General features: G+C 46.7%; 1 protein-coding gene and 1 long non-coding RNA gene across 2 annotated transcripts; one reads left to right on the top strand and one right to left on the bottom strand.

Annotated features, from left to right (window-relative positions):
* Nucleotides 1-7,001: 7,001 nt before the first annotated feature.
* LOC136632103 (eukaryotic translation initiation factor 3 subunit A-like) lies at nt 7,002-24,491 on the top strand. Its single transcript, XM_066606768.1, has 2 exons — nt 7,002-7,083; nt 23,638-24,491. The coding sequence occupies exons 1-2, from the start codon at nt 7,002-7,004 to the stop codon at nt 24,489-24,491; spliced, it is 936 nt and encodes a 311-aa protein (XP_066462865.1).
* Nucleotides 24,492-56,384: 31,893 nt separating this feature from the next.
* Nucleotides 56,385-57,492, bottom strand: LOC136610990 (uncharacterized). The gene is made up of 3 exons (XR_010790211.1): nt 57,339-57,492; nt 56,547-56,594; nt 56,385-56,461 (listed from the first exon to the last, which is right to left on the bottom strand). It is a non-coding gene; the product is annotated as an uncharacterized lncRNA (long non-coding RNA).
* Between the last annotated feature and the right edge of the window lie 14,597 nt (nt 57,493-72,089).

Consider the following 72,089-nt stretch of genomic DNA (forward strand, 5'->3'; position numbering starts at 1 on the left):
ATGTGGCCCTAAGAAGGACTGTTGGGGTTCTTGAAGACGAATATAACACCTAACACTCTCCCTATAGCAGCTACAGCAAGACAGCACTTTCCCTGATCTCTCTCTCCGTGCATCTGTGGTGAGCCGCGGGCAGGGCAGATTAAAATACTCGGGTGTCATCTGATCTCCCCAGCCACTCACTGCAGGGGGGGTGGGATAGGGCTGGAATGTCACAGGAGGAAGTTGTAATGCCTTCCCTGTGTTTCTATTGGCCAGAAAAGCGCGCAAATTTCTCAGTGAATGAAATGTAATGGAGTCGAGCACCGCGTGGTGCTCGTCTCGAGTAACGAGCATCTCAAACACCCTAATACTTGAATGAGTATCAAGCTCGGACGAGTACGCTCGCTCATTTCTAGAGGTAAGGGCTCATGACAGGTCCCACACCTGTTGTGTATATATGCTAATTATTTTGTTCAAGGTGATTGGAGGGTGTTTGTATATATGGCACTTTGTTTAATGTTGTTGTAGGCTTGACAAAGACCCATTTATTGTAGGGTTGAAACGTCGCTATTTTTATGGCTATGAGGTGTACATAAGAGATGCTTATGCATTAACATCTTGAAGTACCTAATCTGCTGCCTGATCCTGTTTCTTTTTGGATTACAAACATGAAATTTGGCATGACCATTCTTTAGGTCATAGATAGGAAAATCAAAGGGATCACAACTTGATTATTAAATGCTAATTGCAAAAGTAAGTGCACCCCTATGTAATGTAACTTCTCGGTGTTGTTCAAGCATGAAATTTGGCGCGAGCATTCTTTAGGTCCTAGATGAGGAGAGTGGGAGGGGTGGCACATTCTGCAGTGGGACATTGGTACATGCAGCCTGAGAAGAATCTAACGCTCCTCTATTTGCATACATATTTTATTCCTCGGTTACTCTAAAGTAACCTTGACTTTATAAAATTTTCCGTGCAAGCAACACAAACACCTGTATCAAATTGACTCGGGTGAGGCCGGGTATATCAGCTAATTTGATTATATTGACAGCATAGCTGTAGCTTCATGGGCCCTATTGCAAATTTCTATTTAGACCACCACTACTCACCACCAGTTGTATACAGGGCTTTATTTAGATCATGCTACCCTAGGAGCTGGGCTTGAATATGCCCAATTTAAAGGCCCATTAACACCTGTCAATTATTTTACAAGCACACACAAATAACTGCCTTCACAAAAAAAAAAGACATGTCAGGAAAAGAGGCAATGAAAATCCTGTGACAAATGACCTCTTGGGGTTCAGATGGTCCCCTGGACTCAGTTTCATTAGAGGCCCTTACAGAATTCTATTCTCTCAGTATGTGATAGAAATCCATCCTCATTAAATAAATAAGTCAGATTTTCTCATCAGATTAGAAGATCCCTTTCCTGGTGGCTGTAACATGCTAATTTTGGTAAAGGTGTACAGTGATCCATCCCTCTCCCCCTTTGCATCAGTAATTACAGCTGCGAGTTGGACAGGCTAGGGAGATCAGGTCACAGATGAAGTATTCCAATGCTCCTGGGGGTCAAATATCAGTTCCTAATCTTTAATTACAGAGAATTAAAAGCAATTTGGGAGGCACTTTTTCAGGTAAGGGTTATTGCTTAGGGGAAAACATGTTAAGATTTTCTCTGACAATATATAATGGTAGTGTTGTTTGTCTGCCATCAGGGTTGCACCAGATATCCACATTTGCAAAACCTCGCAAAAAATCTTCTGGGTAAAAACAGTAGTATCCATATCAGCCGTGTATTTGAAAGGGTTCACAGAGTCCAGTCCAGCACCACGCAATAGAAAGGTTGAAGCTGATGGCCTGGATATTGAAAAGCAAAGACTCTTAGATCAGGGTCTCTCAGACAAGGTAATCATCACCCTTTTTAAGAGTTAAAAAACAGTCCCCTCTTCTATATGTACTAGAATGCAGGAAAAGTTCCCTATTTGGTGTGGTCCAGATCAGCTTGACACGTATAAATATAATTTACCTAAATTTTAGACTTTCTACAAGCAGGGTTGGCCAATGGTCTAAGTCCTAGAACCATTAAAGTGCTGGTATCTGCCCTTAGTGCCTTCTTTGATGTCTGTTTAGTAGAACACAGGTGTATTCCAAGATTCATTAAAAGGTGCAAACAGGTTTTGTCTTTTCATTAGATAATCAATTTAAATAAAATTCTGAATAATCTCTGCAGTTCCCCTTTCAAGGCTTTAGAGATCTTATCGGTTAAAATGCTTACCCTGAAAGTCATTTTTCTGGTAGTAGGGACATCAGCTGGAAGGGTTAGTAAGATCCAGACTCTCCCTTGTAGGGAGCCCTATCTATCAATATTAGATGATAGGATAGTCCTTAGATTAGACCCCTCCTTTCTCCTTAAGGTTGTTTCTACTTTCATAGGGAACAAGAAAATAATTCTTCCTTCCTTTTGTAAAAACAATAACAAAGAGGAAGACTTTCATAAATTAGATGTAAGAAGGGCTGTGCTAACCATTCTACAGGCCTCTGAGCCTTTAAGAAAGGATAATAACTTGTTTACTCAATTTTAGGATCCAAATAAAGGAAGGAGTCCTTAAAGGACTCCATCGCAAAATGGATTGAGATGGCAATCCAGGAGGCATACGGGGCTCAAGATGTATCCCCTCCAGAAGGTCCTAAAGCTCATTTGACAAGGTCCCTTTCATTATCTTGGGCTGAAGAAGCAGAAGTCTCTGCAGAACAGATATACAGGACAGCCACTTTCTGTGTGTCTCGTCATGGTGGACTCTTGGAAACTAAATTAAAGGTAAGACATATTTCCCATATTTCTCCTTCCCCATGTTAAATAACGCTCTCATCCATTTTAAAATTGAACGTGGCTCTCAATCGTAAGGATAAGATTACTGTCATGGAATATAAAGTGTTAAATTTCAGAATGCAATAAGTGTATGTTTCTTACCTTGTATCGGACTATTGACCCTTAAATAGAAGACTAAAATCTATGCTTTGTAGTGCCGGTAACTAGGATTTTAAGATAAGAAGTCAACAGACAAATTAAATAAGGCTAAGCTATGTTAACAGAGAAGACACACAGCTATAGCAGAAATATTGTCTAATGCAACAGCAATATCCTGACTTGATTAAAATCAATCAGAGCATTGTACCGCAGTTAGCACAGCACTCTGGACGACAGCGCAAATAGCAGTAAAAAGTGGTGTATGTGAGAGTGGCTTAAGGGGCTACGAACAAAATTTCATGTAGTGCAGGAAATGAGTCATGTTTCTTAAGTTCACGCCAAGGGGCTAGATCATGTATTCATTTTGCAGCTGTATGTGGCATGATTTTGATATGGGTACGTGTGGGTGGGGTCTGAGATCAGCTTTTGCACCCGGGTCCCTGAGCCTTTAGTTACGCCCCTGACTTGGACTATTCGTCCTTGTAAAAGATAAAAAAGCCTGTGTACTTTTATATAATTCTAATAACATGGCTATTACATTGTACAAGATGCATGGCCAGCAGCTTTTCATATGACTGGGGTAAGGTCAAGTGTATTTACAAAAAATATAAGATAAACAAGTCTATGCATAGAATATCTAATGCAAAAGTTCTAAAACATCCATTGTTGTTCACAGAGAAGTTGCATTACAATACATCATAATGTACACATTCATTAAACTTTCTGCTTCATTTGAATGTTGCGAAAAATGTCACAGTACTACACATCATGATTTAAAGCTGTATGATTTAGTGTATGAAATGTGACTAAGGTTGCTATGTCATTGAAACAAATTGCAAACAATAATGAACTTGCACTAACACACAATAACTAACCATCTGCGCAGCATTTCTCAATGACTGATGATTCAATTAAGAACTCTAAATTCCTAATTCTTAGATTTGAATTGTAATGGAAGACACTTTTTGAACTTGAGGTGAAGTCACTTTATGTCCAGTAAAAAGCGTGCTGTTAAATATTTATAGTTCATATATTGTAAAGACAAAATCTGATTTTAGATCTACTAGGGCTCCAACTCATTAACCCCTTTCCACCTGCCATACGGCTATGCTCCGTGCAGTTAAGACTAGAGATGAGCGAGCATACTCGATAAGGCAAACTATTCGAGCGAGTAGTGCCTTATTCGAGTACCTGCCTGCTTGTCTCTAAAGATTTGGCTGCCGGCACGGGTGACAGGTGAGTTGCGGCGGTGAGCAGGGGGGAGAGTGGGAGAGAGAGATCTCCCCTCCGTTCCTCCTCGCCCTCCCCCGCCACTCCCGGACCCCTGCCGGCACCCGAATCTTTAGAGACGAGCAGGCAGTATGCTCGCTCATCTCTAGTTAGGACGTATATAAACATCAGCTGTATATGTTGTTGTATGGAGCAGGCTCAGAAGTCAAACCCACTCCAACACCCACCTAAAAAAGCGCCCTGATCAGAGACAACTCTGATCATGACTGTTAACCCTTTAATATCCCAATTGGGTCTCAAACGTCCTGATTGGCACCCCTTGTGATGAGATCATGGGGTGCTGTAAAGGTCTCATTGCAGCCTTGGGCCTTCTGAAGGCCCACAAGGCTGTCATGATCATTAGCCTTTTTAAGATGTGCCTGTGGGTTTTTGATCACCCCATCCAAGAAAAAGTTGAATAATAAATGATCAAAAAGTCATATGTACCCAAAAAATGGTACCAATAGTATCTACAGGTCACATTGCAAAAAACAAACCCTCACATAGCTGCACCGAGAGAAAAATAAAAAAGTTATGGATCAAAACATGGTGACAGTTTTTTTCTTATTCTGGTTTATTTTTAAGTAATACTATGTAAAAAAGTATGTAACCACAGAATACGTATTTGCCCAGTAGAAAATAAAACCAATGACAGCCAATAGGAAAGTAAAACAGGCATACAGTTGCAATGTCATCTGTAACACGTCTGTCTTACGGATCTGTATTATATAGGGGTGATAGTACATTCCTGTGAAACTGGCCTAAGTCTGCATGTGTGTGTGTACCCACTCAATGGAGCAGATCTATCCCTGTATTTACACCAGTTTTCTGGTTTAAATACATTCAGATATATGGTGATCGGGCAGTGCGCCAAAGTATACAATGCCCCTGCAACATTTTTTTTGTCATAAATGATTGGGTCGGAAAAAGTTGATGGGACTTAAGTCTATGAGTACATGGAGCAAATTTGCTGTGGATTTTCCATGCAGAATTTTTGCGCAAAAAATCGACAGGGTTGGCATTGGCAGTGGGTCAATTTCTTTATTTATAGATTTTTTTTCTTTTTTATTCTGTAATTTTTTAACTTGTTCATGTAACTTTTTTAACATTTATGTCCCTCATGACGTCACGTAAGCCTTCTGGGGGTCATTCAAGTTGTGTTTTTTTTTTTACCCCTGTTACAGGGGAAAACATTCCTCTGCAGTGATAGTAGTCATTAACAGAGCTGATCTGGATTTGCTAGGACCCTGCATGTCTGCTGTGGCTGGGGGGACAAGATGTGATTGGTTGGGTCGAATAGTGGAAGTGACACTTTCACTTTTTCTCTTCACTACATAGCACTCAATGAGCGCTACGTAGTCTGCAAGAGAAAAGGCTGAAGTGGTTACAAACTGCTTATGCCTTCTCCTCCAGGTCTTCAGCTGTGACTATCAGCTGAGGACTCGTTCTGCTCCTGCTACATTGCAGAAGCTTTAGGCTGGGTTCACACAGGGCGGATTTGCCGCGGAAATTTTGCACAGAATTTCGCCGCGGCAAATCCGCCTGCGGCCGCTAATCTCGGAATTAGCCAGCCATGTGGACGAGATTTCTCAGAAATCTCATCCACACGGGACGGCCAATCTGCTGCGGTGAGTCAGGCAGGAACCGTGTCTGCGGCGACCGCAGCCGCAGCTTTAGAATATGCAGCATGTCTATTTATTTTTTCTTTCCGTTGCGGCCGCGCTCTCCTCTATGGGAGCGCCGGCCGCAGCGGAAGAGCGAGCGGCCGGGCCACTTCAAAGCCGCGGAAAACCCGCGGCGGTTCTCCCGGCGGAAATCTCACGGTTTTTGCTGCGCTGTGTGAACCCAGCCTTATGGTTCAAAGGTATTTTATTTGGAAACTACATGTTAAAAACAACAATTATTGTGAAAATGCAATTTACAGTAAACCTCCTGAAATATATTGCATCTGTATACAGTATGAGTAGCCATTATAACTTTACTTTACATAACCAAAGAAACATTCTTATGCTCCACAACTGGTAAAGGACATCAACTTTTTTAAAGAGATAGAAGACAAGAAGATTAGGAAACAAAAGTAGTATGGGTAAGATTAGAGAGGGGAAGGAAGGAGAAAAGAGGAATGCAAATAATTGCATCATGTGCAACAGCGGAAGGGCCCCTGTGATTATTTAACTTGAATCATATGGGCTGGCAAGGTCATAAAATTATGAAGGTACAACACCATTAAGGAGCCAATTGTTTAGTCGTGGGGAGGAACGAAACAAAATCCAAACAAAACAAAAGGCCAAGTAGCATAAAATCTATAGTATATGTTATCGCCGTTTGCGACTAGTTCTTCCATATGCATTATATTGCCTATGGCTTCCAGCTTGCAAAAGGATTAATCCTGTGCCTTATTATAACCATCAGGCGAGATTAAAGCCCAGCACCAAGTACTCTAAACTTACAATAATTGGCCATTAAGGTAAGGTGACCAGATGTCCCAATTTAGGCTGGACAGTCCCGCTTTGGGACCCTGTATCCAGCTTTCTCCCTGGACCGGGACACACACATTTGTCCAGTTTTCAGGACATTTGTCCTATTTTTGTCTCACTTTTGTGACATCGGGGCACCATTGAAGTGATTACCACAGCGAGGGTGCCACAGCTCCCCGTCTGGTAATCACTATGCTGCACCGCGTTGGATGCACACACTGACGGCAATATGTGCATCCAGGATCTTTGTCACCCCTCCTCCCCTGACCTCTCCCCTTTGGTTCCGCAAAAGGAGAGGAGAAGGGAGGATGCGCTGCTGCAGGCAGACATACTTGCGCCCACAGCAGCGTCGAGAAGAGGAGCAGCGGCACCCTGAAGACCAAGCAGAAGGTGAGTATATGAGGGACTCTATTAGTCGATATAGGGGACAGTATTAGTAATAGTGTCCCCTGTATCAGCCCCAGTAGTAGTGATATTACTATTGAGGCCACTATGGGGGTCAGTATTACTACTGAGGCAACTATAGGGGGTCACTATTACTACTGGAGGAACTGTAGGGGGTCACTATTACTACTAGAGCAACTGTAGGGGATCACTATTACTACTGTGGTACCTATAGGGGGTCGCTATTACTACTGGAGCAACTGTAGGGGGTCACTATTACTACTAGAGCAACTGTAGGGGATCACTATTACTACTGTGTCACCTATAGGGGGTCACTACTACTACTGGGGCACCTGTAGGGGGGGGTCACAATTACTACTGGGGTACCTGTAGGGGGTCACTATTACTACTGGGGCACCTGTAGGGGGTCACTATTACTACTGGGGCATCTGTAGGGGGTCACTATTACTACTGGGGCATCTGTAGGGGGTCACTATTACTACTGGGGCACCTGTAGGGGGTCACTATTACTACTTGGGCACCTGTAGGGGGTCACTATTACTACTGGGGCTACCGTGGGGGTCACTATTACTACTGGGGCTACCGTGGGGGTCACTATTACTACTGGGGCCACTGTGAGGGGGGGTCACTATTACTACTGGGGCCACTGTGCGGGGGTCACTATTACTAATGGATCCACTGTTGGGGGGGTCACTATTACTATGGGGGTCAATGGGGGTCATTATTACTACTGGGGCCACTGGGGGTGGTCACTATTACTCTTAGGGCCACTGTGGGGGGTCACTATTACTACTAAGGGCTACCGTGGGGGTCACTATTACTACTGGGGTCACTGTGGGGAGATCACTATTACTACTGGGGCCACTATGGGGGAGGGGTCACTATTACTACTGGGGCCACTGTGGGGGGGCACTATTTCTACTGGTGCCACTGTGGGGGGGGTCACTATTACTACTGGGGACCCTGTGGGGGGTCACTATTACTCCTGGGGCCAGCATGGCCGTCACTATTACTACTGGGGCCATTGTGGGGGGACCCTGTGGGGGGCTCATTATTATTTCTGGGGCCACCGTGGGGGTCGCTATTACTCCTGGGGCTACTGTGGGGGACACTATTACTACTGGTGCCACTGTAGGGGTCATTATTACTACTAGAGCCACTCTACATGTGGCAGCATACCTCAAAGCTGACTTGGGGTAGATTTACACGTGGTGGAAATGCTGCAAAATGTCTGTAGCTGAAATTTCCACGGCAAATTCTGCAGCATTCTGTATCAGCCATGTATTTGCCACTGATTTTATACTAGGTGGTACTCCCCTCACCTCCTCCGTAAGCTTCACGCTTTCAGCGCTCGCAGGCTTCCATTTCCCAGTGGTCTGTAGTGGTCTCACATGACCAGCATCAACTGATGACTCCACACCTGACCAGGGCGCTGGGAACCGGTAGCCGGGGAGCACTGGCTGCGGGAAGCCTGAGAAGCTGCAGGAGTTGGATCATTTGTTTGCTTGACAGTTCAACTTTTTTATTCAGCCCACAAAAGGGAGATCAATGGCCTACAAAAGTCTAATTAGTTGCTACTGCTGACATTTTTGAGGTAGGTTAAGTTCTTCCAGGGTGGGGAATGCTTAACCCTTTCCAATCCACTGTCTGACGTCCCAAGACATTCTGATTGAAGGCTGTACAGCTCTGATGTCAGAAGACATCCAGCAAGGTATTCTTATTGTATATTACTGGCTACTCTGTTGTCGGGGGGCCTCTTCAGCATGTCCCACAGTACTGGCTCTAGCCTGCAGATGGCGCCATTGTATAATGGGGGAAAGAGAAAACCCCCTAGGAAACCCTGAATCCAAAATTGGATTGCAAAGGGTTAGGCTTTATGCCTGACCTGTGGCGCATGAAATGGCGGGAAGGCTTGGCCCACACCATGACCCTGCCGCATGGTATTTGCTGATAATTGTTGTCAGAAATGGTCTGTACTGAAGCATTAATAAGGGCCTGCCATGCATAAGCATTGTTGGGAACCCAAAAGTTTGTAAAGAGTAGAGATGAGCGAGCACCAAAATGCTCGGGTGCTCGTTACTCGGGACGAAATTATCGCGATGCTCGAGGGTTCGTTTCGAGTAACGAACCCCATTGAAGTCAATGGGCGACCCGAGCATTTTTGTATATCGCCGATGCTCGCTAAGGTTTTCATTTGTGAAAATCGAGGCAATTCAAGAATGTGATGGGAACGACACAGCAACGGATAGGGCAGGCGAGGGGCTACATGTTGGGCTGCATCTCAAGTTCCCAGGTCCCACTATTAAGCCACAATACCGGCAAGAGTGGACCCCCCCCCTCCCAACAACTTTTACTTCTGAAAAGCCCTCATTAGCAATGCATACCTTAGCTAAGCACCACACTACCTCCAACAAAGCACAATCACTGCCTGCATGACACTCCGCTGCCACTTCTACTGGGTTACATGCTGACCAACCCCCCCCCCGCACGACCCAGTGTCCACAGCGCACACCAAACTGTCCCTGCCCAGCCTTCAGCTGCCCTCATGCCACGCCACACTCATGTCTATTTATAAGTGCGTCTGCCATGAGGAGGAACCGCAGGCACACACTGCAGAGGGTTGGCACGGCTAGGCAGCGACCCTCTTTAAAAGGGGCGGGGCGATAGCCCACAATGCTGTACAGAAGCAATGAGAAATCCAATCCTGTGCCACCTCCATCTGGAGCTGCACACGTGGGCATAGCAATGGGGAACCTATGTGCCACACACTATTCATTCTGTCAAGGTGTCTGCATGCCCCAGTCAGACTGCGTTTTTTTATAAATAGTCACAGGCAGGTACAACTCCGCAATGGGAATTCCGTGTGCACCCACAGCATGGGTGGCTCCCTGGAACCCACCGGCGGTACATAAATATATCCCATTGCAGTGCCCATCACAGCTGAGGTAATGTCGTGCTTAATGCAGGTGGGCTTCGGCCCACACTGCATACCCCAGTCAGACTGGGGTTCTTTAGAAGTGGACACATGCAGTTACAACTCCGTGTGGACCGACAGCATGGGTGGGTGCCAGGAAGCCACCGGCGGTACATAAATATATCCCATTGCATTGCCCATCACAGCTGAGGTAATGTCGTGCTTAATGCAGGTGGGCTTCGGCCCACACTGCATGCCCCAGTCAGACTGGGGTTCTTTAGAAGTGGACACATGCAGTTACAACTCCCTGTGGACCCACAGCATGGGTGGCTCCCTGGAACCCACCGGCGGTACATAAATATATCCCATTGCAGTGCCCATCACAGCTGATGTAATGTCGTGCTTAATGCAGGTGGGCTCCGGCCCACACTGCATACCCCAGTCAGACTGGGGTTCTTTAGAAGTGGACACATGCAGTTACAACTCCGTGTGGACCGACAGCATGGGTGGGTACCAGGAAGCCACCGGCGGTACATAAATATATCCCATTGCAGTGCCCAGCACAGCTGATGTAATGTCAGCTTTAATGCAGGTGGGCTAAAAATTAATTTGATTACACTGTAGGCGAGGGCCCCCAAAAATTGGTGTACCAACAGTACTAATGTACCTCAGAAAAATTGCCCATGCCCAACCAAGAGGGCAGGTGAAACCCATTAATTGCTTTGGTTACTGTGGCTTAATTTATAACTAGGCCTGGAGGCAGCCCAGTTAAAATAAAAATTGGTTCAGGTGAAAGTTTCAACGCTTTAATGAGCATTGAAACGTATAAAAATTGTTTACAAAAATTATATGACTGAGCCTTGTGGGCCTAAGAAAAATTGCCCGTTCAGCGTGATTATGTGAGGTTTCAGGAGGAGGAGCAGGAGGAGGAGGAGGAATATTATACACAGATTGATGAAGCAAAAAGGTCCCCGTTTTTGATGGTGATAGAGAACGATGCTTCCATCCGCGGGTGCAGCCTACGTATTGCTTAGGTATCGCTGCTGTCCGCTGGTGAAGAAGAGAAGTCTGGGGAAATCCAGGCTTTGTTCATCTTGATGAGTGTAAGCCTGTCGGTACTGTCGGTTGACAGGTGGGTACGCTTATCCGTGATGATTCCCCCAGCCGCACTAAACACACTCTCTGACAAGACGCTAGTTGCAGGACAAGCAAGCACCTCCAGGGCATACAGCGTGAGTTCAGGCCACATGTCCAGCTTCAACACCCAGTAGTTGTAGGGGGCAGAGGCGTCACCGAGGACGGTCGTGCGATCGGCTACGTACTCCCTCACCATCCTTTTACAGTGCTCCTGCCAACTCAGCCTTGACTGGGGACCGGTGACACAGTCTTGCTGGGGAGCCAGAAAGCTGGCAAAGGCCTTGGATAATGGTCCCCTGCCTGCGCTGTACATGCTGCCTGATCTCTGCGCCTCCCCTGCTACCTGGCCCTCGGAACTGCGCCTTCGGCCACTAGCGTTGTCGGATGGGAATTTTACCATCAGTTTGTCCACCAGCGCCCTGTGGTATAGCATCATTCTCGAACCCCTTTCCTCTTCGGGAATGAGAGTGGAAAGGTTCTCCTTATACCGTGGGTCAAGCAGTGTGTACACCCAGTAATCCGTAGTGGCCAGAATGCATGTAACGCGAGGGTCACGGGAAAGGCATCCTAACATGAAGTCAGCCATGTGTGCCAAGGTACCTGTACGCAACACATGGCTGTCCTCACTAGGAAGATTAATTTCAGGATCCTCCTCCTCCTCTGGCCATACACGCTGAAAGGATGACAGGAAAGCAGCATGTGTACCCACAGCAGTGGGCCAAGCTGTCTCTTCCCCCTCCTCCTCATGCTCCTCCCCCTCCTCCTCCTCAACGCGCTGAGATATAGACATGAGGGTGCTCTGACTATCCAGCGACATACTGTCTTCCCCCGCCTCCGTTTCCGAGTGCAAAGCGTCTGCCTTTATGCTTTGCAGGGAACTTCTCAAGAGGCATAGCAGAGGAATGGTGACGCTAATGATTGCAGCATCCCAGCTCAGCATCTGGGTAGACTCCTCAAAGTTTCCAAGGACCTGGCAGATGTCTGCCAACCAGGCCCACTCTTCTGTAAAGAATTGAGGAGGCTGACTCCCACTACACCGCCCATGTTGGAGTTGGTATTCCACAATAGCTCTACGTTGCTCATAGAGCCTTGCCAACATGTGGAGCGTAGAGTTCCACCGTGTGGGCACGTCGCACAGCAATCGGTGCACTGGCAGATTAAACCGATGTTGCAGGGTCCGCAGGGTGGCAGCGTCCGTCTTGGAGTTGCGGAAATGTGCGCTGACCCGGTGCACCTTTCCGAGCAGGTATGACAAGTGTGGGTAGCTTTTCAGAAAGCGCTGAACCACCAAATTAAAGACATGGGCCAGGCATGGCACGTGCGTGAGGCTGCCGAGCTGCAGAGCCTCCACCAGATTACGGCCGTTGTCACACACGACCAGGCCCGGTTGGAGGCTCAGCGGCGCAAGCCAGCGGTCGGTCTGCTCTGTCAGACCCTGCAGCAGTTCGTGGGCCGTGTGCCTCTTCTCTCCTATGCTGAGTAGTTTCAGCACGGCTTGCTGACGCTTGCCCACCGCTGTGCTGCCGTGCCGCGCGACACCGACTGCTGGCGACGTCCTGCTGCTGCTGACACATCTTGATTGCGAGACAGAGGTTGCGTAGGAGGAGGGTGGTTTAGTGGAGGAAGCATACACCGCCGCAGATACCACCACCGAGCTGGGGCACGCAATTCGGGGGGTGGGTAGGACGTGAGCGGTCCCAGGCTCTGACTCTGTCCCAGCCTCCACTAAATTCACCCAATGTGCCGTCAGGGAGATATAGTGGCCCTGCCCACCTGTGTTTGTCCACGTGTCTGTTGTTAAGTGGACCTTGGCAGTAACCGCGTTGGTGAGGGCGCGTACAATGTTGCGGGAGACGTGGTCGTGCAGGGCTGGGACGGCACATCGGGAAAAGTAGTGGCAACTGGGAACCGAGTAGCGCGGGGCCGCCGCCGCCATCATGCTTTTGAAAGCCTCTGTTTCCACAAGCCTATACGGCAGCATCTCCAGGCTGATCAATTTGGCAATGTGCACGTTTAACGCTTGAGTGTGCGGGTGCGTGGCGGCGTACTTGCGCTCACGCTCAAACAGTGGCGCTAGCGACGTCTGGACGCTGCGCTGAGAGACATTGCTGGATGGGGCCGAGGACAGCGAAGGTGAGGGTGTGGGTGCAGGCCAGGAGACGGTAGTGCCTGTGTCCTCAGAGGGGGGTTGGATCTCAGGGGCAGGTTGGGGCACAGGGGGAGAGGCAGTGGTGCAAACCAGAGGCGGTGAACGGCCTTCGTCCCACCTTGTGGGGTGCTTGGCCATCATATGCCTGCACATGCTGGTGGTGGTGGCTCCCCAGCTGATCTTGGCGCGACAAAGGTTGCACACCACTGTTCGTCGGTCGTCAGGCGTCTCTGTGAAAAACTGCCACACCGTAGAGCACCATGACCTCTGCAGGGTGGCATGGCGCGAGGGGGCGCTTTGGGAAACAGTTGGTGGATTATTCGGTCTGGCCCTGCCTCTACTCCTGGCCACCGCACTGGCTCGGCCTGTGCCCACACCCTGACTTGGGCCTCCGCGTCCTCGCCCGCGTCCACGTCCTCTAGGCCTACCCCTACCCCTCAGCATGGTGTATTACCAGTAGTGCAGAAACAGAACGCTGTAATTAAATGTGCCGCTTATTGGCCTGTGGTTGGAGGCTGACTTCGCTTATGGAACGCCAGGAAATAATTTTGCGCAAGCCTGCTGTAACACTTAGCTGGCTGCGTATGAATTAGGAGGACAACTACCCCCAGCAGAGACCCAGTACACTGAGGACAGTCACAGGCAGCCCAAATAGATTTTTTTCCACAAATGTTTTTGCTAAGGCCCACTGCCTATATTCAATAAATATGTCTTCTGTCCCTGCCTCACAATATATGTGTTCTGTCCCTGCCTCACAATATATGTCTTCTGTCCCTGCCTAACCACCACTTCTGGCCCTGGAGTATGAATAATTACTGCAGGGCGCAATGCTCTGCACGGCCGATATACAAAAAAAAAAAAATGTGCAACACTGCAAAAAGCAGCCTCCACAGTACTGCACACGGTTAGATGTGGTCCTAAGAAGGACCGTTGGGGTTCTTGAGGCCTAAAATACTCCTAACACTCTCCCTATAGCAGCTCCAGCACCAACAGCACTTTCCCTCCTCTATGTCAGAACAAATCTGTGGCGAGCTGCGAGAGGGGCCGATTTATATACTCGGGTGACACCTGATCTCGCCAGCCACTCACTGCAGGGGGGTGGTATAGGGCTTGAACGTGGCAGGGGGAAGTTGTAATGCCTTCCCTGTCTTTCTATTGGCCAGAAAAGTGCGCTAACGTCTCAGAGATGAAAGTGAAAGTAACTCGAATGTCGCGTAGTACTCGTCACGAGTAACGAGCATCTCGAACAGGCTAATGCTCGAACGAGTATCAAGCTCGGACGAGTACGTTCGCTCATCTCTAGTAAAGAGTCATTTAGCTGACGTGTGGCTAGGCCGCAGACAGGACCGCAGTGCGAGATATGGTCAGCCAATCCCAGAAGCACAGAGATGCTTCTCCATGTTGGTGGTTAGCCTCCCCCCACCCCGATATTACAGTAATTTATTTACAAAATCACACAGTCATTAAATATTAATTGAAACCCACAAAGAACTGCATGTAAGTTTTTTTTTACCAGTATGTGTGAACCCGGCATAAAACCTCATTCACACGGGTGTATTTTCAGTCTGTATATTTTATGGACATAATAGAAATAACATTATTGATTTGCATTGGTGTAGTCAAACGTGCAGTGTTTTTTTTTTTTACACAAGTAAAAAAAAAAAAATTGTGGCATGTCTTAGGCCTCATGTGTACGGGCGGATCGGATTCCGCATGCGGGAGCCTGCAATAAAATCCAACTCTGCCCGCAGCCGAGGACCCTGCTTACCTGTCCAGGTCTTCTGTGTACCTGTCTGGGTCTTCTATTTTCTTCACTGCGGATGTATTGCGGAAACACCGGCTGATGCGCCACCACACGTGCGCAATACAGTTTGTTTTTTTTTAAACTCCTGCAATTGCGGCTGAGCCGCGGATGGGACTACTTCCATAGACTGCAACGGAAGCCGTCTGTGCGGGAACCGCACTAAAATGGAGCATGCTACAATTTGTTTTCTGGACCAAAGGGTCTGCAAATCAAATCTGCATGCTTTAATTCATATGCGGTCACGCATGTTTCCCTATGGGCAGCTTTATTTGCGGCTCTTCCGTGTGGGTGACCCGCAAATCAGATCTGCCCATGGACATTGGGCCTTATTTTGTTTCATATTTACAGACTGAAATTGCACATTGAAATCTATAGAATTGTAAAAAAAAAAACCACTATGCTACAGCTGTTACATGCGTATTCACTGCGTTTACACCAAAAGACAATATGAAGAAGAGGTGACATCAGTTGGGCGTTTTGTATGCCATGAGGGAAAAATGCACATGGGTGGATGAGCCCTAAAACTGAGATCTCACTGTGTGGAGTTTTTAATTTATGAAATGTAAGGAAAAAAAGATCGGAAAAAACAGATTTAAAACATGCTTTTTATAAAATATGTGCGCCGTACAACCAGTGATAATCATCATAAATCATACACATAAAACACATGAAAAATGTGCTATGTGAGGCCAATCTATCTAGAGTCCTTGGATTATCATCATTTACATTTCTCCCTCTATATTTTTTTATTATTGTAATGGGGTGATATGGGCCCTTTAATTTAGTTCTTGTGAGACAAGACATAACAGTTATCCTCTGGCAAGTACACTGAAGTGGGCAGAGCTTGTAGGAGCAAAGTGGCAGTTGGTCAGTCAGGCGCCATCTTGAAGCCAGATGAGAACTGTTGCTGTTGCTGACAAGAAGCTAACCCAACTGGATTGGATTTTGCCAGGAAAAGCTGAATAAGCCAGAAGAGTAGAAATGGTGACAGTGCAGATGGAGAAGAAAGAAGAGGCAACAGCAAGTCCTTCAGAGAGTATAAGGAAATCTATTCTGTAGCAAAGTCCAGGCAGACAAAGAGCAGCGGAGACCCATCTAGGGGCCAAATACGTTGGATTAGAGTACAGAAGGAACAGAAATTATTGGATTATTACCTGATTGGACCAGTGATCTGCAGCTGTCAGAGCGGAAGCCAGAGCCGGCCGCAGCGTCAGCCTCAAGGAGCGCCAGCAAGGGGTCACCTGGAATTGTAAGCAACCAAGTAACACAAAGATGAGCAGTCATTTAAAATAAGAGTTTAATAGTGCGGATTTTTGTCTTGAATTTTGGTGTGAACTCTGCAAATTTCACCCTTGGATTCAAAAGGTGAAATCTGCAGCCCATAGTTAACATGCTGCTAATATAAAGTCTACAGCGTATCCCTTTCTGCACTATGTGGGTGAGATTGGTAAAACTCTCCTCCACATAGCTTATATTGGAAATGCTGCTGATTTACCATGCAGAAAGTCCACACCGAAAGTCATTTTAGCCCCGTGTGACGCACCCTAATGCTGTAGGAGGATTCGGACAATTATTGTACATGCAGTAGATTTGTGTAACTATTATATACATAATATATGTATCGTATATACACACACACTGAATAGCCATTGAGATGTGAAAGAATAGAGTTAAAAGGGGTTTTCTGATTGGGTAAAATGTTTTTAAAACAGATAGATCAGTGGGGGCCCTACTGCTATGACCCCCATTGATCGCCAGAATAAGGGTCCTGAGGTTCCCCAAATAAATGAAGTTGCGGCTTAAAGACATTCAAATGGCCACCTCTGTCAGTCCTACTGCAATAAATGGAGCAACAGCATGCATGTACGGCCACCCCCCAATTCATCCTGCAAACTTCAGGACTACCATTCTTAGGTAGTTCTGGTTATTCTTCAATGACTGTAGTAATAAGATTTGGGATCATTGGGACTTTTTCATAGATATTGGTTGTACTGTATGTGCATTGGAGCTGAGCCCACTCCAAGCACAAAGGGTGCCGAATGTGTTAAATAGCAGACATCCACCTTCATCTTTATCAGAGGCCAGCTGCTTAACTGAAATTTCACACTCAATGCTGAATGTGCCATCTAAGACGTTCGAGGAAATCCCTCCCCGCAACATGTTTATAGGGTGCCTATGGGTTACTATGGCAACCCAAGGCCCAATGAAGGATCCCAGGCTTGGTGTGTATTGAGGTTAAGTCTCAACAAGTGAAATATAGAACTATCACAGTGTATTCTGTCAGCAATAGCATGTTCAAGTTCCCTAATAGGACTAAAAAAAGTTTAAGTTATTAAAATAAAATATATTCAAAAGCTAAAAACCTCTCATATATATCTAAACAATAATTACAATTGGTGTGACACAGTAGAAAGGATCCAGTAGGAGAATACTTAATATCAGTGTTGCAGGTTGTTCATACATTGTACATACCTACATAGTATTTCATTGGATGAAGTCAAAAGTAGAAAACGGCAACAAATAAGACAAGCTGCTGAAATGAACATTTCTATCAGGTCTAGAGCTCATGGCACTGTATCTACAATAAGCGCTAAATGCGCTGGTCCTTCCCCCAACAGCCTATAAATTCACGAACACTTCGACTGGGTGCTATTTTTTCTGCCTTCAGTATTGTCCGGCAAAAAAAGCACCATTCATTAATGTAAACTTTCATTTCTGAATTTGCACAGTTAAGTTTTTTTTACCAGAATGTGTGAACCCAACTTATAACCTCATTCACACAGGTGTATTTTCAGTCCATATATTTTACGGACATAATACAAACATATAACACCATTGATTTGCATTGGTGTTTTCAAACGTGCAGTGTTTTGTATTTTTTACAAAAGTAAAAAATTGCTGCATGTCTTATTTTGAAAAATGCGTGAGCCTTTGGATTATCATTTACGTTTCTATATTTTTTTTTATTAGTATTGTAGCGATATGGCCCCTTTAATTTAGTTCTTGTGAGACAAGATATAACAGTTATCCTCTGAATAGTGCAGTGAAGTGGGCGGAGTCTCAAGTGGGCGGAGCTTCCAGAGCAAAGTGGCAGTTGGTCAGTCAGGCGCCATCTTGAAGCTAGATGAGAACTGTTGGTGTTGCTAATAACAAGTTAACTGCATTTGATTTTGCCAGGAACAGCTGGAGAAACCAGAAGAGGTGAAATGGTGACAGTGGCAGACGGAGAAGAAAGAAGAGGCAACAGCAAGTCCTTCAGAGAGTCCAAGGAGATCTATCCTGTAGCAAAGTCCAGGCAGACAAAGCGCAGCGGAGACCCATCTAGGGGCCAAATATGTTGGATGGGAGGACAGAAGGAACAGACATTATTGGATTAATACCTGATGGGACCAGTGATCTGCAGCTGTCAGAGGGAAAGCCAGAGCCGGCCGCAGCATCAGCCTCCAGGAGCGTGAGCGAGGGGGGTCACCTGGAATCGTAAGCAACCAAATCATACAAAGATTAGCAGTCATTTAAATCAGAGTTTAATGGTGCGGATTTTGTCTTGAATTTTGGTGTGAACTTTCTGCAGATTTCACCTTTGGATTCAAAAAGGTGAAATCTGCAGCACATAGATAACTTGCTGCCGATTTATAGTCTACAGCGTGTTCCTTTCTGCACTATGTGGGTGAGATTTATTAAACATCCACATGGCCTATATTGTAAATGCTGCTAAGTTACCATGGAGAAAGTCCACAACAAAATTAATTTTTTGCCCCGTGTGACGCACTCTAGTGCTCCAGGAGGATTTGGACAATTATTCTACATGTTGTATATTTGTGTGACTATTAAATACAGAAACAATAATATATGTACTGTATACACAGACACACTGAATAGCCATTGAAATGTGAAAAAAGGGGTTTTCGAATTTGTTAAACTGTTTTTAAAACTGATAGATCATTGGGGGTCCTACTGTTGGGTCCCCCATTGATCGCCAGAATAGGGGTCCTGAGTAGAGATGAGCGAGCACCAAAATGCTCGGGTGCTCGTTACTCGGGACGAAATTTTCGCAATGCTCGAGGGTTCGTTTCGAGTAACGAACCCCATTGAAGTCAATGGGCGACCCGAGCATTTTTGTATATCGCCGATGCTCGCTAAGGTTTTCGTTTGTGAAAATCTGGGCAATTCAAGAAAGTGATGGGAACGACACAGCAACGGATAGGGCAGGCGAGGGGCTACATGTTGGGCTGCATCTCAAGTTCCCAGGTCCCACTATTAAGCCACAATAGCGGCAAGAGTGGCCCCCCCCCCCCCCCCGCACTGTCAGCGTAAAGATCGTTCTCCTCTGCCATAGCTGTAACAGCTGTGGCAGAGAAGAACGATGTTTGCGCATTGAATTCACTGGAGCCAGCAATACAGCAGGTTCCACTGAAAGCAATGGGCTGCTGGCGATCGCAGGATGAATTGTCGGGAAGGGCTTAAATATATAAGCCCTTCCCTGAAATTCATCCAGAAATGTGTTACAATAAAAATATATACTGTATATACCGGCGTATAAGGCGACGGGGCGTATAAGACAACCCCCCAACTGTCACCTTATACGCCGGGAATACAGTGGAGCAAAGAATAAAAATCATTATTCACTTCTTCTGACGTTCTGCGCCGCTCCTGCAGGCTGTCGCTCCCTCCTGGTCCACGGCAGAGCATTGCTTTCTGGATGCAGGGCTTGAAATCCCCACCTCCAGAAACACAGCCAATCACAGCCATCCAATGACATCATTGTCATTGGCTGTGATTGGCTGAAGGCACGTGTGTTTCTGGAGGCGGGGATTTAAAGCCCTTCATAGAGAAATCAATGCTCTGCCGGGAACCAGGAGGGAGCAACAGCCTGCAGGAGCACCGCAGAACCAAAGGAGGGAGTGACAGCCTGCAGGAGCGCCGCAGAACGTCAGAAGAAGTAAGTAATGATTTTTATTCTTTGCTCCACTGTATTGCCGGCGTATAAGGTGACAGTTGGGGGGTCGTCCAAGCCAGCTCCAAGCACGGAGGGTGCCAAATGTGTTAAATAGCAGACATTCACCTTCATCTTCGGGGATCAGATGCCAGCTGCTTAACTTATATTTCACACTCGATGCTGAATGTCGCATCTAAGCTGTTCAAGCGAATCCCTGCAACCCTCTCCACCAACACGACCGTAAGGTGCCTATGGGTTACTATGGCAACCGAAGGCCTAGTCAATGATCCTGAGACTGGTGTGTATTAAGGCCTTTTGCTGCACAGGAACAAGTATCGTTGGCTCGTAGCGGGGCGGCAGGAGGAGATTTCTCTCCTTGCTCTCCCCCGCCCCTCTCCATTGACTTAACACCGCAACCATTCAGCACTGAACAGCTGCTGTTTACACTCAATGTTCATCGCTGAACGATGCTCTTTCAGTGTGAACAGCAGCAGTTCAGTACTGAACGGCCACTGTGTTAAGTGAATGGAGAAGAGAAGTGTAGAACTAGGATAAAAATCTCCTCCAGCCGTCCCGACCCCCTGCTGGTCACTTTGCCAGAGAGCCAGCTATACTCGTTCCTGTGCAGTCGGACATCGTTTACCAGACATTAGTCCCGTGTAAATGGGCCTTAAGTCTCAGCAGTGACAAGGTACAATATAGAAGTATTGCAGTGTATTCTGTCAGCAATCGCATGTTCAAGCCCCCTAATGGGACTAAAAAAAAGTTTAATAGCGGTTTTAAAATAAAATGTATTGAAAAGTTAAAAACCTCTCACATACGTATATCTAAACAATAAATAATTATAATTGGTGTGACATAGTAGAAAGGATCACAGCAATACAGAGAATACTTCATTCCACTATTGCACATTGTTCATATATTGTACATACCTACATAGTGCCAACAAGGTTCCACTACTGCAGCTGACAGGAGAGGCCCTACGCGGGGCGGACCGGCCGAGAGGCCCTACGCGGGGCGGACCGGCCGAGAGGCCCTACGCGGGGCGGACCGGCCGAGAGGCCCTACGCGGGGCGGACCGGCCGAGAGGCCCTACGCGGGGCGGACCGGCCGAGAGGCCCTACGCGGGGCGGACCGGCCGAGAGGCCCTACGCGGGGCGGACCGGCCGAGAGGCCCTACGCGGGACGGACCGGCCGAGAGGCCCTACGCGGGACGGACCGGCCGAGAGGCCCTACGCGGGACAGACCGGCCGAGAGGCCCTACGCGGGACAGACCGGCCGAGAGGCCCTACGCGGGACAGACCGGCCGAGAGGCCCTACGCGGGACAGACCGGCCGAGAGGCCCTACGCGGGACAGACCGGCCGAGAGGCCCTACGCGGGACAGACCGGCCGAGAGGCCCTACGCGGGACAGACCGGCCGAGAGGCCCTACGCGGGACAGACCGGCCGAGAGGCCCTACGCGGGACAGACCGGCCGAGAGGCCCTACGCGGGACAGACCGGCCGAGAGGCCCTACGCGGGACAGACCGGCCGAGAGGCCCTACGCGGGACAGACCGGCCGAGAGGCCCTACGCGGGACAGACCGGCCGAGAGGCCCTACGCGGGACAGACCGGCCGAGAGGCCCTACGCGGGACAGACCGGCCGAGAGGCCCTACGCGGGACAGACCGGCCGAGAGGCCCTACGCGGGACAGACCGGCCGAGAGGCCCTACGCGGGACAGACCGGCCGAGAGGCCCTACGCGGGACAGACCGGCCGAGAGGCCCTACGCGGGACAGACCGGCCGAGAGGCCCTACGCGGGACAGACCGGCCGAGAGGCCCTACGCGGGACAGACCGGCCGAGAGGCCCTACGCGGGACAGACCGGCCGAGAGGCCCTACGCGGGACAGACCGGCCGAGAGGCCCTACGCGGGACAGACCGGCCGAGAGGCCCTACGCGGGACAGACCGGCCGAGAGGCCCTACGCGGGACAGACCGGCCGAGAGGCCCTACGCGGGACAGACCGGCCGAGAGGCCCTACGCGGGACAGACCGGCCGAGAGGCCCTACGCGGGACAGACCGGCCGAGAGGCCCTACGCGGGACAGACCGGCCGAGAGGCCCTACGCGGGACAGACCGGCCGAGAGGCCCTACGCGGGACAGACCGGCCGAGAGGCCCTACGCGGGACAGACCGGCCGAGAGGCCCTACGCGGGACAGACCGGCCGAGAGGCCCTACGCGGGACAGACCGGCCGAGAGGCCCTACGCGGGACAGACCGGCCGAGAGGCCCTACGCGGGACAGACCGGCCGAGAGGCCCTACGCGGGACAGACCGGCCGAGAGGCCCTACGCGGGACAGACCGGCCGAGAGGCCCTACGCGGGACAGACCGGCCGAGAGGCCCTACGCGGGACAGACCGGCCGAGAGGCCCTACGCGGGACAGACCGGCCGAGAGGCCCTACGCGGGACAGACCGGCCGAGAGGCCCTACGCGGGACAGACCGGCCGAGAGGCCCTACGCGGGACAGACCGGCCGAGAGGCCCTACGCGGGACAGACCGGCCGAGAGGCCCTACGCGGGACAGACCGGCCGAGAGGCCCTACGCGGGACAGACCGGCCGAGAGGCCCTACGCGGGACAGACCGGCCGAGAGGCCCTACGCGGGACAGACCGGCCGAGAGGCCCTACGCGGGACAGACCGGCCGAGAGGCCCTACGCGGGACAGACCGGCCGAGAGGCCCTACGCGGGACAGACCGGCCGAGAGGCCCTACGCGGGACAGACCGGCCGAGAGGCCCTACGCGGGACAGACCGGCCGAGAGGCCCTACGCGGGACAGACCGGCCGAGAGGCCCTACGCGGGACAGACCGGCCGAGAGGCCCTACGCGGGACAGACCGGCCGAGAGGCCCTACGCGGGACAGACCGGCCGAGAGGCCCTACGCGGGACAGACCGGCCGAGAGGCCCTACGCGGGACAGACCGGCCGAGAGGCCCTACGCGGGACAGACCGGCCGAGAGGCCCTACGCGGGACAGACCGGCCGAGAGGCCCTACGCGGGACAGACCGGCCGAGAGGCCCTACGCGGGACAGACCGGCCGAGAGGCCCTACGCGGGACAGACCGGCCGAGAGGCCCTACGCGGGACAGACCGGCCGAGAGGCCCTACGCGGGACAGACCGGCCGAGAGGCCCTACGCGGGACAGACCGGCCGAGAGGCCCTACGCGGGACAGACCGGCCGAGAGGCCCTACGCGGGACAGACCGGCCGAGAGGCCCTACGCGGGACAGACCGGCCGAGAGGCCCTACGCGGGACAGACCGGCCGAGAGGCCCTACGCGGGACAGACCGGCCGAGAGGCCCTACGCGGGACAGACCGGCCGAGAGGCCCTACGCGGGACAGACCGGCCGAGAGGCCCTACGCGGGACAGACCGGCCGAGAGGCCCTACGCGGGACAGACCGGCCGAGAGGCCCTACGCGGGACAGACCGGCCGAGAGGCCCTACGCGGGACAGACCGGCCGAGAGGCCCTACGCGGGACAGACCGGCCGAGAGGCCCTACGCGGGACAGACCGGCCGAGCATTATTAATATTGATTATTAAACTTATTGATATTTCTGTCTTTCTAGGCATAGGTCTGGCCACCCAAGACAGACGCTCCGCCCAGAGCCTCAACCAAGACAGACGCTCCGCCCAGAGCCTCAACCAAGACAGACGCTCCGCCCAGAGCCTCAACCAAGACAGACGCTCCGCCCAGAGCCTCAACCAAGACAGACGCTCCGCCAAGAGCCTCAACCAAGACAGACGCTCCGCCCAGAGCCTCAACCAAGACAGACGCTCCGCCCAGAGCCTCAACCAAGACAGACGCTCCGCCAAGAGCCTCAACCAAGACAGACGCTCCGCCAAGAGCCTCAACCAAGACAGACGCTCCGCCAAGAGCCTCAACCAAGACAGACGCTCCGCCAAGAGCCTCAACCAAGACAGACGCTCCGCCAAGAGCCTCAACCAAGACAGACGCTCCGCCAAGAGCCTCAACCAAGACAGACGCTCCGCCAAGAGCCTCAACCAAGACAGACGCTCCGCCAAGAGCCTCAACCAAGACAGACGCTCCGCCAAGAGCCTCAACCAAGACAGACGCTCCGCCAAGAGCCTCAACCAAGACAGACGCTCCGCCCAGAGCCTCAACCAAGACAGACGCTCCGCCCAGAGCCTCAACCAAGACAGACGCTCCGCCAAGAGCCTCAACCAAGACAGACGCTCCGCCCAGAGCCTCAACCAAGACAGACGCTCCGCCAAGAGCCTCAACCAAGACAGACGCTCCGCCAAGAGCCTCAACCAAGACAGACGCTCCGCCAAGAGCCTCAACCAAGACAGACGCTCTGCCAAGAGCCTCAACCAAGACAGACGCTCTGCCAAGAGCCCCAACCAAGACAGACACTCTGCCAAGAGCCCCAACCAAGACAGATGCCGCCCCATAGTTTAAGAGACTCTTTTCTTACAAAGGCTGGCAGGCAGAGACAGTGTTGTTAAGTAATTAAGCCAGCATTATCAAAGTATTTTAAACTGTTCCAAGTTAGTGACTGTACCGCTAATTCAGTTGCCAAGTAAAGACCTATTGTTTACTACAATGTGTGCTGTTTTTTAATCCACTTGCACATGGGGTACACACACCATCAGCAGCAGCCTGTGGTCTGGCTCTTACCTTGATCTAGGGGTCCTGTAGGCTTTTAGCTGAAGTCACATACTCTGGCAGGCCTCAGAGCAAGATTCTGCAAGATAAATGATCATGTGAAGGCATATTGTCATTTAGTGCTAGGTAAGTACCTAAAAGGTGAAACCACTGCCATGGCTTACAGCAACACATCCAGAGCCTACAGATAGAGTTGAGAGCTTAGAGCAGCGCTGTTTCCGTAGCTCTCATTGAAGAAAAAGGAAGCTACAGAAACAGCATTTCACAGCACACTATGCAGTTTCCGTAGCTTCCAGAATTTTGATAACAGTGTAGTGCGCTGCACCGTTTTCATAGCCTCCATTCTGTTCAATGAGATCTATAAAAACAGCCCTGTATTAAGTGCTCAGTTCCCCTTTTTGACTTCCATGTTTTCACATCTTGGCCGTGCGAAACAGAGATGCGAATACCAGTTTTTTAAAGTTGTCCAGAACTTTTACAATTGATGGCCTATCTACAGGATAGATTTGATTGGCGGGGATCTGCTACTTGGGATCCCTGCTGACTGGTTGGTTGCCGGGCCTTAATTGAAGATGTTAGATTTTGATGCAGATCTGCATCAAAATCTGTCAGTGGTGCAGAATTTGAAGTGGATTTTCTGCTGTGGAAAGTCTGCAATAATTTGGGTACATGTGAACGTACCCCATTGCTTTTATAGTGGATCTGCATGCAGATTTAGCCTAGTCAGGGGGCAAAATTTGCATGTATAACTCCAATGCGATACTGCACAGATTTGCATGAAGTACATGTCACTTTCCCGAGAGTTTTTTTTATTTTTTTGAATTCTAGCTCCTCATGGTTAAAAAAAAAAAAAAGATCAAATACTCCCCTTTGCTGTGGGGACATGACAGTTTTCATTTTTAAAAAAAACCTGACAAGCCCTGCAAATGTGTTATTGTGCAATAGAAGAACAAAGAAAAGCCTATACATATTCGGCATCACCGTACTTAATAATTGTACTGAGCCCTAGAATAAAGGTAACACATTACTGCCACATTGTACTGTAGAATTAAAAACCCAAACTAAAAAATGACAGAGGTTTGTCTGAAAAAAGTGTCAAAGTTAGTCTGGTTAGAAGTGGGAGGCAAGTGCTTTGGTAATTGAGGGCTAATTCACACTAGTGGTTTTGCCTCCAATCAGGCTGTCTGCCCCATTTTTGGAGCAGACCAACGAGATTAAAAGGATCTTTTTTTCCTCAATTGATTTTAATGGGTTTTTAAAAACAGAAAGGAAACAGAGCAGAAACGAACTGAAGGTTTTCAAATCTGCTTGCACACTTTTTAAAATTACGTTGAAAATAAGGAAGGGGGGGGCAGGATTGATTCATTTAATTCTGTTGCTGTGCACCAGCAGAGGAGAAATACACAGAAGCCCAAATGTAAGCAAAACTTTAGTATTAATGAACCCTTAATGACATTTAGACGTTGTCCAATTGTAAATTATTCACAGCCCATTCTTAGGATAGAGTTCCCATTGAAATGAATAAGATATTGGCCTGCAAAGCCAAGCCACTGCAGTCAAGACACAGCCACTTGCATACCACTAGGGGTCGAAGCCGCGACCCGGCCCTAAGCAAACGGGGACCCTGTGCCATTTACAGTATCACTGCCGTGAGCCAGCTGTGGGTCGCATTGAAGGAGGGGAGGGCTGTTACCATGGGTCCTGCAGCCAATTACAGGCTGCAGACCTCCCCAGCGCACTCCTCCCTTCCCCTGAATGACTGCCGTTGTAATTGGTCACAACTGCGGTCTATCAGTGCACTGCTGGCCACATGATTGGTCCGGCCAGTGATGCACTGACCAATCACGCAGCCCGGCAATGTCAGGGAGCGGAGAAGGAGACAGTAGGAGATGGCAAGTACTCTACATACTAAAATATGTATAGCTGCTATAAGTTATACCAGCTGTACATATATAATTATACAGGTTACATTAGCATGCTCTATATTACTATATACAGGAGATGTACATCCACCTGTATACAGTGTTATGGAACATGCTGGTGTAACCTGGGAATCCTGTATATGACTATATATGTACAGCTGGTGTAAGCTATGCATCCTGTATATAGTAATATCAACCATGCTGATATAAACTGGCCCAGGTTATACTATTTTGGACCATATCAATATATACAGGATGTATAGCTTATTCCAGCTGTACATATATAATTATATACAGGAGATGCCCAGGTAAGTGTGGTTTCACACCTGCATGGGGGATTCCGAACGGAATCGGAAAGGGGAATCCTAGCAGCCTAACGGCTCAGTCTCTGGACAGATCCAAATAGCGCTGGATGGACTCCACTGACTATAACAGGGTCTGTCTGCTTTCCACCCAACTGCTCAGCTTTTGATCAGAAGAAAAAGCGCTGCCTGCATGCAGCGCTTTTTTTTCCGGTATTTTGACCCAGATCTGTGTCAAAATCTCCAGCCAGAGGTTCCGACGCAGATGTGCAACCGGCTTACACCTGTATAGTCAATATCACTGTATACAGGAGATTTATATATGGATGGAACATGTTAGTATAACCTGGGCATCTCCTGTATATAATTCTATATGTGCAGCTGGCATAAGTTATTCATCCTGTATATAGCGATATAGACAATGTTGGTATTACTGGGGTATCTCTTGCATATAATTGCGCTTTCTTATTGTGTGTAAAGTGTGCATCAGAAACCTGTATGCAGTTTTTAAAAACACATATATTGTTTAAATCCACATGCGGTTTTAATAGTGTATGCAGTTTCTTAAAAATGCATTTTTTTTATGTGATTTTAATTGTGGTTCAAAAATGCAACAAAAAACATGAACACAGATTAAGGCTAATTTCACATTGGCGAGTACGACATCATACGCCATGTGATGCTGTGCCAGCCCCATTAAAAACAATGCTAGGACATGAAACAATATTTTCCTGTGCCACGATGCGTGAAAAGAAGAAAAAATGACCCCATTCAAATCTCCCGCAATTTTCTCGGCTCTGTGAAATTGGCCTAAGGGGCTACAAACAAATTTTCACGTAGTCCAGGAAATTAGTCATGTTTAGAAAGCTTACACCAAAGGTCCTGATCATGTATGTAAAATTGTTTTGCAGCTGTATGCAGTGTGGTTTAGATATGGGTACAGGTACAGTGGGCATATTTACCAATTCAGCATTGACTGAGTAGTGCTGCCGAGTCCAGCCACCTGATTGGCTCTTCGGCACCACGTGACTACACTGCGTGCACGCGGATTGCCTTAAGCAGCCGTGCACTACACACTACACTTAAGCATCCGTGCACAAACCCCCCTTTGCAGATGTGCACGATTGCTACTTCACGAGACCCGCGGGGAGTTAGGGGTTAGGGTTAGGTTTAGGGTTAGGCTTAGGGTTAGCACGGCTGATCGTGCACGGCTGCTTAAAGGGGTTGTCTCGCGAAAGCAAGTCGGGTTAAGTACTTCTGTATGGCCATATTAATGCACTTTGTAATATACATCGTGCATTAAATATGAGCCATACAGAAGTTATTCACTTACCTTCCCTGCGCTGGCGTCCCCGTCTCCATGGCTCCGTCTAATTTCGGTGTCTTCTTGCTTTTTTAGACGCGCTTGCACAGATGGGTCTTCTCCCTTCGGCTCGGCAGCAGCTGCGTTTTGGCTCCGCCCCCTTGTACGCGTCATCGTGTAGCCCCGCCCCCGTCACATGTGCCGATTCCAGCCAATCAGGAGGCTGGAATCGGCACATGTGACGGGGGCGGAGCTACGCGATGACGCGTACAAGGGGGCGGAGCCAAAACGCCGCTGCTGCCGAGCCGAAGGGAGAAGACCCATCTGCGCAAGCGCGTCTAAAAAAGCAAGAAGACACCGAAATTAGGCGGAGCCATGGAGACGGGGACGCCAGCGCAGGGCAGGTAAGTGAATAACTTCTGTATGGCTCATATTTAATGCACGATGTATATTACAAAGTGAATTAATATGGCCATACAGAAGTACTTAACCCCACTTGCTTTCGCGAGACAACCCCTTTAACTGTAGTGTGTAGTGCACGGCTGATTAAGGCAATCTGCGTGCACGCAGTGTAGTCACGTGGTGCCGAAGAGCCAATCAGATGGCTGGAATCGGCAGCACTACTCAGTCAATGCTGAATTGGTAAATATGCGTACAGTGGGAGTGAGCCGAGTCCCAGCTGAACTTTTGCACCCAGACCCTGAGCCTTTAGTTACACCCCTTAACAGAACTGTCTGCTTCCTGCAGAAATTAGCTCAGCGCACCAGCCCAGTGAACAGACGATCGTTGGGAGTCCTGGATGACAGACATCTGCCAATCTACTATTAATGATCTATGGTGAGGACAGTCCATGAATAGTTTACAACTGGACAAACCCTTTGAATAATGCAACAAAACAAATATATGATATTGGATTAATCTTACCCTGCAGAATAAAATCAGCACTTATACTGTACATTATAGGAAAATTAACACAAAGACTGCAACTGCTGTTTTTACTACCAAGCAAAGCCATAAAGCATCTACATCACACAGCTATGTGGCTAGGAATATCAAGTTATGGAGGAGAATTTACTAATACTGGAATTTGTTACAAACCTTAGCGCAAGATGCTCCAAATTTATTAAGAGTCCCATTAATAAATATGCCACATCTTTGTGTACCCAGCCATACACCAGAATTTCAGATTTATACTATAAATTATACCAATTACTGGTCATAAAATAGAATAAATTGAATGACTTTTTCCAGTGTATGGACGAGGTTTCTTGAAATCTTATCCATATTCCTGGTACTGGGAAATGCAGATTTTTTACAACAAACTCTGCAATGGGGAATCCACAGCATTTCCACAGCGTTCCCATATCCTAAGGCAGTGATGGCGAACCTTTTAGAGACCAAGTGCCCAAACTACAACCCAAAGCCCACTTATTTATCGCAAAGTGCCAACACATCAGGGGCTGGGCTTATCACAACGCATGATTTTTATCTCCGTCGTTCTTAAAAGGACGGAGCTGTTTCAAAATAGCCCGGGTGCAGATTTTGACTGCTTTTGAATGCGGAAATGCTGTGGAATTTGTCACGGAAATTTCCGCGAAGGACATTTTCCAGCATTTCCACCTCATGTAAACATATCGCAGCAGTGACAGTGACCCTCCAGGAGCGGCCCCCGGTAGTAATAGCCGACAAGCCACAGCGGCCCCCGGTAGTAATAGCCGACAAGCCACAGCGGCCCCCGGTAGTAATAGCCGACAAGCCACAGCGGCCCCCGGTAGTAATAGCCGACAAGCCACAGCGGCCCCCGGTAGTAATAGCCGACAAGCCACAGCGGCCCCCGGTAGTAATAGCCGACAAGCCACAGCGGCCCCCGGTAGTAATAGCCGACAAGCCACAGCGGCCCCCGGTAGTAATAGCCGACAAGCCACAGTGGCCCCCGGTAGTAATAGCCGACAAGCCACCGCGGCCCCCGGTAGTAATAGCCGACAAGCCACCGCGGCCCCCGGTAGTAATAGCCGACAAGCCACCGCGGCCCCCGGTAGTAATAGCCGACAAGCCACCGCGGCCCCCGGTAGTAATAGCCGACAAGCCACCGCGGCCCCCGGTAGTAATAGCCGACAAGCCACCGCGGCCCCCGGTAGTAATAGCCGACAAGCCACCGCGGCCCCTGGTAGTAATAGCCGACGAGCCACCGCGGCCCCCGGTAGTAATAGCCGACGAGCCACCGCGGCCCCCGGTAGTAATAGCCGACGAGCCACCGCGGCCCCCGGTAGTAATAGCCGACGAGCCACCGCGGCCCCCGGTAGTAATAGCCGACGAGCCACCGCGGCCCCCGGTAGTAATAGCCGACGAGCCACAGCGGCCCCCGGTAGTAATGGCCGACGAGCCACAGCGGCCCCCGGTAGTAATGGCTGACACACCACAGCAGCCCCCCGGTAGTAATAGCTGACACCCCACAGCGGCCCCCGGTAGTAATAGCTGACACAGTGTGCGCAGAGATCAGCGCCGCTAGCAGCATTGCTGTGTGAATGCCGGGCAGGGGAGCCGCGGCCCCTGACAGTATCCACTAACATGGTGAGCGGCCGATGGCGGTGCGTGCCAGGAGGGAGGGCTTTGCGTGCCATAGGTTCGCCACCACTGTCCTAAGGGGTTATACAGTCCAGCAGAGGTTGCTCTCTTTATGTTGTAGTATATTATCCAGCTGTACGGAAGGTTCTCACAGCAACATAAGCAAACAACTCATCTCAGCAACCTCCTCGGTGCTAGGAGGGTCATTCTAGTAGCACAGACCCATCAGAGGTCTCTGCTCCAGTCTTACAGGCATCACTCACTAGTACTCTTCCGTGACAGCAGGGTCATTCTAGCAGCACAGACCCATCAGAGGTCTCTGCTCCGTTCTTACCCCTCTTGTCTGCTCCTGTCTTACAGGCATCACTCACTAGTACTCCTATGGAAAGAGTCAGCTCTGCTCACCTGGTCAGTCAGAGCAGCAGATGTAATTCATGGGATGGAATGACCGTCGGGGATCCTACCAACTCTTCCACAACCGGCTCCAGGACCCTCTCCATGCTGGACTGGGACAGGAGCTGGGTCTCTTCTATGTTCATACACAATGGGGCCGATTTATTAACACCAGTAACTGTGACCAGTAATGTAATTTTTCGTCCTGTGGCGATAAGGGGTTAAGAGGTGTATGCCACTTACTAAATGTTTCTTGGGCTGCTCATGTGTCGGAAGAAGAAATCTTTACCAGCTATAAGGCAGTTCCCTGGTGTAAATTATATTAAATATATTGGGCCCCCCCCCCCCCCACCTACTTTTCTAAAAGACTGGGATGGGGCGCAAAAAGGCCAAAAGTTATAAATCTTAGTGCAGGCTATATTTGTACAATAATTTGCTACTTATCTTTTCTCGCCACATAAGTTATGCTGGAGAATCTCAGATGCAACTCTCTATTTATCCATGTGCATATACCTCAATGCTTGTTTACACGGGTGTAAACGCATTTCAGTCGCGCAAATATTTGTGCACCCAAAAATTGCTTACATCTGCATTTTTTGGCCACTCCTGCGTGTATTTGTGTGTACAAATACATGTCTTCTTTCTTCTTTTCTATACTGCTCATGGTCGCGGGCCCACCATCAGATATGCGTAGTACAGATTCTTTTTAAACTCCTGCTTTTCCCACGGAATCCAGGGCCTGTCCGCAATGTCAATTGCAGAAGGGCCACGGGTCGGACAGCTTCCATTGACTTCAATGGAAGCCGTCCGTGCGGACTCCGCAGGAAAATGGAGCATGCTGCAATTTTTCCTCTGCGAGCGGAAACCACAATTGGTTTCTGCTTGTGTGCAGAAAGAATCCCTTTTCCACAGCATGCTATGGAAGGTATTTGCTGTGTCTGCCTATGTCTGACAGATTTATTAGTATTGACATACATTATAGTATGAATTCATATTTGCTCACAGCAAGTGTTTATCTGACTTTCTGGATTATGAACTGACACCTACATAAAGACTGAGAAATTTGTATCCATATAACAAGTTTCCTCCTTCTGTTTGTGTGCCAGGCATAAATAGACAGAGCACCACAATTCGTCATCTCCAGGGGGAATGGCCACTCTGTACAGGCCCAAAATTCTGCAAATTCTTGTGCAGAATGGTCATTCCCCCTGGAATGGCCCCAATAGTTACAGTGCCCCCTGCAGTGGCCCCAAATAGTAATAGTGCCCCCAATATGGGTTAACAGAGGAAATGGGTTATAAGGACCAAAGGAGGATGAACAAAAGGAAGAGGAGGAGCAGTGCAGTACCCGGGAGTCATTCAGGAGTCAAGAACAGAGGAAGAAGCACCAAGAAAGAAGTCCCAGAAATCCCGTCCGCCTCTAGTTGGGAAAGAGGGGGTAGGGGGGAGTCATTTAGTGAGGAAATAAAACAGGGAGATGTTGCATTGTCACGGAAGTAGCAGAAAGTAGAGGGGGGGGGGTCCCTTGAAGTCGCCATGGTCGACTAATGGTTACAGGGAGGTCTATCGCCTCTTGGCTCTGACAGGGCAGTGGCTTTGCAGAGATGGTAGATTGGGTTGGACCTGGAATAGCTAGTGGGTCTCCGAGTTGGAAGGTAAGCGGCTTGAGGCAACTGGTGAGATTGGGTCTTCCGAGTCGGTGGGTCATGGCGAGAGGCACGTTAGATGAGTAATTGGGTTTCCCGAGTTAGTTGCTGTGACAGGAGACACTACTGATGAGGTGACAAACCTGTGGAAGGGGCTCCATGGGACCTCTCCTCTTCATGGTAAGGGTGTGAGGTGTGGAGGTTTCAACATATATGCCTCCATAGATAGCATCAGATAGAGAAGACCTCCATAAATAGCATCAGATAGAGAATGCCCCAATAGATAGCATCAGAGAATGCCCCTATAGATAGCATCAGATAGAGAATGCCTCCATAGATAGCATCAGATAGAGAATGCCCCAATAGATAGCATCAGAGAGAATGCCCCTATAGATAGCATCAGATAAAGAATGCCCCAATAGATAGCATCAGAGAGAATGCCCCTATAGATAGCGTCAGATAGAGAATGCCCCAATAGATAGCATCAGAGAGAATGCCCCTATAGATAGCATCAGAACGAGAATGCCTCCATAGATAGCATTAGATAGTGAATGCCTCAATAGATAGCATCAGATAGAGAATGCCTCCATAAATAGTGCCAGATGGAATGCCCTCATAGTGGCACATAGAGTGTGACCCCATAAATAGTGCGAGATACTGTCACCGTAGTGCCAGGCAGAGTGTCCTCATAAATAGTATCAGATAGAGAGTGTCCCCACAAATAGTGCCACATAGAGTGCCCCAATAATGCTAGATAGAGAATGCCCCCATAAATAATATCAGGTAGAGTGCTTCCATAGTGCCATATAGAGTGCCCCAATAAATAGTACCAGAGAATGCCCCCCATAAATAATGCTAGATAGAGAGTGCTAGACTGTGCTCACATTCGTGCCAGATGGAGAATACTCCCATGCATAGTGCCAGACAGAGAGTGCCCCCATAAATAGTGCTAGAGTGCCTCTATAAACATTATCATAGTGTTCCTATAAACAGTGTCAGAATTCCCCTATAATGTAGACAGACAGACAGCGTGCTCCCATGAACAGTGTCTGTCAAAGAACATTCCTGCAAAGAGCAGCCCGATAACCAGTGCCTTACAGTGACCCTATAAAGAGTATCAGTCACAGCGTGCCAGTAAACAGTTTGAGACCAACAACAACCCCGTTCACAGTGCCCACCCGCCGCTCCACTGGCGGGTTTAAATTGTGGAATCCGCGCGGGTACCACAGTTCAAGCTGCCCATAGGGAGGCATGGGCGTCCGGAGCTTAATTAAAGCATGCGGATTGTTCTGCAGACCTTATGGCCTGTAAAACAAATCGCAGCATGCTTTATTTCGCTGTGAATCCCGCAGGGCCAGCTTCCATTGAAATCAATGGAAGCTGTCCGATCCGTGACACACCCGCAGCTGTCATTGCAGACGTGCTGCAGATCCCGCGGGAAAGCAGCACGCCCACTCACATCCACAGAGGAGAAGACGGAAGACCCGCACAGCGACGCAGAGGATACGGAAGGGTAAGTAATGCCCTCTTGCCACTTGCAGGGTGGGATACCGCTGCGGGCTCCTGCCCCCGGAATCTGACTTCCCCCGTGGAAATGAGGCCTAATAGTGCCATGTAACAGAATTGGAGGCAGGTTCACATGGATGGTATGTTAATAGAATATGTCATCATTGTCTGATTAGTGAGGGGCTTTTAGGACCCCCTACAATCACCACACCTTGCTGTAAAGGAAGTGCAGCTGCATTCGCCAGCATTATTGGGGTGAAAAAGCTAAAGTGGCAGTTGGGCCTTATCCGGTGGGTGCAGATATCCATGGATATCACATAGTATCAGGTATCACATAGTATGCGCTCAATAACATTATGTGTAGGGTAGGATTATCCCTTTAAGGCTGTTTTCACGCAGTCCACAAAATCGTGCGAAATTACCGTGATACAATAGAACAAGAAAACGCATGCATGTGAAGCCCATGCTTTCCAATGGGTTCCTTCACATTAGCGCTGTTTTCCCTGATGCTATCTTGCGAGGAGACATGTTCTATGTTGCCGCGATTTGCGGGGTTTTTTTGTAGCCCATGTTTCCCTATGGAGACTTCGTTTTGTAGCATCACAATGCACAAAATCGCAGCCCTAGCTGCACTCCAAAAAAAAAGGGAATACTTACCTAGCAGTCTCGGTCTGGGTCCCCTCACTGCTCTCCAGAGCTCCCTCGGCATCCTGCAGTCCTCGTCGCCCACAGAAGATCACTTCCTGGTTGCGGGATACATAAATCCTGCCTCCAGGAAGCGATGGCTCTGATTGGTTTATCCAGCACTGCTCAGCCAATCAATGCAGTGTTCGATTCAATGCGATGGCTGTGATTGGTTCAATGAGAGACCTCGAGATGCTGCTGCCAGCCTCATTGAAAGCCATGGGTGCTGCGATGCTGGAGCACGCAGCAAGATAGAACGTGCCACGATTCGTTTCCCACATGGCATTGCATCGTGGTGTTATGCAGCCAAAAATCGCTCATCTGTATGACCCCATTCAAAAGAATGGGGGTCATATTTGTGCAAGATCTGTGCATCTTCCAAGGCACAAATCTTGCACGATTTTCTCGGCCCTGTGAAGTTGGCCTCAGGGTGCCTTCACACATGATGTAAATGCTGAGAACATTCTGCAGCATTTACAGTGCAAACCATGTGGATGCTATTTAAAAAATCTCATGCACACAGAGTACTGGACACGTGCAAGGATTATGCTGAGATGGTTACGCTGCAAAGGGGTTTCGGTGGCCGAGCTACTGAACTAGGCCCTTCGGTTTTCCAGATCAGGATGAGAGTGTGGGCCACAAATAAAGCACTTTAACCTCTTTACACTAAAAAGCATATGCCCTCTGGTGACGTGGTTTATATGAAGGGAGCCCTGGAACTGAGCCTGCTCCATATAGGGCGGGTGCTAGCTGTCTTTGACAGCTGACACCCGCCCACAACCACTGCAATAGGAGATAACTCAGATCGTAGGTGTTAACCATTTAGATGCCGCTGTCAAATTTGACAGTGGCATTTAAATGACCCAGCAAAGGAATTACGCTCTCTCTAGCTTTTAAATGCCTCGCTGTGCAATGAGATCACAGGATGTTGTACGGATGTCAAGGGCGCTTCCTGGAGGCGGGATTTACGAACCCCTAACCAGGAAGTGGCGGCTGAAGACTGCAAAGAAGTGCGGCAGAGCTTTGGGAGGAGAAGTGTGGTGGAGTGGACAGCGCCTGTTAGGTAATCTATTGGTTTGTTTTTTTAATTCAGCTAGGGCTTATTTTTGGGATAGGGCTTATATTTCAATTCCCCCAAAAAATCACAGCAGCAAGAAAAAGCAGCAATACCGCACAGAAATTACAGGAACACAGCAGCCATATTGCTACAATTCTTTCGCGGCGATATCGCTGTCGCCGGTGTGAAAAAGGCTTTAACAGAATATAACCGTCCTCATGCTGTAGCCACCTGTCGCTGAGCTTACAGAAACAGCTGAACTCCCATAAAAGTAAATGGGAGATACAGGTACAACCAACAGTTTAGTTCTAAGGGCTAATGTATATTTTAAAAAAACTTTGATGTGACTAAGGCTAATTTCATACGGGCAAGTGCTATATCGGGCCGTAAAACTTGGCCCGATATCGCACTCGCCAACATGATATTTCCCCGAGGATGTTAGGCGTTTTTGTGTCAAAAGCACCTTACATGACTTCATTCAAAGTAGCGATCGGCAAGTGTTTCTCATTGTTTTCAATGGGAAACCTTGCATCGCACATGTGTGCACCTCGCACGCCATGCTATGCTTTGGCCGGCCCCATTGAAAACAATAGGCGATGTGTTCTGAGAGAACGCTCAAAGTTAGGACATGCCACAATTTGTTTCCCGCACCATAATGCGGGGACAAAATCTCTCATGTATATTTCATGAGAGAGGTTCATACTTGTGCGGGATTTGTGCGTTTTACACCTCATGAATCTTGCACGATTTTCTTGGCCGTGTGAAAGAGACTTTAGAGTCCATTCCCATGGGACAATGCATTGTGAGACGCACAAAACTACAACTTATTATTTGCAATGGGTGGATTTACATGGGTGATTTTTCTCTTGCAGTGATGGTGCAAGACGGGAAAAAAATTGCAGCTTGTTCCATTTTTGTGCGAGTCTCGCACAAGAATAGGGCATGCAGATGTGTGGTCCCCCTCACATTGCACAGCACATGGAGAATGTTGGGCGTGACTCAATGTCGCCCATGTCAATGCACCCTTACGTATCATCTTTGCCATCATACTCTTGTAACTCAATTGTTTCAGCAGTTTTCAAACTTGCCTAGTATGTAAATGTTAAACAGTGAAAGAGTATGATTAACTGATTAAATGTTAATCAAAAGGACATGTTAATCAGTGTAACTTTAAGAAAAAAATAAGTACTTTCCATATGCTCATTATAGTGTAAGTGCTATTGAACCCCCAGTAGTAATTTTCCAAGTGTTATCTCTAAAATAAAGCGTCTAAAGTGGCAAGTAACATTTATGCATATATACAATAAATTCACATACTTGTAATACAGAGATAGGAAACCGAGATTTGTATTGGTTAGAATACTATAGGTTACAGTAGATTTAACATATTCTGTTGTGTTTTAAATTTTTTTAAGGATGATTTCACACAAAGTTGTTTTGGAGAAAGATAGTACTACAGTTTTTCATGCAGTTTTGAACCAAAGAAGAAGTGGATTCATCAAGGGAAAATATTCCCACTCCCTTTTAATCCACTCCTTGCTTTTTTCCCAAACCAACCTGTGTGTTGCACTGTAAGGTTTTTTTGGTGACTTTTTTTTACCCTGCATAGCTTTTTTCTCTCCTGTAGAGAAGCCTACCGGAAACTTTTTGATACAAAAAAACCACTCAGAATGTGCGGTGATTTTGAAAAAATGTCATGGGCCCAGAAAATGCACTAAAAAAGAGAGAGGGCAAAAAACTGTTAAAAATGCAAAGCTTGTAAGGCTTTTCTTTTTCTACTATTGGCATTTACTAAATGGGCCTTTACTTTTCACTGTTTAACCATTAGACAGTACTCATAAGTCTGACCCATTGTCAGTGGCAAAAATGCTGTGTTTAGATATTAGCTGATATCAGCTATTGCTCTAATGTAATGGCATCTACCAAAGCGGGTCATACCATTGGCCTTCAGTAAGTATGCCCTGCCAAAAACCAGATGCGGTCAGACAAAAGGAGAACAGTGCACCGGACATGGAAGAAGATGGGATGACTTTAGAATTAAGGCAAGGTCTTCCTCCTTAAGACACTAAGCTAAAACTGATCTAGCCCTGTGCCTGCAGGAGGGGTATAGCTGATGGGTGGAACTACCACTTTTGTGCTTAGTGTCCACCTCTTAGTGACAGCATTATATACCCAAGGTCTTGCTGTATCCCCTGATTATACAGACGAGAAAGTAAAATATTTTGTAAATTAACCACTCAGGTTAGGCTACTTTCTGAATTGCTTAAAAAAAAAAAAAAAACTTTTCTGTGCAAAGCAGTAGTTTCCAAGGTGCATGGAACAGAACTTTTGCATTACAGCTTTCCAGGCAGGTAGTTCTTTAATTGAAAGATGTTTTAATGAAGACAAACATGCTATAACTGAGTCATTTAGCAAAAAGATTAAGAAAACAGTTTATGTTGCATGAAATGAAAAATCTTTATATCAAATTAAACTCCTGGTAACAACTATATTAATAAGAAAGACATTGGGTGAAAAAAGTTGTATTAAAGTCACATGCAAGTTGTGTGAAATTTATGTTTATAACTTGCTTGTCACAAAAGTCTAAGTACAACTCCAGTTTCCAAGCTTAACACCAAGATATCCAACCTTTTTATCTCTTTTTTTTTTCCAGAACAATTTAGTACAAAAAAACTGAACAGCCCAAAAGTATAAGGATGAAATGCAGAGATGAGCGAGCACCAAAATTCTCGGGTGCTCGTTGCTCAAGTCAAACTTTTCGTAATGCTCGAGAGCTTGTTTCGAATAACAAACCCTATTGAAGTCAATGAGGGACTCAAGCATTTTTGTATGCTACCGATGCTCCGCATCGGTGATGACTTGTGAAACACCAGAAAACATCAGAAAGTCATGGAAACACCACAGAAACGGATATGGAAGGACAGGGGCAGCATGCATGGCTGCATCTGAGGCTCACAGGTCCCACTATTAAGCCAAAGTGGGGGCAAGAGCCTGGCGGTCACCCCCCTAACAATTTACTTGGGACAAACCCTCATTAGCAAGGCATATGCGCTGGCACATCTTAGCTAAGTACCACACTACCTGCAACCAAGGACAATCACTGCCTGCGGGTGACAACGCTGCTTTTTCTGCTGGGTTACATGCCTGTAGCAAGAGTATAGGCAGACCCCAGTAACATTTCTGTAGCAAGAGTATAGGCAGACCCCTGTAACATGTCTGTAGCAATAGTATAGGCGGACCCCAGTAAAATTTCTGTAGCAAAAGTATATGAGGACCCCTGTAACATTTCTGTAGCAAGAGTATAGGCGGACTGCGGTAACATTTCTGTAGCAAGAGTATAGGCGGACCCCAGTAACATTTCTGTAGCAAGAGTATAGGCGGACTGCGGTAACATTTCTGTAGCAAGAGTATAGGCGGACCCCAGTAACATTTCTGTAGCAAGAGTATATGAGGGCCCCTGTAACATTTCTGTAGCAAGAGTATAGGCGGACTGCGGTAACATTTCTGTAACAGGAGTATATGAGGACCCCAGTAACATTTCTGTAGCAAGAGTATATGCGTACGTCAGTAACATTTCTGTAGCAAGAGTATAGGCGGACCCCAGTAACGTTTCTGTAGCAAGAGTATAGGCGGACCCCTGTAACATTTCTGTAGCAAAAGTATAGGTGGACCCCAGTAACATTTCTGTAGCAAGAGTATAGGTGGACCCCAGTAACATTTCTGTAGCAAGAATATAGGTGAACCCCTGAAACATTGGTGTACCAAGAGTATAGGTGAACACCTGAAAAAATTTGGTTACCAAGAGTGTAGGCGAAGGCCGGAACAATTAGTTAGATAACAGTATAGGCAAGGGCCTGATAAATTGATGTACCAAGAGTACAAGTGTACCCCTGAAAAATTGCTCAACCACAAGGGCAGGTGAAAACCATAAGCATTTTTTTAAAGATACAGCTCGCTGTTGCTTAAACTGTAACAGAGCCTGGAGGCAGCCCTGTGAGATAAATGGGTTTCTGTTAAAGTATCAATACTTTTGAAACTTTGAAAAATTGTAAAAAAAAACTTTCAGTTCAGCGTGATGACATGCTGTTTTAGGAGGAGGAGTAGGAGGAGTAATAATATCCGAGAGTGATTGATAAAGCTAATTCCCCCTTTTTTTTGGTGATAGAGGATGCATTTTTCTCCTGTTGCAGCGAAAAGAATCATTAGGTTCTGCTGCTTTCCGCCAGTGGAGAAGAGAAGTCTGGGGAAATAAAGCCTTTGTTCGTAAGCATGACGGCACTGGCAGTTGACAGTCAGGTACGCTTATCCGTGATGATTACTCCAGCTGCACTAAACACCCTCTCTGACAAGACACTAGCAGCAGGACAGGCCAGCACCTCCAGGGCGTACAGCGCAAGTTCGTGCCACGTGTCCAGCTTTGACACCCAATAGTTGTATGGAGCAGAGGCATCATGTTTTTGAAAGCCTCTGTTTCCACAAGCCTGTATGGCGGCATCTCCCTGCTGATTAATTTGGCAATGTGCACGTTTAAAGCTTGTGCATGTGTGTGGGTGGCGGTGTTTTTCCGCTTTCAATCAAACGCTTGTGTTAGCGACAGCTGAACGCTGCACTGAGAGACATTACTGGGTGGAATGGAGGACCGTGGAGGTGAGGGTGTGGGTGCAGGCCGGGAGGCGTTGTGCCTGCGTCCTGGAAGGGGGATTGGATCTGTGTGGCAGGTTTTGGCACAGGGGAAGAGGGAGTGGTGTGACCCGGAGGCAGTGAATGTCCTTCGTCCAACCTTGTGGGGTGCTTGGCCATCATATGCCTGCGCATGCTGGTGGTGGTCAGGCTGGTAGTGGTGGCTCCCCGGCTGATCTTGGTGCGACACAGGTTGCACACCACTGTTCGACGGTCATCCGCGCTCTCACTAAAAAACATCCACACCTTTGAACACCTAGCCCTCTGCACGGAGGCTTGCCGTGAGGGGGTGCTTTGGGAAACAGTTGGGGGATTCTTTGCTCTGGCCCTGCCTCTGGCCACTCCACTGCCTCTTCCAACCTGTCCTGCTGCTGCACTTGCCTCCCCTTCTGAAGCCCTCTCCTCAGTAGGCTTAGCAAACTGGGTGGGGTCAGTCACCTCATCGTCCAGCAGCTCTTCCTCCGAATCCTCTGTGCGCTCCTCCCTCGGACTTACTGCCCTTACTACTACCTCACTGACAGACTACTGTATCTCATCATCCTCATCCACAAAAAGGTCTTGAGACCAGTTCCTGGGAGTCTGCCTGCTTAGAATATGTCATTTTCATGGAGTGAGGAGGCTGGGAGTAAGGAGGAACAGCCAGAGGATTCAGAGTTACAGTCCCTAGGCCAGGAGTAGTGGACTGCGTAGAAGACTGGGTGGTCAATACATTCCTGGACGCATTTTCTGCCATCCACGACAGGACCTGCTCTGTTTGTAAAGATGGTCTACCACGCGGACCCGCAAATTGTGACATAAAGCTGGAGAGGCCAGAAACTTGCCTCTCTCCTAATCCCTCAGCAGCCGGCTATGATTCACCGTGCCCAGGAACTCGGCCTGTTCCCACACTCTCACTTGGACGCCTGCGTCCATGTTCTCGACCCTTACCCCTACTCCTCATCATGGTGGACTAGGAATAGAGCAGGGCCCAAATAAATTACCCCACTGTACAGCACTGACAACTGTGGCTAATTCACCACACACAGAGACTTGTAGATAGCGGAGGCTCTATGCTGTGACTTGAAAAAATTAACCCACTGTCTGGTGCTGATACCTAGGGTTAATTTACCGCTCACAGAGACTTGTAGATAAGAGAGGCTGTATGGAGTGGGAGAAGACTCTAAAGCCAGTGGATAGTGCTGGTTACTGCGGCTATCTCAACCCCCCCAAGGAAAGGGTATTGTGAGATGCTCTGCACAGTGGCTGAAATAGTTTGCAGTGGCCCAGGAAATATGAGAGTACTGTTTAGCGGTGAGACCTCTGTCTAATGCATTGCAGACATAGAACGGTATAACTGAAATAGTTTGCAGTGGCCCAGGAAATATTACAGTGCTGTTTCGTGGTGAGACTTCTGTCTAATGCACTGCAGACATAGAATGGTATACCTATAATAGTTTGCAGTGGCCAAGGAAATATTACAGTACTGTTTCACGGTGAGACCTCTGTCTAATGCACTGCAGACATAGAACGGTATAACTGAAATAGTTTGCAGTAGCCTAGGAAATTTTAGAAGAGGGTATGTAGGCTGAGAACGCTATAACTAAAAGGGTGGGAACAGGCCTATATGCATAATACAAAAGTTGGTGCACTAGTGCTCCCAGCCAGCCACAACTATAATGCACACAGTGAGATGCAGTCCTAAGAAGGACCGTTGGGGTTCTCGTACAGTGTATCAGGAGGACTGTTCCTAACCTCTGTCAGCAGGTGAGCCGCGTGGGGGGAGGGACCATTTTAAGTACTCGGCGGTGACCTGATCGGCCCAGCCACTCACTGCTGTTGACGGGCAGAGGGCTGGCACGTCACCGCAGGAAGTGGTAATGCCTTCTTTGCATGTTTATTGGCTAGAAAATGGCACTAAAGATGCGGGGAAGGGAAATGCAATTGACTCGAGTACCGCGTGGTGCTCGTCTCGAGTAACGAACATCTCGAGTACCCTAATACTCGAACGAGCATTAAGCTCAGACGAGTGTGCTCGCCCATCTCTAATAAAATGTAAAAAAAGAATGAATCAAAGATTATATGCAATATGTGTCTATAACTAATGGATATGAACGCATTAGCAGCATTTACTGTGATCTGTTAAATAATTATAATTGCAATTATCTGTACAAGCTAATCTAATTGAGAAAAACGTCATGGACCCTCTTTTCTTTTATTACAGATGCTTACCAAAGGTCCCCTATTTTCATGGACTGCTCATGAATTTACAGATTGGGAACCATTCATTGCATTACCCACCTTCTATACAAATAGATATAACATGTGTATCTGTGCACAGACTAGCAAGTGGCTAAAACTTTTATAATTCTGTAGGATCGGTTATTGTAGAGCCCCTACACTTAAAATATACAGTTTTCCGGTAGCTATGGTCTCAGTAAATAATATGAGTTCTATCCTCTTTCAGTTGACATGGGGCACTCGCCAGGGTTGTCCTCTTTCTCCTCTCTTGTTTGCATTGGTCATAGAACCTGTAGCTTTACTCCTTCGTCAAGACCCTATTTACGAAGGCATAGTAATGGGCTCAAGAGACTATATGCAAATGACTTGATTCAATGAATGTCAGATCCTAAGAAAGCTTTACCATATGCTGTTTCCCTGATTAATAGGTTTTGGTGCTTTTCTGGCCTATATATAAATTGGCAAAAATCCACATTTATGCCACTGCAAAAAAAAGACAGGATCATGGGGGATAAGATAAGTAACCTCCAAGTCTCCCCAAATTTTAAATACCTGGGAATCCCTATATCTAGAGACTTTGCTTGCAGCTTCAGTCTGAATGTGACCCCTCTCCTCCCCTTTCTTCAGAATAAATTTAAGGTTTAGAGTTCATTGCCCCTATTTGTAGCAGGCCACTTTAATCTTATTAACCCCTTAATGACATGGCCTATTTTGGCGTTGAGGACCAAGCGATTTTTGGTATTTTTCCACCTCAATTTTTCAAAAGCCATAACTTTTTTATTTTTCCGTGGACACGGCCGTATAAGGGCTTGTTTTTTGCATGGTGAGCTGTAGTTTTTATCGGTGCCACTTTTGGGTACATAGACTATATCGTAAAACTTTTATTATTTTTTTTATGATAACAGGGAGAGAAAACGCATCAATTCTGACATAGATTTTTTTTTTTTACAGCGTTAATCATGCAGCATACATGACACACTAAATTTTTTCTGCGGGTCAGTACGGTTACAACGATACCAAAATTCTTATATTTGTTTAAGGTTTTTACACTTTTTTGCAATAAAAAGCCATTTTTGGGGGGAATTTTTTTTCTCTATAGCTGCATTCAAAGTCCTGTAACTTTTTTATTTTTCTATGTACGGAGCTCTATAAGGGCTTATTTTTTGCAAGACGAGCTGTAGTTTTTGTTGATACCATTTTGGGGGATGTACAGCTTTTTTTATCACTTTTATTGCATTTTTTGGGAGGCAAAATGCTAAAAATTAGCATTTTGCCTCTGTTTTTTAGCGTTTTTTTAACGCTTTTTGCCGTACAAAATAAAAAGTGTATTCAACTATTTGTACACGTCGTTACGGACGCGTCAATAACCAATATGTGGGGTTTTCATTTTTTTTTACCTTTTTTTATGCTAATATTAGAAAAAGCATAAAAAAGGGTTTTTTTTACTTTTTTTTTACATTATTCTTTTTTTACATTTTTGTTTCTTTTTTTTACATAATTTGAGTCCCTCTGAGGGACTTACATCACTGTACCGATGATCGCTGTCATAAGGCATGGCAGAGCTACTGCTCTGCCATGCCTTATCGCTTATACAGTGATCTCAGGCACTGGTAATACAGGACGCCAGTGTCTGGCATCCTGTTGCCATGGTGACAGGTCGGGCTCTCGCGATGACATCGCGAGTTCCGGCCGGAGACAGAGAGGGAGTGCAGTCCCTCTGTGAACTCTTTCCCTGCCGCAATCTACTTAGATCGCAGCAGGGAAGAGGTTAACAGCGGGGGGCGCATCTCCGATGCCCCCCCGCTGTTGCAGCGGGACGCCGGCTGTGACTGACAGCCGGCTCCCGCTGTGGGATAGCGCGGGATCATATGTGATCTCGCGCTATCCCCAGGACGTACCGGTACGTCCTGTTGCGGTAAGTACCAGGCTCCCAGGACGTACCGCTACGTCCTGGAGCGGGAAGGGGTTAAAATGATAATTCTTCCCAAAATTTCTATACCGTTTACAACACGCAGATATGATAGGACCACAAAAGTATTTAATTAATAAAACTAACTCTCTATTAACCTCCTTCATCTGAGGAAGGGTCAGAGCGAAACTCTGTTTGGAAAACTTGCAGCGCCCAAAAGATATGGCAGGCACGGCACTACCAGATTTTAAACTATATTATCTGGCAGGTCAAATTAGATATATTCATCACTGGCTTTCTGATTCAGACCTCCCAAACTCGGAACATCATTTAATGCATTACCTATCTGAGACTTGCCTCTGGATTATACTGGAAAAAAAGACAGATCTACATTCTAGACTACTAGTCCCTATACACAGATTGGCCGCTAGAGTCTGGCAGATGTGTAAACAGATTACTATTTATGAAGCCACTCCCCTGGAAACCCCCCCTTCGGGGTCACAGATCACTCCCATACATGTTGAACGTCCCAGACACACAATTCTGGGTAGACATCGGAATCACCTCCTTGGAACATGTATACATGAATGGTGTTTTGGCCTCCTTTGAGCAGCTGCAACAGCTTTGCCAGATCCCTAGAACCAGCTTTTACAGACACCTCCAACTTAGACATGCGCTCAATGCTCAGTTCCCAGAACCACATCAGTCTTTTTCCACCTATCCCTTGATATGGGTTTTGCGCACGCAGGGACATAGGGGGTTAATCTCGCAGTTATATATACACACCTCATTTAAGCTAAAATTTCACAGGTAAAGGTGGGTGTCCTTGACAAATGGTGAGAAATAATCCCCTATCTCTCTGATGAGAAGTGGAGCACCACAATGTCCTCTTACACTTAAGTCTCGCCAGCAGCGAACAACTAACAGATTCAATTACACATTATACATCAATGTTACTTGACCCCGAGCAGACTCTTTAAGATGAATAGAACCCCTAATACATAATGTCATCTCTGTCAGACACTCAACGCTAACTTTACCCATCTGATGTTGTGTTACCCGATGGTATACTCCCTTCTGGACGGAGGTTACAGACTTCCTGGAACAACTATTGGGGGTGTTGCTTCCACCAAACCTCGCTGATTGTATGCTAGGTATACTGGATGAAGAGCAGCAGCAATTCCATATCTTAGTGAGGCGCTGTTTCTGGCCTGTAAGGCTCTAGCATTGCGCTGGATGGATAGGAGACCCCCGACGCTCCCCTAATGGTGTAATCTAGTCAATTCTATTCTCCCATATGAAAAAATAGTACATAAAAATAGAAAGGGCCCAGATAAATTCTATAAAATCTGGGGAATTTGGTGTGGCTCATCAGCCACAACCCACATGCAAAACACATTTCAGCAATTGGTGGACTAAATGAGGTCTTCGACCCTTCCAGGGACCATTTAGTCTTTCACAGGTATGATGATGATGTCTCGAATTCTATAAAATACCTTTTTCAAATGTGTTATATTATATAGTGTACATTGTTTAATGTAACTGTAATCTCTTAGTTTTGAACCATAGTCCATTCAGCTTTGTCACTGAGTAATATGATTTGTTATGTTCTTGTATTCCTTAATAAATCGAGTTTAAAATCAGTGTATTTGCCCATAGTAGACATAGAGGGCACAATAGTCAGAATACCAGAGAACTTGTTCCAAAATGCTATGGCATTTTCAAATGTCAACATAATCAATATATGTATTGTAAAATCATCACATCAAGTTCATATTAACCTAGCAAGTACGTTTTGTTGTATAGGTGATTGAATGCAAATTTCACCTCTAATATTTCGCAAGAACTACTCAAGCCTTGCACTGCAGATTCATTACTCAAGGCTAATATTATGAACAAATTCTTGAAACATGCCGTTTCTAAACACTGTGCAATATACCATTCAAATATCACCCCAAGAGACCACATCCCAATGTTGATCAATAGATTTGAGTTACTTAAAAAGAGCAAAGTATACTAGATGTATAAACTCTAAACTTTGAAGCTATGTGGTCCGAATAAAGCTTTAACCAGTAGAAGCCTGTTTCTGGTCATATTTTGCTAAAAGTTCGATTCAGCACATACTGGAACCAAGTTTTAGCAAAGTTCTACCTAAAAGAGTGTACTACTGGTTCAGGTCACTCAACACTAGTTCCTGAACACTGGTGTATAACACTGTCTAAGAGGTATAAAAGCCCGCATAACACACTCTGAGAGTGTGATACAGGAGTTTTAGAAGTTTTGGTGAACTTCCGGTTTGGTTCAGAACCAAACTTTTCAAAAGTTTGCTTATCCCTATTCAGAAGCGATCCTGTAATATAACAACATGCTACTTAATTGACACTTTATGGCCTAAGCAGTTTCGAGTATGATAAAACACATTCTGTCAGTGACATCTAGTGGCCAATTACAGCTGTCATCTGTTCTATTGTAGTCTTTGCACCCAAATCTGCTCCTTAATTGGCTCCACCCTGGCTACACTAACCAGTGCAATTCACTTGTTAAAATGTCTTGTCAGCTCATTAGCTTTTCAAGTATATGTATCCACACTGTGCATTCCTGTTTGTTCTGGCTCTTAGCATTATTATATCTTTTTCCTGTTTTTTTGTGCTTGTGTTTCTTCCTCTCTCCCACTATACTTGTTACGGCACTCTGCCCCCCCGAGCGCCAGGTGGGGTGCCCTGATCTTCCCGCACCCCACTGTCCCTGCCTACTTGCCTCGGCCCTGGCTAACCCCAGGCGGACAACTGGGCGGCGGTCCCTGCGCTGGCTAGGGACCTGGCGACTACCTAGATGGAACTACTAACAGGGGACAGAGTGCCGACAGAAGAGGCAGGTGGAACAAACCAACAAAACTTACAAGCAGAGTAAGGCTGGAGATGGAGCTCACAGGTAAACAGACAGGATACTGACGAGCAACTAGAGCAGACTGGAACAGACCTGACTAGAGGCTAGCAGAACCAATAACTGGCAGTGAGCTCAGGTCACTGCCAGCCTTTTAACTTAAAGCCTCCGCCCAGGGGCGGAGAGTGGGAGGAGCCGACTCTCCCACTGTTGCATATGGAAGGTGGAGGAGAGCGGGCGGCACCCTACGGGCGGACACGCCCACGCCGCTGCACGCTGGCTGCTCCACGCCGCTGCACGCTGGCTGCTCCACGCCGCCGGGAGAGCCCCGACAGCAGAGCTCCGGGACGCCGGAGCCGACATCGGAGCGCCGCGCGCCGGCCGCGGGAATCAGCGCCGCCCTGCATGGTAACAATACTATGGGTCAAGCCACTTATTCCAATCACATTCAATGCCAATCCATACTACTGTATGTATCATATTATGGTCATATAACATTACTGCAACGTGTTAATCATGTAAGTGTTGGGTAATAGCCTGTCTAACAACTGCACATCCACCAGGTTTGTATCAAGCTACTCTGACGAGCAACATCTAGGGATTGCAGGTTTTCACCCTTTTATCCCTGCTGAACGAATTTGGTCTTTGTAGCTACAAATCCCCAAGGTATATTACCTGAATAGTAGTCGATTGGTGAAGTAAAAAGGTAACTCAGTTCAAAAAGCTAAGAGTCAATACTGGGAAGTCAAAGAGTATGACTAAATTAAGGGTAAATAAAAAACTGAGTCTAGAGCATAGCAGAGTCAAAACCAGGAGGGATATAAGAAACAGAATGACAGGAAAACTAGTGGTCAGAATTCTAGAAGACAATCAATATCACTAAGGTTGATTAAATAATAACTGACACAGATGATCAATACAGTAGAGGTGTTTAAATAGAGTACCTCACACTCCCAATAGGCTGTTGAAGAGTTAAGGCCCATTTACACGCAAAGCATTTTTCAAATCATTGAAAGATTTAAAGTTTTAGCGACCTTTTTGCATAAAGTGTTAATGGTCTCTAATTTCCATTAACACTTTAACACCTTCATTTGCATGCAAAAGGGCCTCCAGGAGCTGTTTATAGAGCACAGCTTGTGATTAGTCCTATGCCCAGCTGTGCAGACAGCTACATTGTTCTCCTTGGCAGGTTGCAATGTAATCTCCTGACTCCCATGGAGAACACAGCATGCAGTCTATTAAAGAGACACTTTATCTCTCTACGGCTGAACGATGGATTTTAGGTTCACCTTAAAATCATCATTCAGACGAAAAGTGCACGATTTACATGTTACGATTATCTCTCATTTTCGGTTGTTTGAATGAAATTTGAGCGATAACATTACATGTATATGGGCCTTAACACAGATTGTCCTGCAGACCTGTTAATGAACCTAAGCCAACAGAGCCAGAAAACACCTAGGCTCAGCCTGCCACTGGACAATAAGACAAATATGCTTTTCATCAAGATTTTATGTTGCTAAAAACGGGGTCTTAGGCCTCCTTCCCACGAACGGATTTACGCCGCGTAAATTCGCGGCAAAAATCCGCTGCATTGCCCCCTGCTATTAGGTTCTATTGAACCTAATAGCACAATGCTCATGATGCGGAATTCCATCGCGGAATTTCGCACCGTGAAATCTCCCGACCTCACCCGCAGCATGCTCTATTTGCCGCGGGTGTACGCGCTGACGGCTTCCATTGCAGTCAATGGAAGCCGTCCGTTCACACTATCTCCCGCTGTAACACAGTGGAAGATAGCGTGAAAACGCTTCCCCACCTACCGCCGCCGGTGGGCGTGTCACATGACGCGACAGCGGTGGGCGGGGAAGCGTCTTCACGCTATCTTCCGCTGGTAAGTATGGGGTCTCTGGGGGGCGCCGTGACGGGCTTCACTGCGGAATATTCCGCAGCGGAGCCCGTCACGCTCGTGTGAAGCCGGCCTTATAGTCAGAAAAAATATGGTATTTAGTAATTCTAGCAAATGCATTTATGCGTTCAGCAAGTATTGGCTTCTATCCACCAGAAAACTCAGAGAATTCTAATAGAGAGATGTCTGCCTACGACAAACTATACCTATTTCTAAACATTCAAAACCTCGAAAGTGCCACTTTTATTTACAATTAAAATAGACCATAATTGATTACTGACATGGATGCATGTTGCCGGAGTATTACTTCCTTTTTATTCATGTGCAAAATACATGGTGCTAAAAGCCCATTGATTTCTGTTGGGCCTGTGCGTAATATATATGGGACTTTGCTGTGTACTGCTTATTTTACAAGCGTGAAAGTACACGCAGTACATGGGACACATACGTGTGAGTGAGACCATAGAGAGCAGTGAAGAGACCTACTGGATGTAGACCTCAGTATAGACACAATAGGTTTTAGTTAGAGAAATAATGGTAGCCAAAATGTAATGAAGTTTGGCTTTTTGGATAAAAATAAAAGCATGAACAAAAACTGCTGGCACCCTGAAGAATATAATGTTGCTTCGATTGCTGGAGGAGCCTTCGTAGCAGTGAAATGTGAGCGAAATCAGTCGCCCTCTCTCCATTAGCTGTAAATGTTTGTAATTTCATTTCTTCCTGATATGTCTTTATTGCCTGTATTCTGAACATTAAAGTTCACTTGCATTTAGAATCCCCTAAACACAAATTCTAATAAAACATTTTTCAAGCGCTCTCTGTGTATTGTTTTGTGAATGCCCAGCTGAAAACAGCCTCTGGTGTCCTCATAGCCCAGAACCCTTGTTGACGGGTCTCTGTTTATTCCATTACAACAGCAATAACCATTAGCATAAAATGATACTCCCATTAGCCCCGTGGCACACTATCTCAGCACTGCAGTACTCTCTAGCTAAACTTCACAAAGCAGACCAGTTTATTGGAAGAGGGGGTTTTACTTTTGTCTCATGAGATTTTAGCATTGGCTTTCAAAACAGGTTTCTCAGCAAATAAATCTCTAATTTCACAAGGAAAGCATGCATTTTTTGTTCTCAGAGCAGTATCGGAGTTAGTATTTTGTAAACCAAAGCCAGAAGTGACTCCAGATAACAGAAGAAGTGCAGATCTCTCCGATATACTATTTCAGTCCACAGGCAACACAACATAATGAAACCCTAAAGAAAATGAAGCTGATAACTAATACAAATAAAGCGAGTCCTTACATATAACAATCAGACAGAGCTGCTGGAAGATGTAAATCACTTTCTACGTAGAGGACAGCAGCTTCTTCAGGGGACTGTACAGTACACAGAGTCTACCGGAAAACTAATATGGAGCCGACCTCACTTTGCGTCCAAAGTATGTCTTATGCTCACACAGTTAAGCGCAGTATACAATATTTATATGGCCGGCTGCCAACGAATGGGTTGGATCCTGCACACGGGAGCCTGCAGCGGAATCCGACCCTGTACCTGGCCAGCGTCTGCGCGTACAGCTTCAATACCTCAAAACAAAGTTTTTCCTGATTAAGCTTCTTCATCTGTACGGCTCGCTATCGGACATGCACAGTGCAGGGTTTCTTTTTAAACTCCTGTTTTTCTAGTGCAGGGGTGTCAAACTCATTTTCACCGAGGGCCACATCGGGCTTATGGTGACCTTCAAAGGGCCGATTGTAAGACAGTATAGTAAGGGCTTGTTCACACCAGCGTATTTGCGTACATAATATGCAGTGAATAGAAGCCATTGATTTCAGTGAGTTCAGTCACATGATGTACATTTTCACACAGCATGACCTATTTTGTTGCGTACTACGCACCCCAATAGGCCATTGAAGTGAATGGGCCGTGCAAATATGTGGTGAATGCGCAGGAAACCTATGTATTCACTGCATATTTGGGCACCATCTCAGTGGGCCCATCTGCGTTCTTTTTTCCGTGCCTAAATATGCAGGCATTAGCAATTTTTGATTGCGCAAATACACAGCGTATTTGTGCTACCGAAATACCCATGTGAACAAGCCCTAATAGTGACCCCCCCAGCAGCCACCATTATCCCCCCCCCTCAGAAGCCACCATTAACCCCCCTCTCTCAGCAGCCACCATTAACCCCCCCTCTCAGCAGCCACCATTAACCCCCCCTCTCAGCAGCCACCATTAACCCCCCCTCTCTCAGCAGCCACCATTAACCCCCCCCTCTCAGCAGCCACCATTTACCCCCCTCCTCCAGCAGCCACCATTAACCCCCCCTCTCAGCAGCCACCATTAACCCCCCCTCTCAGCCGCCACCATTAACCCCCCCTCTCAGCAGCCACCATTAACCCCCCCTCTCAGCAGCCACCATTAACCCCCCCCCCCTCTCAGCAGCCACCATTAACCCCCCCCCTTTCAGCAGCCACCATTAACCCCCCTCTCAGCAGCCACCATTAACCCCCCTCTCAGCAGCCACCATTAACCCCCCCTCTCAGCAGCCACCATTAACCCCCCCTCTCAGCAGCCACCATTAACCCCCCCTCTCAGCAGCTACCATTAACTCCCCCTCTCAGCAGCCACCATTAACCCCCCCTCTCAGCAGCCACCATTAACCCCCCCCCCCCCCCAGCAGCAACCATTAATACCATTAACACCCCCCTCGGCAGCAACCACTAAATCCCCCCCCCCCCCAGCAGCCACCATTAGCCCCCCTAAACCACATACTTACCTCCTCCTTGCTGTCTGCGCTGCTTCCCCTCCGCTCACATATTAACATTTTCCACATCACTTCTGCTTATTCAGCAGTTCCAGCAGCCTGATTGGTTGTTTGGGTTGGCTGATTCACCAAGCAACCAATCAGGTTGCTGGAATTGCTGAATAGGGCAGAAGTGTTGTGAAAAATGTTAATATGCCAGCGGGGAGCTGCAGCACTCCAGCTGGTAATAGCTTAGTGGTGAGCAGCGTCGGCACGCCGCGGGCCACATGAAACGAGGCAGCGGGCCGGATTCGGCCCGCGGGCCTTGAGTTTGACACATGTGTTCTAGTGTCATCACCTACTAGCGATGTTGCTGTCCACTTGTGTGAGCGGACATGCGGATGTTCCATTTGTTTGAATTGTTGCAGGATGCCGCGGATCGTCCACACAGGAGATTATCGCGCATTCCGCAATTCAAGCCTGGTCATGTGCAGGGGGCCTAACTGCAGTGTAAGGAGGCGCTACTAAACAGCCAATCCGTGAATGTATGTCAGTAAAATGTGTGTTTTACTAGTGAAATGCCGATTGGCTGTTTTTTCCAGCAAAAGTGCATATGTCGCATAGATCTGGACTGACACTGTATGTTGCATCTGGTTTGCATATATTCTATTTTTGTAGACAAGCATAGTGACTACCCCTGCCGCATGCAAATAGCAACTCTGCAGCTACAGCACCCAAAGTGGATTTGCTTTATTAGTTTCCATATTATATGTAACAATATTTAGCTTCATTGTGATACCTTTCTGAGGCAAGTTATATTATCTTAAACCTTTGAAAGGCTACAGTTATCTCATCTTAACACAACAGAAGCCATTAAAACAGCAAATAAACTGCCTCTCAGAAAGTTATTTGAATGCGTTAACAGTCCACTTAAACTGCTATATCTGTATGGAGACTAATAAGTACAAGCACATTGGAGCTGCTGTTGCTGTAGAGACACTGCATGTAGTGCAGACGGCCTCTTCTTACATAGGGTTTGGTAGTTAGGCAAGGTTCATATTGTGGTTCAACTTTCCATTTAGAATGGATCCTTCATACAAAGGGAAACAAACTGGTAACGGATTTTAATGGATACGTTTATGGGCTCTGCTAGAAAACACAAGCTCTTGCTTCTGCTTGTCATCTGTTTTGTTTTGTATTTAATATGTAGATCAGTTCTTTTTCTTTTCTGTATATAGATTGCGGCACTGTCTGCATGGGGGTTGCGTTCGCAAGGACACCGCCGCTAACTCGGTCCCTATAAAAGTCCAAACCAGTTTTTGGTTTCAGCAATAGAGATGAGCGAGTATACTCGCTAAGGGCAATTAATCGAGCGAGCATTGTCCTTAGCAAGTACCTACCCGCTCGAAAGAAAAGATTCGGGAGCTGCCGGGGAGCTGCGCTGGAGAGCAGGGAGGAACGGAGGGGAGATCTCTCTCTCCCTCTCTCTCCCCCACGCTCCCCCCTGCTCACTCCCGCAACTCACCGTTCATCCGCGCCAGCACCCGAATCTTTTTCTTCCGAGCGGGCAGGTACTTGCTAAGGACAATGCTCGCTCGAGTAATTGCCCTTAGCGAGTATGCTCGCTCATCTCTATTCAGCAACAGAAAACAAAAACCCAGTGGGAAAAACAACAGCCACTGGCAGTCGGTGTACTTGGTGCAATTAAACAAAGCAAATACCTTATGGGCAGGGGACTGATTAGAAAGGAGTTTCTCACCTACTCATAATATACAGCAATTGTCAGCAAATCAACAGATATTCAAAATGTAGATGTACTCACTACTGAGTGCCTGGACTTGCAGCCTTTTGTGTCCCAGTATCAGGCTCAGTGGACCCAGCTGAGCTCACTGGGACCCAAAAGGAAGACCTGTACTGGACTTTTAACTCACCCGAGCTAAGCATCTGGGTGAGGTATACACTCCCTCAACTACTCTTCCTTCCACATATCTACTAAATGTAGGAGGAAAATAATGTCAATCCAAGAAGTAAAGTGAGGAAAATTGATTCTGAAGTTAAACTTTGTAAAGGACAACAAAATGTTGCCTGCACGTGTTCATTTTAACTTCAACCTGTTCTTCATGCATCTGAAGTATCGCAGGTTTGTCAGGGAGAGGCGTTGATGACGATATTGATTCCAACCTATCACCTTGGCCAGGATACAGAGGCAAGACACCTACTTGAGTAGGAACATCCCGCTAGAAAAGCACCTAATGGTCACCCTGTGGTAAACATGGTTGGGTCTAGAAGCCTCCATGGAATGGCTCAAGGACCTGCCACATGGGCAGAATGTTTCCGTCAGGACACAGCAAAATTTGCTGCTGTGGTCTTCCGCATCAAAATCCCCAGGTCTAACTGCAGATTTTGGTGCAGAATTTACCACCCATTTGAAAGTTCCCTCAGTGTTCTTCAATTATAAGAAGTGCTTTCCAGTTATTTTAAACACCATTGCTCGTACCCTTTATAGGTTTGTTGCGATTGACATTGGGGAATATGGCTCTACCCTGAACATTTCGGAATTTATGCACTATTGCCATTTCCTGGGCTGCCTGACCTCTTATACCTTTTGTGTTGGCTGTGTGGAAGTTTTACTGCTTGAGTAGCATGTTTATTTCAGCGGACAGATGACATGAGAATGTACAGCAGCGTTCCTTTTTATTATGTATGTTTCATCCAGGAAATCTAGGTCAGAAGTTAAGAAATACTGGGTTGCCTAATGGCCTGGAAGAGCTCTTAAAGTAAAGCATGAGCTGACCTTACATTGCTTCCTGCCTCGGAAGAGAATTGTGGCACCAAACGGTAGGAACCCAAATTTTGAGGTACTAAGTAGTAGACATAGCTCCTGGTACATCGAGGGATGCAAGAGATGTAATTAGTGGTCAGACAGGATTTTATTTTGGATTGTGACGCACTGTGTCATGTGAAGCAATAAGGCTGGGTTCACACAGGGCGGATTTGCCGCGGTTTTGCCGCAGCAGATCCGCCCGCGGCAAAACCGCCCGCGGCCGCTAATCTCGGGATTAGCCAGCCATGTGGATGAGATTTCTCAGAAATCTCGTCCACACGGGACGGCTAATCCGCTGCAGTAAATCTGGTTGAAACCGCAGCTGCGGCCGCTGCAGCCGCGGTTTCCAAAGATTGAGCAGGTCTGTTTACCTTTCCTTTTTTGTTTATTTATGCGGCCAAACCGCGAGATTTCCGACGGGAATCCGCCCTGCGTGAACCCTGCCTAAAAGCCGGTGCGTGCAATTTAAATGAGGAATCCATTATGTTGGAGTATATTCATGTGTAGGATTCTCTTACTGGAGTAAATTGTGGAGTTTGAACGCTGTAGTAATTTGGAAAGGAAGGACAGTGGGTTTGAAGGTGTAGGGATATCAGATAGCAGTGGAAAGTGTGGAGTTGCAGTTATGCTAGCTGATGAGAAAGAATAGGAAAGTGGATAGGAGTGTTCTGGTGGATGAGAGATTGGAAGTGTATGGGGATAGTGCTGGGATGGGTGATATGGTGGGCAGGTCTGAGATTGGGGATAAAGAAGAGTTGGTGTTTTAATCAGTGATGGAGGATGGGACTGGAGGGACAGTGTAGCAATCCCCATACCTTGAGGATTACTACTAGCACCCAGTGAATGGGATTCTCATCAAACTGATGATTTGCAGGAGGTTGATCAGACATCCCTGCCCCTCCAGATGCCAAATTACTTACAATTTCCTCATTACAATGTATCTGATTGTCCAATCTAAATAAAAGCCCTTGTGAACCTTGCTAGATCCTTGCATTCCACTAGATGTGTCCTACTAGGGTAGTTGTCTCTCTCCTTATTAACTGACTGCTGTGCACTTTGCTTAGTTAGCAGTTAGCACCTTTAATGAAATGACAAGATTTACATTTAGATTTTTTTTTTCAAAAAACTGCTTACAATTACTGAATGTACTATATTTATTTAGTCAATCAATACATCTGAAGCCCCTTCAGTAGCCTCTTCCACTGTACATGTTGACGTCTCCTACATATGAAAACATTCATATCAGTTAGCAAAAATCATTGCTGAATTATTTGCTACATACAAAATAGGTGAATTGCTTACAAACCTGTGTTGAATTTGGGTAGCTCTATAAGCTTTTTCCCAATGAATACATCTGGAAAATAAAGAAAGAGTGTTTTTGGTAAATCAGATAGGCAGAGCAAACAAGACCCAAAAAACATCTATGTGTAACTTTTACAAACTGTATTCTGCTTGTCCTCATTAGCTGTCCTCTGTGCCGGCTTCTCTGCTAAATCACAGCCCGCTGATGACCACCCGAACTGGCCATCCCAGCGTTGTGACCTGGTTTTGCCAAACCTTTTGCATTTCGGACGTTGTGGCCCCTGTTGTTTGTACAATGGGGTAGATTGAGTTATTATCAGGAAACTGCTAGGGTTAACAGCTCCTGCATTGATGTGTCCCGTGCAGTGACATGTGGCATCGGAAGTCCAGCATTGCATGTGCACTGTCTCCATAAATCTGAGAGGTTTACTGTTTGTCCCTTAGAGGTCCGCACATGTGCACTTAGTCTTGCTGGTGTAGACGCTATTAGTGCTATGACGATAGTCCGTCACTGAAAGTGTAACGAGAGATACTATTGAATTCTTGCGCGTGCCCATTGTGTTAGACATGATGCGGTGCTAGACGGCATTGCAAGATTATATTGAACTCTTGCGAATGCCCAGGGTTACAGCAGGGTTATAGGCTCCATTTTGGATAGAGGTAAGGACTAGCCTACCTTATGCATGTGCGCAATGTGATGACAATTACCCAGACAGGGGCCAGCAGAGTTTCTGGTGATTAAACACACATGCAATTGGTTGGTATAGTATTGTGAGTATAGTATGGTGAGTATTACTTTTCACATATTGATACCCCCGGGTGCTGCTCCTGATACAAGGACTGTGTGTTGGAGTCTTGGGTTTATGGATCCAGAACTATTCTAGAAGCGTGCATCCCTCGCTTGGTATGGTAGCCTCCCCTCAGGATTGAGGTATGTTTGTGTGCTACATCATTTCTCAAAGGTCTCTAAAGAAAAGGATATAAAAGAATGATAATAAAAGTTAGTAAAGAGATTATTATTTTACAGCAGTGCGCTGTGACAAGGACATCTTTATTAATTGGGCTACAGAAGGGAAACTATCACTAAGTAGCAGCACTATTAATAATTGGGGACCATAAGAGGACAGTATTACTAAATTAGGCCATGTAGGGGGCACTATTAATAATAAGTGGCACAGATGAAGCACTATTACAAAGTGGGATCACAGAGGAAGCACTATTACTGATACAGACCAGAACTGACAGCATCAGCTAAAGATGTCTTTGTGTCAAACTTTGCAGAGGTGGGAATCAGAGTTGGGAGAAGTTCTCATGGCAGTCTGCAAAACATAGGGAAATTAACCACAGAAATGGCATCACCTGTCAGACACTTTATTCGTTTATTCTGCTTTTGGCTATTGTCTGATCAGTATTTTATTAAAGAGACACTCTAGGGCTTGGCAAGCTAAGATAGCAACACCAGCTTCTCTGACTACCGGCTGCACACTGCGTGTTAGTATGCATCATTAGTCTAAGACACTACACCAACTTTGATTAACCAGTTCTGCACACATGACTAGTGCTGGCCCATTAGAGCAGCATGTATGAGTGTGTTAGGCTACCAGTGAATACTAATACAGTGTGCATCAAGTAGTCAGAAAAGCACTAAGGCCATCTTTGTTTGTCCAGGCCCGGAGGCTCGCTTTAACCCTTTCCAATCCACTGTCTGACCTCTGAAGACTTTATGATTTAAGGCTGTACAGCTCCGATGTTGGAAGACGCCCGTCGGGGTTCTCTTACTGTAGATTGCCAGCCTCTCTGCTGTCAGAGCCTATCCAATGTGTCACCTCATGCAGTACTGGTGTTAGCCAGCAGATTGCGCCATTGTATAACAGCAGAAAAAGAGTAAGCCCCTAGGAAAACCAGGATACAAATTAGATTGGAAAAGGTTAATGTGTCCAGTCTGTAGTGTGGTGGTACTATTCACCTACAGTATGGTGGTTATTTTGGTATTCCCGTAGTATTTTTTTTTTTTATTCAGCATTATTAATTTACAGTATGGTGATGTTAGCCAACCACAGTACGGAGGTCTTATCCAATCCTAGTATGGTGGAATTGTTTATTCATGATATGGCGGTAATAAACAGTCATAGTATGGTGGTGATATCCAGTCATGATATGGGGTAATACTTAATCATTGTAAATATTGTTTTGTCATTGAGATTAACGTTTGTTCTTCTCATCACATCTTAATCAAAGTTGGTAGCCAAGGCAAGTTTGGGAAGGAAACTTTTAAGTTGGGTTCACACGGGGCGGATTTGCTGCTTTTTTCTTTGTGTACATTCTGTGAGCAAACTCTGTGGCCAAGTTAAGCTGAAGTATCATTTTTATTAATGCATGCTTTTAGCGTATTTTCCACACTGAATTTCCGAAACAGAAATGAGCTGCAGGAAAGATGCAGTAAAGGCCACTTTGAAAGGCTGTACCAAGATTTGAGAAAGTAAGGCCACTCTCACACACGTCAAATCACGACATTGGAAAGCGCCGTCCATCACCGCAATCAAATGCCTGTCTGTGAGGCCCCATTGAAATCAATAGAAGCGTTATAAGGTGGCATTTCAATGGGGCCCAACATAGTAAAAAGTGCACGTGTGGCTTTAGTCCTTCCTACCGTTTTCGTTTGAGATTTCAAAGAAACGTAGCAGAGTTGAAAAATGCTTAGTAATGTGTATTTACGTTCTGCAGGTACCCTGAAAAAGGTGTTCTTTTTTACTGCCTACCGATGGAGGTCGTGTATCAGGATAACATTTGGAGGAGAGCCATATCATTTTCCTGTTTTTGGTGACATTTGAGACTTATTCTGTTATTTAAAGGGGTTGTCCCAAGGCAGCAAGTGGGTCTGTACACTTCTACATGGCCATAATAATGCACTTTGTAATGTACATTGTGCATTAATTATGAGCCATGCAGAAGTTATAAAAAGTTTTATACTTACCTGTTCCGTTGCTGGCGTCCTCGTCTCCATGGTGCCGACTAATTTTCGCCCTCCGATGGCCAAATTAGCCGCGCTTGCGCAGTCCGGGTCTTCTGCAGTCTTCTATGGGGCTCCGTGTAGCTCCGTGTAGCTCCGCCCCGTCACGTGCCGATTCCAGCCAATCAGGAGGCTGGAATCGGCAGTGGACCGCACAGAAGAGCTGCGGTCCACGGAGGAAGAGGCCATCTTCAGCGGTGAGTAGAGAAGTCACCGGAGCGCGGGGATTCAGGTAAGCGCTCCGGTGAGCTTTCTTTACCTCCCTGCATCGGGGTTGTCTCGCGCCGAACGGGGGGGGGGTTGAAAAAAAAAAAAACCCGTTTCGGCGCGGGACAACCCCTTTAATTAGTAAAAACAGCTGTAATTCCCAGTTACACGTCTTAATTCTCGTTGTTTTATTTAATAAGGATAGCTTATCCTGAAAGCAGGATTGATGTGGCAAAATGGGAGCGGTGCAGCAGCATTATGTTTTAGAAGTCTGCAGTACAGGCCTATTATTTGTATTGTAGCCACAGTTTTGGGAATAGGCACAATTGCAAATACTGGTTTTTGTTCCTATTATTTTAAACTACTGACTGACTAGTAGTGCACCTGATTTTGTCTATCATCTGAATGCATGAATGCACTGTACTTTTATATGCCCAACATCATTTTTTGGCTTTTTTTCCAGATTTCTTGCAACAGAAATATCTATGCATCCCTCGATCTTTAATTTTGAGTTGGTAAATTCACCATCTCTGAAATTGTGAGATGTACATGTAGCGCCATCTAGCAGAAGTTGCAGCCCATCGCGATGCTTTCCCCATTCAAGGAGACATGGCTAAGTGTAGCAGCGGTCTTTCATGAAGTAACCACATTCCCCAATTGCCTGGGTACAGGCGATGGCAAACATATATGGGTGATTTAGCCAGTGCATTTAGGATCACACTACTATAAACTACAAACATTTTTTTCCATGGTCCTGATTCCAATACTGGGGACTCTTGGGGGCTGCAAACTTCAGTGATTGGGATGCAAATTCTTCGAGAAGCTGTTACACTCCCAGCCCCCAGACCTCTTCCTTCTAATGTTCAACCTGCTGCGCCCATACCCACAAAGAGGACTTATTGCTCAGAAGAGGATTTTTAATTTCAGGCAGAGACAGGCACGTAGAGTGGTTGAGTGTGCCTTTGGAATCATGGTTAATCAGTGGAGAGTCTTAACCATGGCCATCTTGGTAGACCCCCAACACAGTTGATGTCCTTGTCAAGGCATGTTGCATGCTCCACAACTACCTGTGGGAATACAGGCCTGAAGTAGATGTGGATGTACTAAACACCCTGCCTTTGATACTGACATCAATTGGGGTCCCTGGCCGTCCCACCACTTTAGGTGTCCAAGTTAGAGATAACTTCACTGACTATTTCATGAGTTCTGAAGGTGCCTTGCCTTGTCAGTACTCCTGTGTTGGTGGTGTGTGGCCCTAACTGCAGATTGGATCCTTCTGACTGCCATTGCTGTTCTGTGTACCAAGAAGAGCTACCCATCCCACTAAAAACAAGTTCATGTTTAAAACCATGTTTGTAAAATTAAATACAACAGTTTTTTGAACGAGTTTACTATCTAGTAAAATATTTTCAGCATTTTTGAATCTTGTGCCATTATAGCATCAAAGTTACACTTAAAAAGGTAAGGGAAAGTCCCCTGGTGCAAGCACCAAGTCATGACTGACTCTTAGGCCTCATGTCCACGGGGAAAATCAGATCCGCTGCAGATTCTACATGTGGAATCTGCAGCGGGTCCCTCCTGCCCCGCGGACATGAGCGCTGAAAATAGCAATTTAAAAGCATTTACCTATCCGTAGCGGGCGGCGAAGCTCTGCTCTTCCTCACGGCCGGCGGATGAATTCCTGACGCCGCGCGCACGCGCCGGGCACATCCGCCGAGCCGAAGCAAGGGAGATGCGGCCGTGAGGAAGAGCAGAGCTTCGCGGCCCGCTGCGGGTGAGTAAATGCTTTAAATTCCTATTTTAGGTCTCCCGCGGATCCGGACGGCTTCCATAGGCTTCAATAGAAGCCCGCGGGAGCCGTCCCCGCGGGAGACCCGCATGAAAATGGAGCATGGTCCAGATTTTTTCATGCTCCATTTTTTTTTAAATCACTTTTATTGACGATCCGCGGGTATTTATCTACCCGCGGGTGGTCAATGCATCCCTATGGGGTGCGGATCCGCGCGCGGGAGATCCGCTGCGGATTTTAAATCTCATTTTGCCCGTGGACATGAGCCCTTAGGGTAACATCACATCGTGACATTTTCTTGGCAGACTGTTTTTGCGGTGTGGTTTGCCATTGCCTTCCCCAGTCATCTTTACCCCTCTTTTCTGACCACAGAAGGATGGAAGGCTGAGTTAATGTTGAGCCAGCTACCTGAACCACGTAGGGATTGAACCCGCAACCTTCAGGTGGTGAGCGAGAGCTTAGGACTGCATTTCTGCAATCCCAACACTCAAACCACACAAGGCTCTTACACATACAAAACGTAGTAGTTGCACTGCTATGTGACAGTGACCAGCAGGCTAAATGTCTCCAGGCTTGGCATTACAGGAGGCAGTGGTAGAACATAGGTTACAAACAGGAGACAAAGTTCTAAATTTTCTTCTTCACCATTGTCTGAGGACTACACAATGTAGTGGGAGGAACACAGTGTACAATGCTGTAGGTTGTGTTGATATGTTGAGGAGTTTTGGACAAAGTGGTCTTTTATTTACACATGAATAAAGGACTAATTGAAGTTTCCATGGATGTTAATGAGCTGCAGGTTAGCCATACCCACCTCACCCTCCAGCCACTCATTGTCAGCTCCCTGCTTTTCCACAAATGTGCTACAGCTGACAATTAGTGGTTCCATGATGGTGTGAGTGTGACCCAGCTTAAGTTCATGAATATGCAGGACTAGTCAATTGTCTTCTTGCTACTAATAAAATACTAGCTTCTTAAAATAGCCTGCACAAATCCACACCAAGCGTTTCACTGTATGCCTATCACTACGTCATGGTGCACTGAGTCTGGACTTCGAGAGGATGTTTACAGTATGTTACAGCAATGTCAGAAGTTGACAATATCTTGCTGATGTTACCGCAGGGACAGTCCATAAGCTCGAAGAAGATGAGCCAATGTCCAGCAAGGAACATATGATCTGTGTTGTTCACATTGGCTTTTGTCGCTGCGTTAACAGCAGCAACAATAACATTTATTGACTACTGTGTTCAACGTGAGAGTCTTACAGTGTAGCTTTAATTAAAAACCTTAAAACCATGGGCATTAATTCTTTGGGTGGTGAAAGGGGGTTTTGGAGTAATTGGGGTAAAATGAAGCATCTAAACCTGATTATTTCACCTACTACAGCATTGTATATGTTCTGCAACGACTATCGCTACTGCAGAAGGCTGTGCCTGGTGGTGACATATACACCTCTCTGGAAACTGCAGAGCTGGTAATGGAATGTGCATTAAGGATAGGTAGGAAGGAAAGAATGCATTACTAGCTGGCATAGTGTTGGAAAAAGAAGGTTCTGAATAGGACGTATACTTCGAAGAAAAGCACTATGGACAAGAAACACTGGGATTGTGGCCAGCAGTGGGTAGGGGGTAGAAAGCAGCTGTACATAGTGTGGAAGCTGCGTCATGTAATGCCTTAATAATTTCCCACTGTCTGTTATTTTTTCTGGAGTAGCAGAGATCTCTAAAACTTCATAAAGAATGGGAGCAACTGCCCACGGCCATGTCGGTGTTAATTTTCTGATGTGCGTAGCAACTGCAGCTCCCATTACATCCCACTGATCCTCCTTCTCAACGCGCCGCTTTCTTTGGCTGCATCATTTTTTGGTTTATTTTCTTTTGCTTTGTGGACACATTTGAATGTCCTGGCAGCTCCTCTATTTGGACTTCGGTTCGGCTGCTGCAACTACTGCTTCGATGTGCCGGGTATTGCTATTTCATCGCAATCCTCAATGCTCTCAATTTCCACAATCGAGGACTGCGTTTCTTCCATTGGTTGTGTATTGTGCTGCAATTCTGGATTACCACTAGAATGCCTCTACACATATCCACTGGATCTGAAAAAATCAAAGAGACCATATGTGAGGATGAGGATAAGAATTACACCGAACAGAGCTAATCTGGCAGTACTTTCATGAAATTAACTTAGGGCCGTAGCTCCCTACTGCTTAACAGGAATTGCAACTCGTTGTAGTACCGACATTTTTTTTATCTGGGCAGGACCCACTTTTCTCACATCACACTACACATGCACCTGAACAAGGCCCATCACACTACACATGCACCAGAACAAGGCCCATCGCACTACACATGCACCAGAACAAGGCCCATCGCACTACACATGCACCAGAACAAGGCCCATCGCACTACACATGCACCAGAACAAGGCCCATCGCACTACACATGCACCAGAACAAGGCCCATCGCACTACACATGCACCAGAACAAGGCCCATCGCACTACACGTGCACCAGAACAAGGCCCATTGCACTACACGTGCACTAGAACAAGGCCCATCGCACTACACGTGCACAAGAACAAGGTCCATCGCACTACACGTGCACAAGAACAAGGCCCATCTCACTACACGTGCACAAGAACAAGGCCCATCACACTATATGTGCACAAGAACAAGGCCCATCACACTATATGTGCACAAGAACAAGGCCCATCACACTATATGTGCACAAGAACAAGGCCCATCACACTATATGTGCACAAGAACAAGGCCCATCACACTATATGTGCACAAGAACAAGGCCCATCACACTATATGTGCACAAGAACAAGGCCCATCACACTATATGTGCACAAGAACAAGGCCCATCACACTATATGTGCACAAGAACAAGGCCCATCTCACTATATGTGCACAAGAACAAGGCCCATCGCTGTACACCTGAACAAGGCCCATCGCACTATATGAGCACAAGAACAAGGCCCATCACACTATATGTGCACAAGAACAAGGCCCATCTTACTATATGTGCACAAGAACAAGGCCCATCGCTGTACACCTGAACAAGGCCCATCGCACTATATGTGCACAAGAACAAGGCCCATCGCTGTACACCTGAACAAGGCCCATCGCACTATATGTGCACAAGAACAAGGCCCATCGCTGTACACCTGAACAAGGCCCATCACACTATATGTGCACAAGAACAAGGCCCATCACACTATATGTGCACAAGAACAAGGCCCATCACACTATATGTGCACAAGAACAAGGCCCATCACACTATATGTGCACAAGAACAAGGCCCATCGCTGTACACCTGACCAAGGCCCATCACACTATATGTGCACAAGAACAAGGCCCATCACACTATATGTGCACAAGAACAAGGCCCATCACACTATATGTGCACAAGAACAAGGCCCATCGCTGTACACCTGAACAAGGCCCATCTCACTATATGTGCACAAGAACAAGGCCCATCTCACTATATGTGCACAAGAACAAGGCCCATCTCACTATATGTGCACAAGAACAAGGCCCATCACTGTACACCTGAACAAGGCCCACCACACAACACATGCACCAGAACAAGACCCATCGCACTACACGTGCACAAGAACAAGGCCCATCGTACTACATGTGCACAAAAACAAGGCCCATCGTACTACATGTGCACAAAAACAAGGCCCATCGCACTATATGAGCACAAGTACAAGGCCCATCGCACTACACCTGAACAAGGCCCACCGCACAACACATGCACCAGAACAAGACCCATCGCACTACACATGCACAAGAACAAGGCCCATCGCACTACACATGTACCAGAAAAAGACCCATCGCACTACACGTGCACAAGAACAAGGCCCATCGCACTACATGTGCACAAGAACAAGGCCCATCGCACTACACGTGCACAAGAACAAGGCCCATCGCACTACACGTGTACCAGAAAAAGACCCATCGCACTACACGTGCACAAGAACAAGGCCCATCGCACTATACCTAAACAAGGCCCACCACACAACACATGCACAAGAACAAGGCCCATCGCACTACACATGCACAAGAACAAGGCCCATCGCACTACACGTGCACAAGAACAAGACCCATCGCACTACACGTGCACAACAACACATGTGAACCATCCACAGTACAGATGAAAACTGAAAGTAACAGTACACGCAGATGCCACTATTCCCAGGGCCAGATTCCGCTACAGGATTCTGCAAGCACAATTCGGCTTTGCAGTGTGCATGAGGCTGTAGCCTTTTGTGGGGCCAGAGAATGGAGGTGTAAAGTTATGCATCCTTCAGGGTGTTATTGGCCAGATAATTGTTTTTCTGAAAAATAGACAAAACTGACTTGATTGTCTTCATGCTGAATCTCTTTTTAATCATGAATTTGTTTAGTAAAACAAGATCTTTTATTAGGCTCCAGTAGTTTTCTTTCTTGGGGACTGCAAAGACCTTGGAATATACACCAGAGCCTTGCTGATGACAATGGACTCTTTCAAGGGCACCTTTGAAAAAGAATTCTTTTACTGATTTGCAAACTTGATGATTCTCTGAGTTTACTGCAAACATTTTTGAAAAAGACTGACTGAACTCGAGAGAATAGGCTCTCTGAGTCACTGACTAGACCTAAGCATCTGAATTCGTCTCTTGCCAAAAGGCTGAGAAATGAGCAAGCCTAACCCCCACTTTCAGAGATGGGAGACTGGTGTCATACATATAGGGTCTTTAGAATCCTCCAGAAAGGGCGTATTCTTAAAGCAGGAAGCTTTACCTATTGACTTGAAGCATTGCTGCCTGCCCAGCTGTCTATGGTTTCTTCTAGGCCCATAGAATCGTCTCAAGTTCTCACAGAAGGACACTGGGGGATTTTGGAAATAAGACCCCTTTGTCTTCACTTAAGGATCCAGTATCATGTCTAGCTGGGATCCAGCTTGAATTTGACATTTTGTTCAAACCAGTTCACTACATAGAATCATAGAATGGTAGAGTTGGAAGGGACCTCCAGGGTCATCGGGTCCAACCGCCTGCTCAGTGCAGGATTACATCTTAGGTGCAGAGGTTGGGTAATCTTGTAACAGTAGAACAAAGTTTATAAACCGTCAAGGCCTGCTTCTGGTGAGAAAAGGCAGAAGAAAAAAGAAACATTTTTTAAAAATATATATTTATATACACATAAACATATATATATATATATACACACACACATATACATACATACATACACACACACACACACTGTAGAGTATTGCTGTAATACTCTTGCCAGGAATCTATAGTAGAGCAGAAGGATACATTGTACAATGTACCCACAAGCATATGTTCTCATAGGATATTGGCAATAAAGTTCTTCATTTACAGCTTGAATAGCATACTGATTCACTGCTAGTAAATATATATATACGACTTTCATATGGTTAGTAACTGTTTCTATCATTTTTTATTTAAAAACAAAGTGCACCATGCTGATACAAAGGCTATAAGTCTATACAACTATTAAGAGCTATGCTTATATCAGTTATTAAACTTCAGTGCTGATAGTTGTTATAGGGATAAATAATTTTTAGTTGTGTTTAGATGCGAACCCCAGCTGGGCCCCTCCAGCCATGTAATGTTAGGACATGGCAAAACAGAGATTTCTATGGAGATGTTGTAAAGTAAATGAAATAACAAGATTTCTTGAAGAGATTTATTGCAACTGGGACTGTGGGACTTCTCAATGATGTAGCTTCGTGGCATCAAAAGAGTTAAACACAATAAGGGAAGAAAAAAAATACAAAGTGCTTCTGTTCTGCTCAGGGATAAAAGTAAATAAAACCAACAATAAAAAAACACAAGAATTAAACTGACCAGCAGGAAAAGATGTCAGAGAGTATTTTTAACACTTATTTCTATGCCAACGTCAGGTCTTATCACTAGGGTGTACAATGTACATCTAGTGCTGACCAACACATGTAAATAAGTAATCATTCCCATCTTATCTCATGCTGTATTTTTCTATAATGTGGTTTTTCCCATCTTGTAACAATGACTTTAGGTGTCTCACCTAGAATTTTTAAAATGTAGTGGAACTAAAAGTTGCGACATGGCATAATGCCACAGAAGCTAAAAAGTCAGAATTTACATTACATTATATTACCAATTTTGTGCCCTGTTGACCTATTATTGTGTGTTCACATATTGCAGCTGAAGAGCACAAAAACATACTACAGCCCCAATGCCTTTGGGCTATATATTTATCAGTAAGTGTAAATGCACTGATTATTCCACATTTGCTTTAACCCACCCCACCCCCACTATCCCCTATATTTTGCCAGGAACAGAGCTGATTCTACAGGAAAGGGGCATTATGGTTGTGGACAAACTGAGCTCTTTCGACTCCAAACAGCTGGGTGGTAAAATAGGTGGCAGGTTTTAGAAGTCTTATATACTTCCTTGACAATTTTTTATGTGTGAGCCCCAAGGATGGACACCCTTGCCAAGCGTTGTTGGATGCTCTTGATTCTTGGTATACCAATAGCACATGACAAAAAGGTTTTCCCATGACTTGTCTTTGTTTTTGGGTTTGTAACACAGTTAAGAGGGTGATATGTTTACTATTGGACAAGGTAGATGACTTTCTGGGAACATGGAGGGGCATAAAAAAGTCCAGTTGTGGGATGTATGGTCAATTTTGTTTGCTGGGTTATCCTGGTGGGGTGGGTTTTTAGTGCCTACTTCGCACAGTCTACGGTAGATATTCAGTCCCATAGGCACTTTATAAGGGTCTCAAGAGACATGCAGGCAGACCTGCAGATCTGGTGGATTTTTTTGGAAGACTTTAATGGAGTATCTATTTTTCGACACCAACTGTAGATTTCGTGTAACTGTGATTACAGTAGCGGTGCCCATTGGCTTTGGGGCAATTCTAGGGTCACAGTGGTCTGCAGGTCATTGGCCAGATGACTGGGATATTGTGCAACTTAACCTGCTTGGAACTATTCCTGATCATGGTGGCGGAGCACAAGTGGGCAGCAGAGTTCAAGAACAGGAGAGTGCTGTTCTGACAATATGGGTGTGGTGAACACCATTAACAATCTATGTTCGGACTCTGCACTGGTGTTAGGTCTGTTGCAGGACCTGGTCCATCCCTGCTTGAAGGTGAACTTACAATTTACAGCTAGCCATGTGGCAGAGAAGGTGAATTCTGTGGCTGATGCTTTGTCCCGTCATCAGTGGTTTCGATCTAGGGAGTTGGCGCTGGGGTTGTCCATGGACAGTGTCCTATTTCTGGAAGACCCATGGCAGCTAGTGAAAGTGTGATCAACAGACTGGTACAAGAGTCTATTGCACCTCAGGCATGCACTTTTATGAGAGTGTTTGGTAAAAGTTGGGCATGCCTCCTAGGTGTTTGCAGCCAAACAAGTCAATGGAAGAAGTAAAGCATCTGCTGGGTGAGCTTCTGGAGCAGCAGGTCAAAAAGGGAGTTACAGACTCAAGTGTGGCCGGAAACTCACAGTGATCACCTTTTACTTGAAGTACATGGGTATGACTGACGCCACCGAGTTCTTCAGGACATCCAGTCTGTGAAGGGGTTGAGGAAAGGGTCTTGAAGGAGGGACCTCAGTCGTTCGAACCAGGAAATTATTGCATGGGCTGATGGGAGTGTTGGGTTGCATACTGTATATGCAACTGAATATGAGGGAGCCTTATTCAGGACAGTCTTTCTGTGGGCATTTTTTGGAGCCTTCTGGGTGTCAGAAATCATGAGCGTGAGTGCTGGTAGGCCAGGTGGTTTAGAAGCCAATGGCATGGTATTGAAGGACGGGGTAGTTGATATTTAGTTGAGGCAGTCTAAAACAGACCAGTTGAAGTTGGGAAAGAGCATATAGTTCCAAGCAATAGATAATGACCAATTATGCCCCAATAAGGTTACTTTAAGGTTGAAGCACTTCTGTCTCCAAAAGAGGGATGACTTGTGGTTTTGCCATAGGGATGGACACCATTAACACAGTTCCAATTTCTGGAGGCCAAGTGAGAGGACTTAAGTAGTATGGGAGTAGATGGGGCAGAATTTGGTACTCACTCCTTCACAGTGGGAACTATAATGGAGGAATCACATTTGGGATTGCCTGGTGACTGTTCAAGCAGTTGGGGTAATGGTGGTCCAATCCCTGCAAGTTATATATTTTCCCCACAAGAGTTTGGCAGGTGTGAGGTTATTAAGGCAAACCAGGGATTATGGGGATGGGCCTTGACTGTTCAGGCGGTTGTTATAGTTATTCACTTGTTTCTTATATTTCAGACAGTAAAGCTCAGATGGCATGATTCTTTGGATACTCCCACATATTCTGGGTACAGACAAGAGCATAAGTGCACCAGGATGAGGAGCAACTTGGGTTTAATTAGACCAGGTCATGTTACATTGGTTGGGTTACCGGGGCCTCAGTTGGAGTATGTTTTCTTGAATTGGCAAGATTATCAGACTTGTTGGGACCCACCAGGTTCCTGCAATACATTTGGGTGGGAATGACCTGGGATTTAAGCCCCAGCATGACTTACTGAATAGGATGAGAGGTAATGTTGTGCGGGCTTTGAGCCTGATGCCGAGAGTCTGACTAGTGTGGTCCATGATGGTTCCAAAGTTGGTTTTGTAACATGCAGCACTATCCAAGGCACTAGGAAAGATTAATAAAGAAATGGCATCATTTGTGTGCAACTTGGGTAGTGTAGTAGCATGGCACTGCATTTTGAAGGGGAAAGCGAAGGAGTTTTTCTGATCAGACAAAGTCCATCTCATTGATATTAGATTGGATTTGTTCAACATTAGGCTTCAGTAGTGTGTAGAGAAAACGCTGATGGGTAGGGGTTTGCAGCTGGAATGTAGGGCTCCATCCAGCTGGCTAATGATGGCGTCAAGCCCAACTCTCAACCTCACCTTTCTTTCTGTCTGGTCAGGGCGTGGGGGTGACTAAAAATATGTTCATCTGGGTGTAAGCCTGGGTGGGGCATGATAGCAACTTTTGTTGTTTAGTTGGGTTAAGTGAGGTGAGGAATTGGGAGATTGTGTTGTCATTGTTGATGGTTTGTTAGTAAGCCCACCTTGGCTTTTTACCACCAGTTCCCAGTTGTTAGTCTATTATATCTTCAGCTGTTAACAGGTTTCAGGGTAGGTAAATTTCTGGGGGACACTCCCAGGCTGCAGGAATCAAGCTCTCCGCAATACTGCACTGACTATATCTCCTCCCTCATCTCTCTCTACCACTCTCTACCCATGCTCTTTGTTCTCCTAATGACCATATACTAAATTGCTCCTAATCTGAACCCTTCCCTACTTCCGTCTCCAGGATTTTTCTTGAGCTGCACTGATTCTCTGGAATGCACTACCCCAGACACCCAGGTAGATTAATCCCCAACACCCACAGCTTTAACCATGTCCTAAAAACACAGAGGTATATCACTTCGCTTAGGCTGGCTGCACACAACCGGATTTTTGCTGCGGAATCCACGGTGGACGTCTGCATGGAGAATCCTTTCAAAGCATGCTATTTACCTTCAATTTTTCCTTCACATTCGTGGAAGCAAATTGCGATTTCCTCTAGCAGATGAAAAATCGCAGCGTGTTCTATTTTGCTGCAGACGCCGTGCAGACGGCTTTTATTAAAGTCAATGGAAGCCGTCAAACCACAGCCCATAGGCCACGGAAACCCGTGTCATCGCCTAGTGACAGCGTGAAAAAAAGAAGCACTTAGAAAACAAAAATCTGTACTGCGCATGACCAATGGCGAGTGTCTGTGGTCATCCACAGTACAGCAAAAGCAGGTACGTGGGGTCGCCGGCCATGATCAGAGCTAGAATCGGTTGCAGGAACCCGAATGCGGAATCTGGCTGTGCCGTGTGGAGGCAGCCATAATCTAACACTTCATATCTGACCATACACAGATAGCGGTTAGTGACCCTCTCATGAAAATTTATGTAAACTCTATTTAAAAGATGGCTGGACCATTGTACAGAACAATCACTTGTGCCTCTTGTGTTACCACAATTTCTTCATAGATTGTAAGCTCTTGCGAGCAGGGCCCTCACTCCTATGGTTAAAATTGTTTGCTAGTTTGATACTGTATGTAATGGCTGATTTTGTCTGTACATGTACCCTCTGATTTGTAAAGTGCTACGGAATATGTGGGCGCTGTATAAGTAAATATCATTGTATCAGCAGCTATTGGAAAATACATATGAGCTTCCTCTAGTGGTTGCTTTCATGTATTGCATGCATAGCTATTTCTGTCCCATAAATACAAAGGAGATAAGCTGCATGCATGTGCGAACACATAATCTCCTCTTTTTGGGATTGCTGAACAGGGGAGCAATGCACTCCCATTCTCCTAAAAGGTTGAAGTCCCCCCGAAAAACTTGATATTTGAAGTGGAAATGATCATTTAAGGCAAATACTGTCACTATGCCATAAATATTTAATGTACTGTAAGAATAATTCTTTATGTTTTATTGTGTCCCTTGAGAGAGGTCCAATTTAATGTGTTCCTTGGA

This window comes from Eleutherodactylus coqui, chromosome 1, assembly GCF_035609145.1.
Source record: "Eleutherodactylus coqui strain aEleCoq1 chromosome 1, aEleCoq1.hap1, whole genome shotgun sequence".
Classification (NCBI taxonomy): Eukaryota; Metazoa; Chordata; class Amphibia; order Anura; family Eleutherodactylidae; genus Eleutherodactylus; species Eleutherodactylus coqui.

Bases quoted from the DNA above. Each gene is read 5' to 3' on its own strand.
- LOC136632103 (XM_066606768.1), top strand. From the start codon at position 7,002: ATGCGCTGCTGCAGGCAGACATACTTGCGCCCACAGCAGCGTCGAGAA. The intron at 7,084-23,637 runs GTGAGTATATGA...CTGTCTTTCTAG, and splicing joins CCCTGAAGACCAAGCAGAAG to GCATAGGTCTGGCCACCCAA.